Genomic DNA, 72,089 nt, shown 5'->3' with positions numbered 1-72,089 from the left:
TATATGCAATGGAGACAGCCATGTTTACTTAGTTTCTTGAGGGACAGAAGATTTCGGAAGCTCATGATGGCATTAAATCCATGAAGTCCATATTTCACCCAAGGATCAAGGGTGAAACTCCATGATTTTGGACAGCTCCCTGTAGGTATCAGCAAGGCTTAAACTACTCTTGAACCATAGAGTGGATTTTTTAAAAAAAACTTCTGTATTTTTGAGCTGCCTGGGCTGCAGATTTGGACTGCATTTTAATCTAATTGTTTAGCAGATTACCATATTCATATCTTCTTATTCTTTAAATCCCTAAATCTCAGGCTTTAGTGAATAAAAATTTTCACTTACTGGATTGGTTCTTGATTACCTCATTTCCTGGCTGTAGCTGCATCATGTTTAGGCAATACAAATTACCTAGGTATGGGTATGGCTAGTTTAATGAAAAGAAGGAATAAGGATGGCATGATAGTAGTGTTCCAATATTTGAAGGGCTGTCAGAAAGAAGCATCTCCTATTTTCCAAAGCACCAGAAAGCAAAGCAAGAAACTACCATATTTCCCTGAAAATAAGATCCTGCCTTATTTATTGGGCGTGCTCCTGGATGGTCGGTTGTCCTTTGAAGACCATTTGGCGACCGTCTCCAGGAGAGCTTTTTATCAGGTTCGCCTGATCCGCCAGTTCCTGGACCGGGATGCCTTATGCACGGTCACTCATGCTCTCGTAACTTCTCGCCTGGACTACTGCAATGCTCTCTACGTGGGGCTCCCCTTGAAGAGCACCCGGAGACTTCAGCTAGTCCAGAATGCGGCTGCGCGGGTTATTGAGGGAGTGGTTCGGAGCTCCCACATAACACCTATCCTGCACAGACTGCACTGGCTACCTGTTGTTTTCCGGGTGCGCTTCAAGGTATTGGTTACCACCTTTAAAGCGCTCCATGGCTTAGGACCGGGCTACTTACGGGACCGTCTACTGCCGGCCTCTATCTCCCAACGGCCAGTGCATTCCCACAGAGAGGGACTCCTTAGGGTGCCGTCAGCCAAACAGTGTCAACTGGCGGCCCCCAGGGGCAGGGCCTTCTCTGTGGGGGCTCTGACCCTGTGGAACGAACTTCCCCCCGGGCTTCGACAACTACCTGACCTTAGGACCTTTCGCCGCGAACTTAAAACCTATTTATTTCGTATGGCTGGACTAGCTTGATTTTACTTTTAAATTTTAATTGAATTTGATGGGTTTTTAAATTTTTGTAATTTTATGGGGTGTATTGTTATTTTAAATTTTTGGGCAAATTTAAATCAGTTTTTTAAGGGTTGTTTTAACTATTGTGTATGTTTGTTTTTTATCTGCCTGTTCACCGCTCTGAGTCCTTCGGGAGAAGGGCGGTATACAAATTAAAACATTATTATCATTATTATTATTATTATTATTATTATTATTATTATTATTATTATTATTATTATTATTATTATTATTATTATATTTTTTGAACCCTGAAATAAGCGCTTGGCCTTATTGCCATGCACTCAAAAGCCCGATTGGGCTTATTATCAGGGGATGTCTTATTTGGGGGGAAACAGGGTAATGGATGAAAACTAATCAAGGATGGGACCAAACTAGAATTAAGGAGAAATTTCCTGACGTCAGGATAATTAAGCAATGGAAGGGCTTGCTTTCAGAAGTTGTGGATGCTTTTAAAAGTGAAAAAAAAATCACTTTTAAGAAAAGACTGGACAATCGTTTGCCTGAAATGGTAGAAGCAGTGGTGGGATTCAGCCAGTTCGCACCACTTCGGGAGAACCGGTTGTTAACTGTCTGAGCAGTTTGGCAAACTGGTTGTTGGAAGAAATCATTCGGGCAGAGAACCGGTTGTTAAATTACTTGAATCCCACCGCTGGGTAGAAGGTCTCCTGCTTGAGCAGGGGTTTGGACTAGAAGACATCTAATATTTCTGCCAACTCTGTTATTCTATTATTCTAAATTATGGAATGGAGAGAAACACATGGAGCCTAAGAAACAAGTAGATTTAACTTCTCAGAAGTACCAGACTGACAGATTCTCCTCCTTTTCCTCTTAGAATGAGAGCTTATGATAAATCCACATCTTTCATTGTTTGTGCTCTTAACTTTCAACTTGTCAACTTGTCAGCTACTCGGCTTGTCCTCTTTTGTGTCAGTTTTCCCTACAGTTCTGAGTCCGGGTCACAATCCAAGACTGAAAACAATCACCCATAGTGCAACAGTACAATCCCCACGTAGGATAGCTTAACAAGCAAAGTAAAAGGAACCTGACACATTTGAACTACGAACGCCCTTCATTAAAACTAACTAGAACTAATTCATTCTATAATTTCATTTATCACATTTTCAAACACCAAACCCCACCCCGCTATCTGAAGGCTCTGAGGGACTTAACAGCAAAATATATAAATGCAGTACAAATCAATCCACCGTAGATGAATATCACAGCTATCTAGGTTTAAAGGTTTAATGGAAGAAGTTTTGTCTTTAACGTTTTATGTAATGTTAGAAAAGGACAGAGGTAAATATACTTTGGAGAGGCATGATTTCCAATTCAGCCAGATCCTGATAAAGAAAACAACAACTGAAAATTCAAAATGATAGCTGGGAAAAAATAAAAGTAGATAAAAGCAAGCAGAAGATAAATGAGAAAATAGTTTGGATCCAGGACTCTGATATTAAGTTTCTTTTTAGTTTAAAGGTCTTTTAAGCTTAATCTTGGCTCGGTAGACTGAATGGGAATTACAGCCGTAAACAAGATAGATTCCGGTGCTCTTCGCAAGCCAATCAGCATAATGTGTACAAACTCCTCAGCCACCAGGAAACACGAGTGAATTGCAGAAATGAAATATCAGAGGACGCAAAAGAACACTCTCTTTTGCATTTCGAAAAGAACTATGCATGCAAATAGCACTCGCAAACAGATACAGGTAGTCTTTGACTTACGAAAGTTCATTTAGTGGCTGCTCAAAATTACAAGGCACTGAAAAAGTGACTTGTGATCGCTTTTCGCACATGACCATCGCAGCACCTCTGTGGTCATATGATCAAAATCCAGAAGCTTGCCGACTGGCTCACATTTATGATGGTTCCAGTGTCCCGGGATCACGGGATCCCCATTTGTTAAGCTACTGAAGTTCGCAGATGACACAACAGTGATTGGTCTCATTCGAGACAATGACGAATCCGCATATAGACGAGAGGTCGAACGACTAGCCTTGTGGTGCAACCAAAACAATCTGGAACTGAACACACTCAAAACCGTAGAAATGGTGGTAGATTTTAGGAAAAACCCTTCCATACTTCCACCTCTCACAATACTTGACAACACAGTATCAACAGTAGAAACCTTCAAATTTCTGGGTTCTATCATATCGCAAGATCTCAAATGGACAGCTAACATCAAAAACATCATTAAAAAAGGACAACAAAGAATGTTCTTTCTGCGCCAACTCAGTAAGCTCAAACTGCCCAAGGAGCTGCTGATCCAGTTCTACAGAGGAATTATTGAGTCTGTCATTTGCACCTCTATAACTGTCTGGTTCGGTTCTGCAACCCAACAAGAAAAACACAGACTTCAGAGGATAATTAGAACTGCAGAAAAAATAATTGCTACCAACTTGCCTTCCATTGAGGACCTGTATACTGCACGAATCAAGAAGAGAGCCGTGAAAATATTTGCAGATCCCTCGCATCCTGGACATAAACTGTTTCAACTCCTACCCTCAAAACGACGCTATAGAGCACTGCACACCAGAACAACTAGACACAAGAACAGTTTTTTCCCGAAGGCCATCACTCTGCTAAACAAACAATTCCCTCAACACTGTCAAACTACTTACTGAATCTGCACTACTATTAATCGTTTCATCGTTCCCATCACCCATCGCTTTCCACTTATGACTGTATGACTATAACTTGTTGCTGGCAATCCTTATGATTTATATTGATATATTGACCATCAATTGTGTTGTAAATGTTGTACCTTGATGAACGTATCTTTTCTTTTATGTACACTGAGAGCATATGCACCAAGACAAATTCCTTGTGTGTCCAATCACACTTGGCCAATAAAATTCTATTCTATTCTATTCTATTTGCGACCTTCGGACAAGCCAAGTCAACGGGGAAGCCAAGATTCCCATAACAGCCGTGTTACGGACTTCAGAACTGCAGAAAGTCACCTGATAACTGTGGCACGAAAGGTCGTAAAATGGGACAAACAACTGTCTCACTTAGCAACAGGACTGTTGGGCTCACTTGTGCTCACTTGTGATTATCGTATTTTTTTTTTATTGAAAAAGTTTTACAAAATTTTAACAAATATCTCCCCTCCTTCCCCCTTCCCCCAAACTCCCCCCTTTCCCCCTCCCCCGTATTTTAAACGGATGTGGCAAATGGGATTTGATTTGCAGGTCTTGCTCGTCATTCAGTGAAGAGCAAGAACCACGAATACAACAATGACTCGTTCTCACCACAAAGCCCAAAGACACTGACACAGCTGGATGAAAAAAGGGCCATGCAGAACAACATTCCCTCTACCTTAGATTCCAGTCTGTGGTGTTGGCAGATAGCTCGCGAGAGTGACAGTCTTGTCAAACTTTTCCCAAGAAGAGCAGCTTCTAAATTGGATTTGATGCCCCTGATTAAAAGCCATCCGCTTCAAACCAGGTTTCCCTGGCTTAACATGCTAAAACGCTAAAACGAATATTTGTGTGGTTGTGTTTAGCTATCAGCTAAAAGACACGGGGGAGGGTCCTTGTCTACTGAAATTTGGAACGTTTAATTCTTCTGCAAGAAGGGGAAAGACAGTGACTGCATGTATGCTCAAGCCTTTTCAAGGGTCTGAATATTTTTCCATGCTCGCTTAAATTCAAGCAACCTTCTTTGACCTTGAAGTTCCCCTTATATCTATATCTATCTATCTATCTATCTATCTATCTATCTATCTATCTATCTATCTATCTATCTATCTATCTATCTATCTATCTATTTGTTTTCTGAGGTTTTCACGGGTGTTTGTATGTAGGTCTTTGGTTGTTCGGGTTTTCTCCCGTGTAAAATTGGAAGTGTCTTGGCGATGTTTCGACGAAGTCTCATTCGTCATCTTCAGGCTTCAGCTTCGTGCTTCTGGGAGCAAATATATCTATATCTATATATATATATCTCTGAACGGCTTTCTACAAATATCACCCCTTTCCCCTTCCCTTCCCCAATTCCAGTGACATCTAAATATCTCTCCATGTTTCGGGGAATTGTTTACCTTTGACAGTGAAGTTTTAAATGAGATGTAATCATATGAAAGAGCTGCTTCTTCAGACAAATTGTATATTTACATACAATTTCCTAATTGCTTATAGTCTGTTGCTTTCCAATCACCGCACCTACGTTTAGGAAAGGGTGCTGTTAATTGAGACACAACAAGACAAACAACAGATTTGTACACAAGGAAAACAACAGCAACAATGGAAGGATTTTAGCAGGAACATTCATTAACTTTGTTAGAACTGAAAGGATTAAAGCAATAAGTCATTGGTCTGACAGCAAGCCCTCAATTATTTTGGTACAGGTAGCGCCAAGCTGAAAGTTGGAAAAAAAATGAGAAATTAAGCAAGGTAAAGCCTGACAATCATTCATCCCTGTAAGACAGCTTTAGAGCCATGAAATAATGCTAATATCAGTTCAGCTATTAAGATATAACTGGAAACCAGCAGATAAAATATATGGCATATAAAACACCAAATAAAGATCGTTGAAGATCATAGATGTCATTCACACATATCGCCTAATGAGGCTGGCACCAATTAAAAAAAAAACATTTATTGGGAAGTTAGGGACCATGAATAGGAGAATAACTAGTAGATCATCCCATCTAACACAAATCTGAGCCCAGTCCCTTAATTCCTTGTCATAGTCTTTAAAAATCCCACTACTCCCACCAGACTTGAAATCCTAGGCTCAGAAAACTTGGAATTCCGTCGCCTTCGACAAGACCTAAATTTAACTCATAAAATCATCTATTGTAATGTCCTTCCTGTTAAAGACTACTTCAGCTTCAATTGCAATAATACAAGAGCAACCAATAGATTTAAACTTAATGTTAACCGCTTTAATCTAGATTGCAGAAAATATGACTTCTGTAACAGAATCATCAGTGCTTGGAACACTTTACCTGACTCTGTGGTCTCTTCCCATAATCCCAAAAGCTTTAACCAAAAACTTTCCACTATTGACCTCACCCCATTCCTAAGAGGACCATAAGGGGCGTGCATAAGAGCACAAACGTGCCTACCGTTCCTGTCCTATTGTTTTTCTTTTTCTTCTTCATATATATATATATATATATATATATATATATATATATATATATATATATATATGTATATATATATATATATATATATATATATATATATATATATATATATATATATATATATATATACTTATTCCTCCTAATATTTACTCATATATATGTTTATATACTATATAGTCTTTTTTGTATGATACTTATATATATTGTTGTGACAAAAATAAATAAATAAAAATAAATAAAATAAAACATTCTCAGCGCCAAACAAGGCATTTTGAAAGTCCATTCCAAAAATCAAAAGCTTCCTCTTAAAATAACTTTTCTTGGGCGGGCAGTCTGAAGAGGTTTGAGAACATGGCTAACACCCAAAGCTGCCAAAGGAAAACTTAAAAGCAAGCAACATCAAGTTGCAAAGAAAGAAAGAAAGAAAGAAAGTTATAAATTCTAACCAGTCGTTGCAAAGCAAAACTTCACATCCGCATGAAAGGAGCATGTCGGCGCCATTTGCGGTGATCTGGGACTCAGGATAATTGCGTTGTGTTTGGAATTCCACCAACAGTGCGCTTGGCAGGAGAGATGGGCTTTTGAAGTGTAGCTTTGAGAGACTTCATCAAAAATCTTTTGTGAGCCTTGCAACTTTATCTGTGAGCAAACAGGTGGCACTTGAAGTCTTCCAAGCTGCCAGATGGATCCTCGTGCCAAGCCTTCTCACACCTATGGGGAATATAGCTGTGTTCGTGTGGGCCACCAAAACACTTTTCTTGATAACGCGCGAGAAAAAAATAACACAAATGTCTTCTTAGCCATTGCATTAAATTTCAGCTCTAGGTGACCTTTAGAGCAGAGCTCTCGTTTTCTTCCTGAAAATCTATCTATCTATCTATCTATCTATCTATCTATCTATCTATCTATCTATCTATGTACATTTTAGCATATTCGTGTCTTTTCCCATGTAAGGTTGAAAGTATCTAGGCAACGTTTCGATGAGGTCTCACTCGTCATCTTCAGGCTGGAGTCTTTGGCTTCATGCTTATGCGAGCAAAGCATGGTTATTCTGTCTGTCTGTCTGTCTGTCTGTCTGTCTGTCTGTCTGTCTGTCTGTCTATCTATCTATCTATCTATCTATCTATCTATCTATCTATCTATCTCAGTGGCTAAGACACTGAGCTTGTCAATCAAAAGTTCAGCTGTTCGAATCCCTAATGCCGCGTAATGGGGAGAGCTCCCATTACATGTCCCAGCTTCTGTCAACCTAGCCATTCGAAACACATAAAAAATGCAAGTGGAAAAATAGGGACCACCTTTGGTGGGAAGGTAACAGCGTTCCTGGTGCCTTTGCCGTTTAGCCATGCTGGCCACATGACCATGGAGATGCTGGCTCTTTGGCTTTGAAATGGAGATCATCACCACCCCCTAGAGTCAGGAACAACTAGCAGATATGTGCGAGGGGAACTTTTATCTATCATCTATATCTATCTATCTGTCTGTCTGTTTGTCTACCCAGCTCATGCTTCGTGCGACTGACCTTTGATTCAGCCTGCATTACTGGAATGTTTATTTCAAGGATGGTTTCCAAATTTCCCTTCCAGAGGAAATGGGTGGGAATGGGAGGATGAGAAAGTGGCCTAGAGAATAAGCTAAATCAGGAAGTAATGATTCCTCGTCTCATTCTACTTACAGATAATTAATAAACTCATAAGTCTGATTCCTCCGGGGGGGGGCTTCCCCTTGAGGTCTTGAGTCTATGGGGAGCAGAATGCATCCCTCCCATCAATATCCACACACCTTCAGTTGCTCAGGTGAAGGAATGCCGCTTTACACTGCAATAAAAAGCCATTCGACTTCTTAAATAAGTGACCTATTTTTCTGCATAGGGATAGCATTTCTAATCTCTCCTAGAGTGTATTCCAGGCAGGCAACCTGTCTCTGTATTTCTATAATTCAAGGTTTTTGTAATTCAATAAATGCTGGCTGCTATTTGCACAAGTGGTAATTATCCAGGGGAGCAATCAACAGGTTCTTTAGAAACTCTTCATCCACAGCAGCAGAACTTCAGACAGAAACTAATTTCAATGTACACCCATCTGTTCTTCATTTCTCCAATTATGCTTCATTTTATTACTGGGTTTGTTTGGTTTTTGTTTTTGTTTTTTTGAGAGAGAGAGAGAGAGGGAGGGAGGGAGGGAGGGAGGGAGGGAGGGAGAGAGGGAGGGAGAGATATGAAACAGAAAAGGTCCAGAGGTTAGTCCAGAACGCAGCTGCGCGGGTGATAGAGGGAGCTTCACGTAGCTCCCATGTAACACCACTCCTGCGCAGACTGCACTGGCTGCCTGTGGTCTTTCGGGTGCACTTTAAGGTTTTGGTCACTACCTTTAAAGCGCTCCATGGCTTAGGGCCTGGGTACTTACGGGACCGCCTACTGTTACCGCATGCCTCCCACCGACCCGTACGCTCACACAGAGAGGGACTTCTCAGGGTGCCGTCCGCCAAACAATGTTGGCTGGCAGCCCCCAGGGGAAGATCCTTCTCTGTGGGGGCTCCTACCCTCTGGAACGAACTTCCCCCTGGTTTACGCCAAATACCTGACCTTCGGACCTTTCACCGCGAATTGAAAACTCATCTATTTATTCGCGCGGGGCTGGCTTAAATTTTATTGGGTTTTTATTGTTTTTTTTAATTTTTATTATGAATTTTAATGGGTTTTTTAGTTTTATATGTTTTAAAGTCTTAGGCCAATGGTGTAATAAGTTTTTTAATTCGGGTTTTAATTGTATATTGTGTTGTTTGTTTTATTTTGGCTGTACTCGGCTCCAGGAGCCAGAACCAGACCAATCAGAGGACATAATGAGGCTGTCATCCCCTGATTCCTCCCTTCCCCAGGCTACGCCTTCAGACCCAGCTGATAATAATAATCAAGCTTGGCTCGACCCGCGCTTCAGAAGATTAGAGAGGCGGCATCATCAAAAGGAAGGGTGTGGCAGGAGCCCCACCCCACATGATATGTAAGGAGCTTTGGGACTGCTCTCACTCCACAGGAAGCAAAGTTTAGCTGATCCGTTTCAAAAAGAGCTGAAAGTCTTGCTACGTGAGTCATTTGTTTGAACTTTGGCAGGCAACTGCGATTTCTCTGCCAGGACTGATAAGAGCCATGAATCTACTGGCTGAAGGCCAGCTTGTGGGTCTGAAGTAGGGAAGGAGACAGAACAGCACCCTAATTTTCCAAACTAGTCAACATGGAGACACTTCCGTTTCATGTTTGGAAGCCCAGTCTCCAACCAGCTACAGATACAGTAATCCTTGACTTACAACCTTTTGTTAATGACCGTGCACTGAAAAAAAAAGTGACTTATGGTCACTTTTTTCACACTTATGACCATTGCCGCATCACCATGGTTATGTGATCAACTTTGACCACTTGCCAACTGGTTCATATTTACGAGTGTTGCAGTGTCCCCCCAGGATTAGGTGATTTACCTCTTGCAACCTTCTGACAAGCAAATGTTGTGACCTAAGCCCAAGTAGTTATTACCAGATACAATCAGTCCTAAACAAACATATATTTTTAGAACAGCTGAGAATTACTTCATTCTCAGCTTAGTCCAAATTAAGTCCAAAACAAAGTCTTTCAGAAAAAGTCCTTCGGCCTCATCACAAACCTTTGTCTTCTTTGGCACCCTGCCAAAGGCTTTTCTTGACAAGAACCCCACAAGAAGTTCAGAAACAGGAGACCTCGACAAGAAATACTTGTAGCAATGTTACTTTCCTACAAAGAGCCCAAGAACCATTGCTGCTCTTTTAAGCCTTATGGGAGGGGCCAATTATCTCCTGGCCTTACTCCCGAGTCATCCTTTTTGCTTCAGCTGCTCTTGCCTTCTGGCAACTCTTCGCATGCGTGCACTAGGAACAGGGACTTCCTGTTCCTCTGCCTCTCTGCTGTCCGCCTCTGGAGGCTCTGGAGTCCGCGCATTGCTCCCAGATGGCTCTGCCTCTGACGCAGAACCCTGGTCCGACCCTTCCCCTGACTCCAGGACTGGCCCATTGTCCTCCCCAGCCTCCTCACTGTCTGACTCCACTGCCAGCTCCACCGGCTGCTGGTGGACCACAATAGCAAAGTTCCTGGGGAAGCCAGATTCACTGAAAAACCCTATTACTAACTTAACCATTGCAGCGATTCACTTAACGGACTATGGCAGGAAAGGTCGTTCAATGGGGCAAAACTCACTTAACAACTCTTTCACCCAGTGGGAGAAATTTTGGACTCAGCTGCGGTCATAAGTGGAGGATTACCTGTACTTTTCTCTCTCTTCCATGGAGTACAGGTTTGGGGTAGGTGGAGATTTTAATGGGCATCTCTTTTCTTGCTTTTATGATTTCGTGCATTTCTTGCTTTTCCAGGCCCGTGAAATTCACAACCTGTGTTTCATTCCCCTCCTCATCAGCAATCACAGGACAGTCAACAGCAATAAATAAACCTCATCTCCTAGATTTAAAATATATATATATATTTCCCCTGCTTTATTTGTTCTCTACAAGGATTTCCCTCGGGGAATTAAGCAGGCCATCAAATTTGTATCACAAGGTAGTTTTCAAAAGCAAGGCTTTGTTTACCCGAGTCCTCTGCGAGAACAGCAAACACATTACCAGATCGTATTACAATAATGAACGAGCTGCTTCGGAGAGGAAATCGTCTGGCCAGCTGTTTCCAAACACTGCTGCATTCTGCAAAGTTGCTCCTTGGGAAGAGGCAGGCAGGAGATTCCCAGTCTCGGGTCGGAACTTAACGGAGTTGTCCCTCCCTGCGTTTCTTCCTCTTTGCCCGAAAAAGCAGTCGCGAAAACACGGGAAAAGGACATTTTACCCATCGCGTCTCTTCTTTCCGCTGCTTTTTTTTCTCCTAATACGAATGCTGATGGCGAAGTCTCTTTGTGAATGGAGGGGGCTGCAAATAGACCTAGTCCTCAACTTACAACCCAAAGTTTCTGTTAAGTGAGTTTTCCCCCCCCCACCCCCCATTTTTACCACCTTCCTTGCCACAGTTGTTAAATTAATCTGGCTTCCCTACTTTGCTTTGTCAGAAGATTGCAAAAGGGGATCACTTGACCCCGGGACATTGCAATCATCATAAATATCACCAAAGGTCTGGCCTGCTTTTTTTCAATGCTGTTATAACTTCAAAAGGTCACTAAACAAACTGTTGTAAGTAAAGGACTACCTGTATTTATATACCATCTACATCTGTGATGGCGAATGCTTGGCACGCATGCCAGAGGTGACATATAGAGCCCTCTCTGTAGACATGCATGCCGTTGCCAGCTGCTCTTCTGGTTTCTGGTGAGCGCATGCGCACTGGCCAGCTGGTCTTCACGTGCGCCAGAGTGCCAAAACCCCAAAACCAGCTGGTCAGTGCAGGCATGTGCATGGGCCAGCTGGTTTTCGGGTTTCTAGTGCTCCAGCACATCCGCACGCACATTCCGGTTTGGGCACTCAGTCCCAAAAAGGTTCGCCATCACTGAACTTCACAAACCAATTCTGGGACAGTTTTAATCAAAGGTAAAGGTTCCCCTTGCACATATGTGCTAGTCGTTGCCGACTCTAGGGGGAGGTGCTCATCTCCGATTCAAAGCCGGAGAGCCAGCGCTGTCCGAAGACGTCTCTGTGGTCATGTGGCCGGCATGACTCAACGCCAAAGGCACACGGAACGCTGTTCCCTTCCCACCAAAGGTGGTCCCTATTTTTCCACTTGCATTTTTTTACATGCTTTCGAACTGCTAGGTTGGCAGAAGCTGGGACAAGTAACAGGAGCTCACCCCGTTACACAGCAGCACTAGGGATTTGAACCGCTGAACTGCCGCCCTGTCAATCAACAAGCTTAGCCACTTAGCTACCGCGTCAGCCATTTTAACAAAAACTAACATTAAAAAGAACCTTATGGAGCGTAGCGAGTCACTAAAATAGCAACAAGGTGAAGAGGACCACTTATTTCACCCATCTCCAACTTTATCTCAAAGAAGATCATGTAGGTAAATTCTTGTAAGGACATTCATACATGTATGAAGGTGACACTACAGAAGATCAAGAGAAGGGGAAGGAAAAGGAGGCAGCTCCCTTGGATTGTCTGATGGAGAAGACATTAAGATATTGGTGTCATCAAAAGATATCTGGATATACGCGCTCCTCAAGGTATTTGTTCAGGCTTTGAAAGACGGAAATGAAGGAAACAGATGAACTCTTTGAAGATTGAACGAGGCGATCAAGCTGTACTAGTTAAAATTTTGTCAGCTGCGGTTTTAAGCCACAGATGCTTTCAGTTTTCAAAAGTAGCCCCATGCATAATGCACTGAAGCTAACCAACTCGAAGATTATAGAGATGGGGGAATCTGTAGTACATCCCAAAGGACTTCATGTAGTTGGCATCAAAAAAAAATATACGGTCATGTCTGAATCTTCCAGGGCTTCATAATATGTGTCGGTAGCTAAGAGCCAGTTCTCCAAAACTAACCCTTGAAGATGACCTTGTATTTAAGAACCAGAATCACTCTGTTACTATGAACCGGATGGACACTGTTAGGAATGGACATTAAAGCTACTTAGAGCTCCTGAAAAATCGACAGGTTTGGAAACCTGATGTTTCTCCCCTCAGAGGTCATCCATCAGGATAACAAGTGCTATTTCTGAACCACAACTATAAGCTTACAACTGGACTATCTTCTTAGCTGATGCCTGCCTTACTCAATTATCTTGTCCAAGAATTCAGGAACTCATGAAGCTTTCCCCCCAAAAAACCCGCACATCATTGCTTCCTAGGAACTGGCAAGGATCTCGCTATCTTTACAGAAGTATTAATTATCTCATGGGTTGCCCAACATCCAGGAAAGAAGTTGAACCTTCTGAACCTCAATTAGTGAGAAGGCAACTTGCAAAACTGAATTGGAGATGCTCTTCTCACATGCTCACATGCTGGAGATGCTCTTCTCACATGCTCACATCTGATACTACCAGAGGTGGTGGAAATGCTGCCTTGGTGTTCTGTCCTTCCTCACCTCCATCCAAGTGATGGCTTAATTAGCCGGAACTATCAGCTCTGGCAGCAGAATAGCCAGCGTCTGCCAAGAGCCTCCATTATCTTCCACGATGCTGGTGAGTCACCCAGGAACGAACGTCAGCTCAATCAGTGGATTTGCCTGTTACAAAGAGACGCAGCAGCTCTCGCTGCCTTTTATATCCACACTGGGGTGTGGCTCCATGACTCAGCACTTCCCAGGCCTGCCCCACCCTTGCTTCTGTTGTTCCCTCCTCTCCTGCCTACGAAACCTAGGGTTCAACCAAGCCTGACTGCTGTCAGCTGGGTCTGCAGGCGTGGCCTGGGGGGGAGAGTCAGGGGATGGAGGCCTTGTTATCTCTTCCACCTGGCCTGTTTCTGGCTCCTGGAGCTGAGCCAGGGAAACCGGTGCTCCCGAGGCAAGTCCTGATGGCCCCTCCCCCTCACTGTCCAAGTCACTTTCTGGCAGCAGGCCTGGCTCCAAGTCACTTTCTGGCAGCAGGGCCAGCTGGGGGAGTGTAGACACAACACTCAGTGCTTTGATTTCTAAAGAGAGACTGCAACATTATTGTTGTGAGGAGGCGATGACTATATTCCTTTATAGCTTCTAGGACCAATACTTGAAACTGAAAGGAAACTCTACATGTGAGCTACAAGTCAATGCCACCATGAGTAAGGTGAAGATTAAATGTTACTACTTCTCATTATTGTTCAAAGCTTGCCAGGAATGTTATCTTCAGATCTTAGTCTAAACAGACTCTTGAGAACATAGGTTCCTTACAAGTGGCACCTACACACACCCACACCCAAACTCCAAGAAATATTTGAGAAACAGCTCTTTGTTCCTCCAGCTATATTCCTTGAAATAGCACATTTTCATTCAGGGAACCCCGTTATTGTCGCAAGTCTTTTAACATGATGTATGATAGCCAAGATGCATGTCAGCACTCCACAATGAAGAAGGAAAAGACGTTAAGGGTTATAATCAGTGGTGGGATTCAAGTCATTTAACAACCGGTTCTCTACCCTCATGATTTCTTCCAACAACCAGTTCACCAAAACTGCTCAGAAAGTTAACAACCGGTTCTCCCGAAGTGGTGCGAACCGGCTGAATCCCACCACTGGTTATAATCCTAATCTTACGTAGCTAATTCTCCGGTAATATTACACTACTAACGAGAGCATACAAAAAATTTGCTAGACCAATTCTCGAATACAGCTCATCTGTCTGGAACCCGCACTGCATATCGGACATTAATACAATTGAGCGCATCCAGAAATATTTCACAAGAAGGGTCCTCCACTCCTCTGCTCGCAAGAAAATACCTTATGCCACCAGATTTGAAATTCTGGGTTTAGAAAATTTAGAACTATGCAACCTTCGGTATGACCTAAGCATAGGTCATAAAATCATCTGCTACAATGTCCTACTTGTCAATGACTACTTCAGCTTCAACCACAACAATACACGAACACACAATAGATACAAACTCAAAGTGAACCACTCCAAACTTGATTGTAGAAAATATGACTTCAGCAACAGAGTTGTTAATGCCTGTAATGCACTACCTGACTCTGTGATTTCATCCCAAAACCCCCAAAATTTTAACCTTAGACTGGCTACTGTTGACCTCACCCCATTCCTAAGAGGTCTGTAAGGGGCGTGCATAAAAGCACCAGCATGCCTACCATCCCTGTCCTAATGTTCCCTTTAATTGTATTCACTTTATGTATTCAATTCATTCTTATACTTATATATATTATCTAATATTGTGATGGCGAACCTATGGCATGCGTGCCACAGATGGCACACGTAGCCATATCAGTGGGCACATGAGCTCAGCTCCAGTACACATGTGCATGCCTCTCTAGGAGTCTCTGGAGGCTGGAGACAGCAAAAAACGTCACTCCCTGTCCAACCGGAAGTTGGTAAACAGGCCGTTTCTTGCCTCCAGAGGGCCTCCGGGAGGATGGGAAAGGCAGTTTTTGCCCTCCCCAGACTCATAGAGAGGCTCTGGTGCCAGGTGAGAGAGAAAAATGGGCCTACCAGGCCATTGTGTGCCAGGACCAGTGGGGGGGTGTTGCGCACATGAACAGGGGTGTGGGCATACACGCAAGTGACCCCCACTCCTCCTGGCACGCAATGGCAAAAAGGTTAGCCATCACTGAACTTATATGTACTCAACAAAATAAATAAATAATTTTTAAAAAGTGACATAAAGCCAGAAAGAGCAAAACTGTGATTGGAGGAATGGTGTGATACTGGCTCTGTATGTCCAACAGAGACATCTGCTGGTCACCTCTAACATGAGCAAAACATTTTGCAAAGCAAAGTACAAAGAGAACCAATATAAAATATTCTATCGCTGGCACTTGGCACCTTCTAGACTAGTGAAGCTATACCCAAATTTAAGCCCCAATTGTTGGAAATGTGGTCAAAAACAAGGTACCTTTTATCATACATGGTGGTTGTGCCCTGAAACGAAAAAATATTGGAAGAAAATACATAGGAATCAACAGGACATCAGATAGAATATATCCTGGAACTATTTCTCCTAGGGATAGAAAAAAGGAAATACGACAAAAAAATAATATATATTTCATTTTACATATAATAACCGCAGCAAGGATAGCTTTCGCGCAATGTTGGAGAAATACAAACACACCTTCTGAAGGCTTAGTACTTAAAAAAGTATTTGAATGTGCTGAAATGGACAAATTAACAATTGAACTGAAAGGACAAATAGATTCGGAATACTACACAAGATGGCAGAAGTGGTACAACTGGATTGAGAACAGAAAAAAGGAAAAGAAATAGGCAAAACAGAATTAGAATTCAAATGCATAGTAAAAATCTATAGAGTGTATCTAAAGTGGAATGTTATGGTATGTAAATGGTCGCAGTTATGCATAAGATGTGAGTAAAATTTGTTTATTTGTAAAAACACAATAAAAATATTAAGTAAAAAAAACATTTTGTAGAGATTATTTCAGACTGGGGATAACCTCCATTTAAATGGATTGCCTTTAATATCATTCCGTTACAGAGAAGTTCCCTGTGGATGGGCCCCAGCACGAGTCCGAAAGCTCGGAAGTCTAAACCTCTGGTCCCGGTGACTGAGCCAGATTGGATCCTGCCTTTAATATCATTTATCAACTGCTAGACCAGGAGTCTCCAACCTTGGTAACTTTAAGCCTGGAGGACTTCAACTCCCAGAATGGCTGGCTGGGGCATTGTGGGAGTTGAAGTCCTCCAGGCTTAAAGTTACCAAGGTTGGAGACCCCTGTGCTAGACTGAAGCAGACCCTGTGTTCCATTACCAGTTTCCGTGTACATCAGAATCAGGCCAAAGACTTCTCTGGATACACTAGAGCAGAGAAGAGAACAGAACAGAGCAACAGAGTTGGAAGGGACCTTGGAGGTCTTCTAGTCCAACCCCTCTGCTCAAGCAGGAAACCCTGTACTATTTCAAACAAATAGCTCTCCAATCTCTCCAGCGTTGGAGCATCTTCGATTAGCCAGATCTTAGGGCAGAAAAAAGGCAACTTTGCAGGAACCATCTCAAACCGAGAAGATAATTTGGTGCTATTGGTCCAAAATGATGTTTTTGACAGCCTCATCATCTAAGCAACTATCTTTTTCAGACTAATTCTTAGGTTCCTTCCAGCAGGTGCTAACATCTCTAAGCAGGATAAGAAATCCCGCTTACAGCAGGGCAATGGAAGAGTGGAACTAACTAATAATTCGGTTCCTCACGGATCTTTCAGAATTCTGTGGATCAAGAATAAACCAATTTACACTATGAAATGAACTTAGGAGCAAGCAAAACCTTTTCATCTCTTCTATACCAAAAGACATCGGGATGAATGCAGGGTCAAAACCAAAAACCAGAGTAGTACAATCGTGAAAGTATACTGTTGTCCCCAGTGGTGGGATTCAAGTAATTTAACAACCGGTTCTCTGCCCTAATGATTTCTTCCAACAACCAGTTCGACAAACTGCTTAGAAAGTTAACAACCGGTTCTCCCGAAGTGGTGCAAAGTGGCTGAATCCCACCACTTGTCATCCCTAATTCTTGCTGTGTCCTAACTCTTCTGTCCCTCAATTCCACTTGGGCTGGAATCATCTGAATTTCTTCTAGAAATGCTTACTCTACTCCTGTAGACCCTTCCTGACGCTGGTATAAGGATATTCGACATTCCTAAGATAAAGGCTTCTTTGAGTGATATCTTAGTCCTGGACATCTTCCTTCTTGGATGCAGTAAGTTGGTCATTTCTTCTTTTAGGGCAATTTTTCCTCCCACTTCTGAATTCTCCAGGCTAACATCCTGGACCTTGTTGGTGGTATCTCTTCAAATGCAAAGTCCCACATTTCTTAGGCTTCTCAAATCAACCAAGACCAGGTAAGATGCTACATTAATGATTTAGATGGGTTTTTGTCCATGAATAGAGAGTCGTTGGATTTAAAACATATTATCTCTGTATGTATCCAGAGTTCCTTCCTTCCTTCCTTCATGTTCTTCCTAACTTTAGTAAGACCAGAATGAAAGAAAGAGGGAAAGAAATGTAAAAAAGCACATTTTGGGGTTTGTGTCTGTGTGTCTGTGTGTCTGTGTGTAAATATATTTTAAAAATACCCACAGGTCTCAATACTCTTAGATGTTAAGGAGGAAATTTTGATTTCAAAGACAAAGTCATATAATAAATTAGTACTCAAATTATTAAAGGATCTGAATCCTATAGATAACTTTTTTAAAAAAAAAAGATACCCCACTTTGTATTCAAGTCAGAGGTGTTGGCAGCTGCATTTTTCACCAAATCCAAGGAACCGAGAGGCTCATAACAATCAGCCAAGCCAGGCCAATAAAAAAACAAATGTTGCTAAGCTGCCAAGGTAAGAGGCATTAATTTCTACAGAGAGAGGAAAAAATCCTCGTTAATATGTTTACAGCATATTAGGAAAAAATGCGGCTAATCATTCATTTTAATAGCGCCCGGATCAAAGACGCCAATTCTGTGTTGAGATTTCAAGACAAATAGACAGAGAAAATGATCCCCACTTTTCCAAAATTATCTCAGACCAAAGGAGCCCTCGATACGGTTTTAGACTCCCACTTTGCCAGCTCTTAACATGTGCTGGTGATTAGAATAGACAGCCAGATGTTAGATTAATAAAGCGTTGTTGAATCAGGATTTTCAAGAGATGCATCGAGTGGATAAAATCAAGATCACGTGATATGTTAGTACCACATTATAGTTGAGATTCTGGGAAAAGTGCAGAGAAGAGCAGCAAAGATGACTGGAGGCTAAAACATATGAAGAACAGTTGCAGGAACTGGGTATGTCTAGTTTAATGAAAAGAAGGACTAGGGGAGACATGATAGCAGAGTTCAGATATCTCAGGGGCTGCCACAAAGAAGAGGGAGTCAAGCTATTCTCCAAAGCACCTGAGGGCAGGACAAGAAGCAATGGGTGGAAACTAATCAAGGAGAGAACCAAGCTAGAACTAAGGAGAAATTTCCTGACAGAACAATTAACCAATGCCTCCAGAAATTGTGGAGGCTTTTAAGAAGAGACTGGACAGCCACTTGTCTGGAATGGTATAGTGTCTCCTAATTGAGTAGAGAGTTGGCCTCCGTGGTCTCTTCCAACTGTTAGTCTCTGGTCTCCTTGAAACTTTGGGTTTCCTTGGAAAAAAATGGGGATCCCATTCTTGAAATGATACTTCTCCAAGAAGTGGGAAAGGGCATCATTTATGTAGGTACCAAGGGAGCAAGTCTCGTCCAGTTTCTTTTGATGGGAACGGACTTTCATTTCCAATTTCCCTGTGGCATCAGCCATTCATTCACAATTTCTCCCTCTAATTTGGAAGAAACCGCTAGATTTACTTGTTAACGGAATGCCTGCGATGGATGTTCCTGCAGTTTAAAACCCTGGCAAAATACTCATTGTAGTCTAAAATGGAGCCATTGTGGTTTCTGTTCACCATTCTAGACACATTCCGCCCAAGAATGTTTTGGGGGCACATTGAGCATATTGCAGTAGACTGTATGGGAAATGACCAGGGCATGAGTGATTTGATATAAGGGGCCTCCCAATTCAGGTGGAGGTGTAACTGCTGCACAACATGAAGTTGAACAAAGGCCCTCAAAGTTGAGTAAAGGCCACTATTGCCACTTGCTCTTTCAGCAGGAGACATGAGCCCAGGAGGTCCCTCTTACATACCAAGTTGGTTTGGGGCAGAGCATAGCATGTTCTGCTGTGGCTGATGCAGTCTTAACTCATCTCCTTTTGCCTAGTGATTTTTATTTACGCAATATTACGGTAGTATTAAATGGCCTTTGGTTAGGCCCTTTGTAATTCTGCTGTTTTATGGTCCTATAAGAGATTTATTTATGGTAACTCAAGTGTTGATTTCTATTTGTATTGCCTCTATTCCTCTAGCAGTGTGTTCCTAATCCCGTTTGCTGAATCTCAAGATTAAAATGCAAAATAATTGTTAGAATAGAATAGAATAGAATAGAATAGAATAATAAATATGAAATAGAATAGAGTAGAGTAGAGTAGAATAGAATAGAATAGAATAGAATAGAATAGAATAGAATAGAATAGAATAGAATAGAATAGAATAGAATAGAATAGAATGGAATAGAATAGAATTTTTTATTGGCCAAGTGTGATTGGACACACAAGGAATTTGTCTTGGTGCATATGCACAGTGTACATAAATAGAATAGAGTAGAGTAGAGTAAAGTAGAGTAGAATAGAATAGAATAGAATAGAATAGAATAGAATAGAATAGAATAGAATAGAATAGAATTTTTTATTGGCCAAGTGTGATTGGACACACAAGGAATTTGTCTTGGTGCATATGCATTCAGTGTACATAAATAGAATAGAATAGAGTAGAGTAGAGTAGAGTAGAGTAGAGTAGAGTAGAGTAGAATAGAATAGAATAGAATAGAATAGAATAGAATAGAATAGAATAGAATAGAATAGAATAGAATAGAATTTTTTATTGGCCAAGTGTGATTGGACACACAAGGAATTTGTCGGTGCATATGCTCTCAGTGTACATAAAAGAAAAGATACCTTTATCAAGGTACAACACTTACAACACTTAATGATAGTCATAGGGTACAAATTTAACACTTGACAACTTTTTTAAAAAAAATAATGTTCTGGGGGTTTTTCTGGCCAGCTGATAGTCTACTCAGAGGTATCTCAGAGGAGAAGATGGACTAGCAGAACTTTTGTTCTTCACGCTGAACAACTCTACTTTCTAACTGATTATTATTGGCTTCTTCTCCTAATCGAAACAAACAAACAAAACCTTTATGCTACCAGAGTAAAAATGCAATTAACGGGTGGCACAAACTGGTCAATGTATAAACGAGCTGAGATGGACATAGTTTCTGGTAAGTCTTGAGAATTCAAAATTACACAAACACCCCCCCCCCAAATGGACTGGGTTGCTGGGAGGGGGGGGCGAGAAGAATTGACCATTAGCATAACCATCATGTGGCCTACAAAGACTTATTTAAGAGGGGAAAAACTTCATGGGACTCAGAAACTAAAACCCAAACCTCGAAAAAGTCATTAGATTTCATGTGTCATTGCTGGCTGATTATACGTGAAAGCAGCAGGAATAATAGAGAAATCAAATTGCAAATTCAGAACACTCCGTTTTAGAGTGGATTCGGCTTATGCAATATACTTACACCCAAAAAGCAAACACACCTTCCATTCTGCTTTAAATGGCCCTTCCGCAGAAAATGGGAAAGTGACTAAGAAGTATCTTGTAAGCCATTAAAATCTAGAAGATTGTACAGCCAATAAACTGTTTGTCTGGGCTCAGCCAAATCGAGCATCGTAAGCTAAAATGAGAGATTTGGCTGCTATTAGAGGTTGAAAGGACCGCTCATAAGTCACTTCAGGACACATGAAATGTTGGTTCAAAGTGGATTTTTTTTTAAAAAAAGCAACAACAACAAAACCCCAAAGCTCCATCGATTTCCCCCAATGCAGGTTCCCTCCCCCCCCACATGATTAGAGAGCAACGGCAGCAACATTGTGTTGTTACGAAAAATAACCCACTTGCCATAATTCAGACAAAATTGGAATATGCCAATGCTCAGATGTAATTTGTGTTTCTGCTTTTGTCTTTTAGCACCATCTACCACAACGGGCTGATGAAATATTAATGGGAATGATTAGCCTTCGTTTCTAACTTAGGCAGAGAGAGAGGGGGGTGGGGGGAAAGATTTACAAAAAGAGGAAAGATGAACTCAACAGAAGAAGTTGAACAACGCTCAAGGTCAACCATCCAGACATCTTGAGTCTTTCTTATTTCTCAGTTTTAAGAAGCAGGTTTTCTTTTTTTTTTAAAAAAAAGACGTTCAGTGGAGTTAGAATTTTGTAACTTTGCCTCCAGCCCTTCCAGTAATTTGACTCGTTTCCTTACTGTCAAGATTTCCACGGTGGCTTCAAAGTAGGGCCTGTTTAATAAATGCTGCGCTGTGTGCAATTTAGCTCGACGGTATAGTTTAGCCTTGAGGAACTCTGCAACAGAAATGTACATATTGTTGTTTTTCTTTTGGTCTTTTTTTCCCCCCCTCTGCAAAAGGCGGAGGGGGGGGGGGAAATGCAAAACCTGTTATTGGGAGCAGGTTACCGCCATAGGATGCCAGTAACTAGAAGCTATCTCCATCTCCCTGGGTTTGCATGATCAGAAATTCAAAAGAGAAGGCCTGGAAGACTTTGAGATGCTTCACTGGGGATCAGTCAATGCATGAGCTTGCTATCTGTTTGAAGGAAGGATCAGACCCTTATCAAAGGGACAGGTTTTGCAACTGTCAAAGACCCTGTCTTGCCTTTATTAAATGTAGGTTGGCTGGCTGGTTGAAGCTCAGTCGTTTCACACAGTATCTCCCATGTTTTTCACATCTCGTGTCTCCAGTCTCTGTGCTATGTGCAAAAATGTAAGAAGCGCCTCTACAAGAAAATACACACACACAAACCAAAACAGCCTGCCTCATTAACCTAGAAGGAAAGGTTACTATTGAAGAAAAAGAGAAGGGTGTGTGTGTAATTAATTGCCTGTATTTACTCAGAAGTAAGTTTAAATGGATTTATTACTAACTAAACAGATTATAACCCCAACCGTGTTCCCTTTATAATTGGGAAAGAAAGTATACTTGGGCTGGGAAGGAAGATCATTTTGCTTGGTTCTAATCCAGGGAAGGGATCCTCCCACTCGATTGATGAAAATATGCAGCAGGTTTGAAATTTTGGAAAGATATAAAGGAAGATAAGAAGGATAAATCATACTAAAAAGTGCTCTGAAGGCACACTAAAGCAATAGGAAGGACATGGAAAATTACATTATTTATTTATTATTTTATTTTTATTTGCATTTATATCCCGCCCTTCTCCGAAGACTCAGGGCGGCTTACACTATGTCAGGCAATAGTCTTCATCCATTTGTTATACTATATACAAAGTCAACTTATTGCCCCCCAACAATCTGGGTCCTCATTTTACCTACCTTATAAAGGATGGAAGGCTGAGTCAACCTTGGGCCTGGTGGGACTAGAACCTGCAATATTGCAGGCAGTTGCTGTTAATAACAGGCTGCATTAGCCTGTTGAGCCACCAGAGGCCCAATTATGAATGATAAACTCATTTGTAAAATGAAGGGAGGGAGGGAGGGAGGGAGGGAGGAAAAAAGGAAGGAAGGAAGGAAGGAAGGAAGGAAGGAAGGAAGGAAGGAAGGAAGGAAGGAAGGAAGGAGAATTAAGGGGGAGGGAGGCAGGGAGGGAGGAAGGAAGGAAGGAAGGAAGGAAGGAATCCAGTGTCTGGAATATTTTGCAGAAAACAAGATATGGAACTGTATTTATTTGTTATATTTTTAAAATGTGCCACCAACAAAATAAAGTTGTCTTGTATTGCCCTATGCATCTCCTAAGAATTATGTTTTTCCCCCCAATGTACATAAACTATATTAAATGAAATCTCTACTGTAGCTAAAAAGAAGTCGCAACCTATTTCCCCAATACACCTAAGCAATTTCATGCCATCTAAGTTTTGAAACAGAGAAAGCTGCCTTATTCAAAACCAGACTGGGAGTCCAAAGGTGGGGAGCCGTTAATGAATTACTCTACAACTCCTAGCTGCCTCAACCAACACGGCCAATAGGGGTGACAGTAGAAATATCACTAGCCCCATCAGAAGCAGGTTCCTCAGCAGAGGTGCGATTCAGCCGGTTCGGACCAGTTCGGGTGAACCAGATGTTAATTTTATATCCAGTTCGGCAAACTGGTAGTTCTGACGACCGGCTGGCCTTGGCCCTCCCAGGAGTCCCCATGCAGCCCGTTTTGGATCCCAGATAAGTGCAGAGGTTCATGGAGGGGGAAATGGGCCTATTTCTTGCCTACAGACAGCCTCCGGATCCTCATCCTGATATAGATTATATAGCTATGTAATATCTTATTTATTTATTTATTTATTATTTAAATTTATATACCGCCCTATCTCCCAAAGGACTCAGGGCGGTTCACAGGCATATAAAACATCAATATACAAAATTAAAATAATCTTTAAAAAACTTATTCCAATGCCCTATTATTAAAAATAGAAATATAAATATTAAAATCAATTTAAAACCCCTGTAAAATTTAAAATCTAAGCCAGTCCTGCACAGATGAATAAATGTGTCTTGAGCTCGCGACGGAAGGTTCGAAGGTCCGGAAGTTGACGGAGTCCCGGGGGGAGCTCGTTCCAGAGGGCGGGAGCCCCCACAGAGAAGGCCCTTCCCCTGGGCGTCGCCAGACGACACTGCCTAGCTGACGGCACCCTGAGGAGTCCCTCCCTGTGAGAGCGCACGGGTCGGTGAGAGGTATCTGGTCGCAGTAGGCGGTCCCGTAGATAACCCGGCCCTATGCCATGGAGCGCTTTAAAGGTGGTCACCAAAACCTTGAAGCGCACCCGGAAGGCCACAGGTAGCCAGTGCAGCCTGCGCAGGATGGGTGTTATGCGGGAGCCACGAGGGGCTCCATCTATCACCCGCGCAGCCGCATTCTGGACTAACTGCAGCCTCCGGATGCCCTTCAAGGGAAGCCCCATGTAGAGAGCGTTGCAGTAATCCAGGCGAGACGTCACGAGGGCGTGAGTGACCGTGCATAGGGCCTCCCGGTCCAGAAAGGGGCGCAACTGGCGCACCAGGCGAACCTGGTAGAACGCTCTCCTGGAGACGGCCGTCAAGTGATCTTCTAGAGACAGCCGTTCATCCAGGAGGACACCTAAGTTGCGGACCCTCTCCATCGGGGCCAATGACTCGCCACCGATGGTCAGCCGCGGATTTAGCTGACTGTACCGGGATGCCGGCATCCACAGCCACTCTGTCTTGGAGGGATTGAGCTTGAGCCTGTTTCTCCCCATCCAGACCCGTACGGCCTCCAGACACCGGGACAGCACTTCGATGGCTTCGTCATCTTCAATGACAGGCAGAGGACAACATCTGGAGTTAGAAAAGCTCTGAATGAAATGGTGTCCAAAATGGCAATCTTGCAAGATATGGGATTTTTTTTAACGTTATACCTATCTACCCATCCATCCATCCATCCATCCACCATCCATCTATCTTGCCTCTTGGAGAGTAGGTGCCCTTCTTTGGTGCAATGGATTTCTTGGCGCTCATGTTGTGACCCAGGCCCCAGTAGGTAGTAGGAAACTCAGTCGGTGTAAAAACAAACAAATTTTATTCGAACAGCTGAGAATGAAAGCGTAGTTCAACCAAATTAAAGCAAATTCCTGCCAACACAATTCCTCAGTCCTATCACCAACCTTGGTCCAATTAGGCAAACTGCCAAAGGCCTTTCTTGCAGAAGTTCAGAAGACACCCATATGAAACAAATGCAACAAGACAAAGCAATGTTGTTTTCTGGCAAAGAGTCCAAACACCATCGCTGGTCTTTTAAGCCTTATTGGAGTGGCCAATCATCTCTTGGCCCTACTCCCGAGTTGTCCTCTTTGCTTGAGCTGCTCTTGCCTTCTGGCAGCTCTTTTCATGCGTGCATTAGGAACAAGCTCCTCCTGTTCCTCTGCCTCACTACTGTCAGCCTCTGGAGGCTCTAGAGTCCGCACCTCACTCCCCGATGGCCCTGACCCCATCTCTGCCTCCGACACAGAGCCCTCATCCAGGCCTTTCCCAGCCCCCTGGATTGGCCCATGCTCTTCCTCAGCCTCATCGCTATCTGACTCCATTGCCAGCTCCACAGGCTGCTAGTGGACCACAACAGCTCACTGATAACCTATTATCAACCGTTGAGGTTTAATCTCTTGAGGGATCCATCAGCACCCAAAATAAAGGTCTCCTTCAAGTCAAGGCAAGATCCTGGGGAGTTGAAGGACACAACCATCCGTTTTGTTTGGAACTGTGCAACAAGTAAGGGTTACCATCAGTGTATGTTTGAGCCCAGCAGGAGCCCCTTAAAACTATCTTACAGCATTTAGAAAGACAATTCTCTCCTTTTATTTCCTTTCTCTCTTTCTCTCTGCTAGTTCATCCACCACTTCCTTGCTGCTAGTTTGCAAATTTCATTCAACTTTTGTTAGATGAAGTGAAACAAACACCCATTTATCTGCATGCCATTTTGGATATAAAAGTGACCTGTCAGAGGCGTTGCGAGGAAAGGCCTACAATTATAATGCCGTATAATCAAGAAACCGCACCTGTCTGGGAATTCATTACCGTATATTCTCTCCTTCCTGACAGGGAAGGGTGCGGAAAGCTCCCAAGTGACAGGTGATGGCTCCAGCTCAGATCTAAAGGGACACCAACCAAATTATTTTCAGGCAAATATTTTAATGTTCCTTCGTTATTTACTCTCCAGGGTTTCCAGAAAGGACTCTGAAAACCACTGAGCCATTTTTATCTTCCTCTCAATCCTCTTTTTCTTCTCTTTTGCAAAATTAGATGTTAACGCCGCCATTCCAGACTGTGGAAAATAGACTAAAATTGTCTTTTTTAGAAGAGGCAACAAGAAGATCATTTTTATAAGTAGGGGAGTCTCACACATTACAGATTAACAGAGTTGGAAGAGGTCTTATAGGTCATCTAGTCCAACCCCCCGCCCAAGCAGGAGACCCTACCCAACTTCTGACAAATGGCAATCTTTTCTTGAAAGCCTCCAGTGATGAAGCTCCCACAACTTCCGAAGGCAACTTCTGTTCCACCGGTTGATTCTTCTCACTGTCAGAACGTTCCTCCTTATTTCTAGGCTGAATCCCTCCTTGATCGGTTTCCATCCCTTATTCCTTGTCTGGCCTTCAGGTGGGTCATAAGTACTAGACACTTTCTAAGAACCTTTCGAAGCATCTTAATGGTTGCAAGGAATGGTCAGCTGGTCCCGAGTCGTCCTTTTGGTTTTAGCTGCCATTGCCTTCTGGCAGCTCTGCGCATGCGTGCATTAAGAACAGGCTCCTCCTGTTCCTCTGCCTCTCTGCTGTCTACCTCTGGAGGCTCCGGAGTCCGCGCATTGCTCCCAGATGGCCCTGGCCCCATCTCTGCCTCCAATGCAGAGCCCTCGTCCGGGCCTTCCCCTGACTCCAGGACTGGCCCATGGTCCTCCCCAGCCTCTTCACTGTCCGACTCTGCTGCCAGCTCTGGAGGCTGCTGGTGGAAAACAACACCAAGGGGCAAAAGAGATCCTTTTTCCAAACCCATCTTCAGACTAGACTAGAAGTCTTCACTAAACGGCAAGACAAAGAACTAAGATGGGAAGACAAATCAGGATCCTTAAAAAAGTTAAATATGGCAACAAGCAAGGGGGGAGCGGAAAAAACCCACCAAAAGCGATTTTAGCTGCCTTCTTCAAGTCTCGCAAGTTATGTTGGCCATTATTCCTTATTATAGCCCTGGGAAAGAAATGTGCGCTGAAGACAAAAAACAAAGTTAGCAATGATTTTTCACTCATGGAGTTTTCTCCAGGGATCAGTTATAAAAGACGAAAGGCAACTCGGAAGAAAGGAAGCGGAAGGCAAAATTGTCTAATTGTATCTGTTGAGACAAACCAGGCTCACGGATATGTGTGCTGCGAGAAAGCTAAAGGCAAAGACACATTTAAAGCACCACTTTAATTGGGTCTCCCAGATCTTGGTTCGGGGCACAAGGAATAGAATAGAGCTGGAAGAGACCTTGAAGGTCTTGTAGTCCAACCCCCTGCTCAAGCAGGAAACCCAGGCGTGAAATCCAACAGGTTCTGACAGGTTCTGGAGAACCGGTAGCAGAAATTTTGAGCAGTTTGGAGAACCGGCAAATACCACTTCTGGCTAGCCCCAGAGTGGGCTAGGAGTGGAGATTTTGCAATATCCTTCCCCCAGAAGTGGGGAGGGAATGGAGATTTTGCAGTATCCTTCCCCTGCCACGCCCACCAAGCCACGCTCACAGAACCGGTAGTAAAAAAAATTGGATTTTGCCACTGAGGGGACCCGATAACATTTCAGACCAATGGTTGTCCAATCTCTTCTTAAAAACCTCCAGTGTGGGAGCACCCACAACTTCTGGTGGCAAGCTGTTCCACTGGTTGATTGTCCTCACCGTTAGGAAGTTTCTCCTTAATTCCAGGTTGCTTCTCTCCTTGATTAATTTCCATCCATTGCTTCTTGTCCTGCCTTCAGGTGCTTTGGAGAATACGTTGACCTCCCCCCCACCCCCGCTCTTTTTCTGGCAGCTCCTCAAATACTGGAATAATGCTACCATGTCACCCCTAGTCCTTCTTTCCTCTAGATTAGCCATCCCCAATTCCTGCCACTGTTTTTCATATGTCTTTGTCTCCAGGCCTTTAATCATCTTAGTTGCTCTTCTCTGCCCTTTTTCCAAACTCTCAACATCTTTTTTTTCTAGTGTCGTGACCAGAACTGGATGCTGTATTCCAGGTGTGGCCTTACTAGGGCATTATAAAATGGTACTAACACTTTATGTGATCTTGATTCTATCCCTCTGTTAACGCAGCCTAAGACTGCGTCAACTTTGTACGCGATCCATTCATCCATTTCATTGGCAATACTAGAGAGTCCTCCATTTTTAATAATAGATAAATGATTGAGAGAGCAAGCAAATAAATAAATAAGACCAATGGGCTCACGTACTCAGATTAAACCGGCTTTCAAAGGTCAATGGCAATTGCATGTTTCTGAAGCCATCCGTGGAGTTCTGTCTACAAACAGATGTCTGAGCTCCAGCACAAGGGAACAAGGCAGCCTCGCCAGCTATTCACCCTCCTCCTCCCTTCTGCCCTCCAAAATTATGAGCAACTAATCCCCTGTAATCCAATTAGAAAGGATCAGCAAAATGCTGAACTCAAGAGTATGGCTCTCAATAGGAATGAGAAGCACTCGTGTTCAAAATCTGGCAATGACGCTACACCATTGGGGCTTTCCAGTAAGCAAAGGTCCTATATGCCTGCCTGTGATTCGAGTGGAAAGTATTGCTTTGAACCTCACCCGGATATGGACCAGGTTCTGGCAAACGGAAGGACCACCAAGGATGTTCTTTTAGGGGAGGTGTAGCCAGTCATAAGAGGGTTAATTAGCGGAGGCCAGAATAATGCAGCTAGCTGTACTCCTGAACATCTTTCCAACTCTACAATTCTTACTCCACAACTTCAGCATTAATAACACTTTTACTTAGAGCTCCATTCATAACTGTTCAGGGAGTTTGGCTAGAGAAGGTCCTTGGTTAAGGGAGAGTTTAGATGGAGAAGGTCCTTGGCGCAGGGACAGGCTATATGGAGAAGGTCTTTGGTTCAGAGACAGTTTTATGGAGAAGGTCCTTGATTCAGATACAATTTTATGGAGAAGGTCCTTGGTTCAGGGACAGTTTTATGGGGATCTTTGTTTGAGGGACAGTTTTATGGAAAAGGTACTTAGTTCAGGAGCAATTTTATGGAAAGATCTTGATTCAGGAACAATTTTATGGAGAAGGTCCTTGATTCAGGAACAGTTTTATGGAGAAGATACTTGGTTCAGGGACACTTTTATGGAGATCTTTGTTTGAGGGATAGTTTTATGGAGAAGATTCTTACTTCGGGAGGAATTTTATGGAGAAAATCTTAATTCAGGAACAGTTTTATGGAGAAAATCTTGATTCAGGGACAGTTTTATGAAGAAGGCCCTCGGTTCAGGGGCGACATCCCAATGACTGGCTGAGACCAGCTGTCATTTCTCAGCCTAAAACCATATTTGGTGGGAAATAAAGCCTGGCCAGAAAACAAAACAGGGGGGCTCTCCAAAGGAGGAGAAGGAATCGATTAATGAAATTCTTTGATTGCCTTTCACAGTTCCCAGACTTTGACAGTTTTAAGGATCCGGAAGGCAGCTACATTACGGCACCTTCTGTTTTACAAACTCTAAGATGGCACAACATCAAGAGTTAGATGGGATAATATTAATACTCCATTTAAATCCTTTAAGTAGATTAAGAGGAATTATTTCCCCACCTCCCCCTGAGAACAGAAAACACGAACAGGTGTCAGAAAATACTTTTCTTTTTTCTTTTACTCCTAAGGTACAAATTAAAGCCCAAACAAATTAGGGAAGGAAGGAAGGAAAAAAAAAAGGAGATATAAGCTTCAAACATATGCTGATCAGCCTGAAAAAATATGGAAACCAAATCAGCTATAAGAGGAAAATGAGGACTTCATAAATTCCCCAGCTTAAGGGATCTTTTTTGTTGTTGTTGTGTTTGCTACTGCTGTTGACTCTCCTGCTACAGTTAATTTTATTAATGGAGCAAAACAGCAAATTGCAAGGGTTGTTTTTCGGTTTATTGGGAAAGAGCTTAAGAAGGAATTAACCTTTCCAAGGAAGCTCTGCTTCTCATTTCTCTCATCCCCAAAATGCTGAATTAGGTGCAGAGGAGGTAAAATACCGAATCAAAGACCGAAGAAGGCCACTGTGTGAGTAAAGGCGTGGATGCCCTCTCTTTAAAAGTGTGACGGGAAGAAAAGCTGAATATTACTGCAGGGAGTCCTCAACATATGACCACAATCGAGCCCGACATTTCTGTTGCTAAGCAAGACACCTGTTAAGGAAATTTTGCCCCGTTTTAAGACCTTTCTTGCCATGGTTATTAAGTGAAACACTGCAGTGGTTTCAGTTACTGACACCGTTGTTAAGTGAATCCGGCTTCCCCACGGACTTTGCTGGTCAGAAGGTCGCAAAAGCGGATCACGTGACTCTGGGACATAGTGTCGTGTCCCACTCCTCCGCTGACGGCCGGGTCAGGGAAATCCGAATCAGGCGTGCCTCTGCAGCTCTGCCAAGGTCCTAGCAAAGTCCTCAAGGCAGGCAGGAGACCAGAAAGTGACTTCAGCAAGATATGTTTAGACTTTGCCTGACTCAGAGAATGCCAGAAAGCAGATCCTTTATATAGGCCATGGGGTGTGGCTCCATGACTCAGCACTTATCCAGGCCTGCCCCTCCCTTCCTTCTGTCGCCTCCGCCTATCAAGTCTTCTGAAGCGAGGGTCACTCCAGTCTGCAGCTGTTGGCAATTGACCTTCCTCAGGCTCACATGCTGTGGGGAAGGGGGAGGGGTCTAGTTGCTCCGTTTGCCTGGGCATGGAGCCAGAGTTGGGGGCTGGAGGTATTTCTTCCTCTTCAGCCTGTCTGGGCATGGAGCCAGGGCTGGGGCCGGGAGGCATACTAGAACATTCCTCCGTGTTCGGAAGCAGATAAGAAGACCCCAGCTGAGGTGAGATAGGATGAGACACAACACATAGCAACCTTCATAAATGTGAGTCAGTTGCCTAGTGTCCAAAGCTTGATCACACGATCCTGGGAGTGCTGCAACGTAAGTGTGAAAAGTCACTTTTTTTCGGTGCCGTCGTAACTGAACAATCATTAAATAAACTGTTGTCAGTCAAGGACTACCTGGTTCGGTGCGCAACCAGCCAGATGTTTAGACTGGATTTGGCATTTTTATCCAATCCGTCAAGTCCTGGGATAATTGTAGGAGAGTTGTGTTAGAGAAGGGGTAGTCAGCCTTTTTATACCTACCGCCCATTTTTGTATCTCTGTTAGTAGTAAAATTTTCTAACCGCCCACCGGTTCCACAGTAATGCGCCGTGTATCGTCGTCTGCGCATGCCTCTCACGCATCGTGGATTGGGTTTGAGGCGGACGCCGGCTACCCGCTCTGCTTGTCTGTTACAGCTGGGTGGTGTGGGGGGAGATGCGCGAGCTATTCTGGGACGAGGCTCTTTTGTTTGCGGTCGCACTATAGCACCATTTGGTTTCACGTACGTAACGTGAACTAAACTTAGGCGCGGGCGATACAAATAGTATATTTTCAGAAATTTAAATTGTCACGGGGAATTTTATGAAAACCTAATGAAAATGTTTTTAAATAATGCTATGAAAATGTTTTTAAAAGTCAATTAAATTTTTTAAAAAAGGAAAGTGCTTCAGTATTGGACAAAACCCCTTCCCGCCACCATGAAAACTGGAACGCCCACTAGTGGGCGGTAAGGACCAGGTTGACTACCACTGGGTTAGTGTATGGTAGCCCAAAATCAGGAGTCTGATAGCAGCTCTTTCGACTAAAAACTGTCACCCAAAGACACGCTTTTAATGATCCATGGATCCATCAAATCTACAGATCTGTTGAAGTGAGATGTGCGGTTCACAAAATATGGTCCCCACGTTTTCCTATGTGATCAACGATTTCACAAGTCTCGGTTTGACGTCCTTACTTTACCATCACTTTGCTGCGTCATTCGAACTCGTCTCAGTAATTCTTGCACTGCACGGTCTCCCTTAGGTTTAAACACAGGCAGTTGCAACCATTTGTTTCATGACCAAAGTTACAATGCCGTTGGGGTGGGGGAAGTGACTTACGACCGTTTTTCACACTTTTATGACTGTTGCAGTATCCCTGAGGTCACATGGTCAACATTCAGACGCTTGGCCACCGTCTCCTATTTATGACGGTCGTGGTGTCCCGAGGTAACGTGATTCCCTTTGGCGACCTTCCGACGAGCAAAGTCAACGGGGAAAGCCAGATTCATTTCACCATCATGTTAGTAACTTAACAACTGCAGTGAGTCACGTAACGACGATGGCGTGAAAAGTCGTAAAGTGGGCAAAATTCGCTTGAGTGTTTCACTTAGCAACAAAACATTTGGGGCTCAGTTGCGGTTGTAAGTCAAGGACTAGCTGTACTCTACTTTCAGATGATTTTATGAGAAAACAAAAAGGAAAGCTAGCATGCGATAAAGCAATGAACCACCCTGTATATACTTACGTGAACGAAATCAATAGTATGATATAAAAGCAAACCCCGCTCCCTTGTAGCACTGATGATGTTACCTAGTGTGGTAAGGAGATGTCTACAAGAAAACTACCAAGCTCAGAGAGCACCAAGGACCCCACATGATACAATCCCACTACCCATTTTTCACCCCAGCATGATTTGTAGAAGTATATGAGGGGGCTTATCGAAGGACTGTGGACCCTCCTCGCCACCCCGACTCCCCCAATCAATCCCCGAATGAGACGATGTGCAAAGAAAGCATTTTTCCATCCCTAATTGAACAATACAGCTCTCTGGATATTTGGAAACAAACCAACCTTCGGCATTTATCCAGGAGCGCCTCTCGACTTGAACTTAATGGGGCTGGACTCCTTCCTTAATTGCACCCTTAAACCTCAACGTGGAAAACACTCACCTGCTCTCGAAAGCATGTCCCATTCAACTCACACGGTAGAACTAATATGTTTGTAAACACCCATACAATTTCCCTTCGTTTCTTCCTTCCAGCCGGCAAGGGAAACAGAATCGAACCAAAAAAAAAATAAAAAATTGAAAACTAATGTTTCCTTTTATCACCTTGGTTCACAATGCCTAATTAAATGCATATTTAGATACTTCCGTTCAGACTGCTGACTCATTATTATTATTATTATTTTTAACACTTTTCAAAATGTTCTTTTTCGGCTGCTAATTGGAAGGTGAGAAGAGCTCGGGGTCGTTTTTTTAATGCTCTCTTCGCCCATTCAAACCACGGTTAAGGTTCGTTTAAGCATTTGGAGAATCGTCTTTTAGCAGTTGAGAGCCTGCAACGTACTGAAATTGCAACGCAGCTGTTTTAGCATTAAAAGTGATGGGTGCTAAATTCTTCCCAGACGCACAAGTTTCTGGAACCGGACGATGCAAAAAGGTCAAGAAGTCTTGAGGATTCTTTGGATCAAGAAAGATTTTACTGGATTTCCAAGGAGACTAATTTTGGGTTTATTGTTGCCATCTACCTTCTGTTATATGTGGGCCTAAAGGTGGTTTGAGTAGCCTGAAGCTCTCCAAAATCAGAAAGTACTATGATCCATCAGACCTGCCTAGGTTTTTTCTTTCTTTCTATCTATCTATCTACCTATCTATTGGCTTTCTCTTCCTTTTTGTCTGTCTGTCTGTCGGCTATATCTATCTATCAACTGTGTCTCTCAATCTTCATCATCGATCTTCATCATCATCTATCTCTATCTGCTATCTCTTCTCTATCTGCTATCAAGTCTCTCTCTCTCTGTCTCTCAATCTTCATCTATCTTCATTATCATTTATCTATCTATCTATCTATCTATCTATCTATCTATCTATCTATCTATCTATCTATCTATCTGCTATCTATCTATCCATCCATCCATCCATCATCTCATCCCTATGCTGCCTGGGGAATTCTGGGAATCGAAGTCCACATGTGATGTGACCCACTTTCCGTTATGGCACAATCACCCTCTAAGTGTGATGGTTTTATTGTGGTGTTATATTGTTCCACGTAAGCATGTTTTAAGCTTTATTGCTCCTGGAGAGACGCTATCTCTAGTATAATTATACATGTAATTAGTATTTCTATTGTAAAGGGGGAAAAAAACACTTCAGGACTTCACTTTTAAAACCTGTAATAATTTTTGAAACTCTTAACTAGATGGCTCAAAATCTTTCTGATTACAGGTATTGCTTTTTGGAGTTCTGGATCCCTTTATTTGTCGCTTAATCACTCGGCAGATGCGTTGAGCCTTACGAAGTTTCTGACTAAGCCTTTGTCAAGGCCGTAAAGGTTAAACTTTACGCAAGGAAAGAGATTGCACTTACAAATCTCTTCCGGACTGCTACAAAACCAGACTCGGAACAAAGGTTCACCTCACCAGATACTTTGGGTCCAATTAAGGCCTCTAGCAGAAATGAAGAAACTCTTTATTTTACAAAAGGGGCTAGGAAATCAGTTCAGCCGCTGCCCCATTATAAAGACATACGATACCTAAGAGGTCCTTAAGCAAATGCACTGAAGATCCGCATGGTATGATTTGAAAGAAGCCAAATCAGAAGGCTCAGTGGGACCCTTTGCTTTTTTGCACAACAACATTTATTTTTGAGACCAGGCATTTTTAGCCAAAAACAAGAGTACATAAATTTAGACCTAATTTTCCGAGGTGAGTGGAAAATTACATCTATTATCCGCAGGGAGGCTATTTTGATGTTGGTGTGTGGCAGGTAATGGAGAAAATCAAAAGGAGAAACTCGAGAGTTTTATTCTGACGCTGTTTATTCTGTTTTTACCAGGCATTTCTTCTAATCTCTGAGAGGAGGGAGGGAAAAGGCACTTAGGATGTTATTATGCCATTTTAGTAATCAGCTGAGACGCCAACCCAACTAAACATTATAAACGGTCATTAATACCAACTGTGAAATATAAACTTTGCACATTCTAGTCCTTTGGCTGTTCAATTTCATACTATCTATCTATGAACAATAAAAAAGGGCTGCAACCCAGATAAATATCATAAATTATCTTTAACGCCAACTGTTAAATATAAATTTTGCACATTCGGTTCCTTCAGTTATTCAATTTCAGACTATTCTATCTACAAATAAGGAAGACTGGTATGACTATAACTTGTTGCTGGCAATCCTTATGATTTATATTGATATATTGATCATCAATTGTGTTGTAAATGTTGTACCTTGATGAACGTATCTTTTCTTTTATGTACACTGAGAGCATATGCACCGAGACAAATTCCTTGTGTGTCCAATCACACTTGGCCAATAAAATTCTATTCTATTCTATTCTATTGAAATTGTCCCAGTCCTGTTCTGGAACTTCATATTGGGTTTCCCTTTTGGGTTTTGATTTTTTTTCTGCACCGACAAACGGAGAAACTGCCAGATGCTGTGCTGTCTTTTGGCAGTTTTTTCCAAGATCCCACCCCGAGTTCAGCATCAAAGCTCATCTATTAATTCCCTTTTAATGCTTTCGTTCCCCAACAGGTAAGGTACATGCAATTTTAATTAGGACATTGCCAGTCTCTGGCGTGTTTCTGTGTTCGCTGATGAATGCTACAGTGTCCCCTGGTTTAACTTTATAAACCCAATTTGCCATTATTCCAGAAAAGGACTAGAGCAGGGGTGTCAAACTCACGGTCCGCGGGGCGGATGAGTCACGCGCTGGGGAGAAAGTTGCGATACTTGTGTCTGTGACACCCCTGAAGTAGAGAAAAACCCCCAGAATTTAAGCAAATTAACTTAGGAACACCCTCAATTTCCTAAGTTAAAACGTTGGTACATACACATTAAGGGGAAAGATAGCAAATTCCCCTCACTTTGAACCTAATGTCAGCAAACCACTTGGTCATCCGTAATCCATAGCAGTGATAACCCACCTATGTGAATTGGCTGCTTTTGCTAAAAATGTTAAGGCAGAAAGCTGTCAAATAGTTATACCACAGACAACGGTTCTGTGACATTGTAAACCTTAGGTTTTAATGGCGTAGGTTTCTTGTTTCCTTAATTTGATACATTTTTAAATACTATGTTTCCGAAACATCTGCAGGAAACCACGTATGGCTGAATCGTTATCATTTGTAAATCGTTATCATAGCAGCAAATGCCTCATTTCCATGCAAATGTTGCCCCCCAAAGCCCTCGAGATGAAATATAATAGAATAATAGAATAACAGAGTTGGAAGGGATCCTGTTCAAGGAGGAGACCCTAGACCATTTAGCTGACCTGATCCAGGAATTCGGCACAGCAGAGAAAGAAAAAACCAGTTCTTGAAGGAGTGTTAAAAACATGCTGTTTTGTTTTCCCAGTTGGGCGAAAATGTCTTCCTTGCTTGTCCCTTTTTTAGTAACTCTGATATTGATCCCTTTAACATCCAAGAGCATTCAGTAGTTCAATAGTGCTGTCAAAGATGCAGATTAAACAAGACTATTGATCTACTGAGAACAAGGGACAACACGTACTTCACAGAAACCACCAACAAATTGCCACCACTTATCTAAGAGTGAGGTCAACAAAGCTTGAGATTCTGCCTGCTGGAAGCACCACGAGAAACCATGTGGTCCTTTTCTCTGGCGACACAAGGCAGCGAGAACCCAGGACAACCCAACCGCAGATCCTGATGAGATCCAGAAGAGAGCGTACCTGTTCATCAGCAGCCCACTTCTTCCTGAGCAGGATCAAGTCAAGATTCCCGTTTAGCCAGAACGGTCTTTGCTTGCTCAGATTATTTAAAGTTTGCTGTTCTGCTGAAACTGGGAGACCAAGGACAGGAGCTGCTCTGAGGCTTTGATTTGCTTCGTTCCAAGGTAGGTGGCGCTGTTGGCCATGGTGTCCTGCAAGAAGTAGCGATAGTTGGCCATCATGCCACAGGAGGCCGTCAAGCCACGGGGACTGACATCCGCCATCCAGTTCAGGCGCCATAGCACCGCGCCATTCTGAAGGTGGAAGTTGGCCACCGGGTTGAGGGCATAGCCGCGGTGCTTCTCTCCGTAGAGATACCAGGCGCAAAGCCTCATGAGGGGCTGCTGTAAGACCCGAGCCAGCTTTTCTGATTTCACCCACCCGTTGTTCGTGAAAAGGCGTTTCAGTTTCTCAGCCACAGGGGCTCCCGTGATCTCCGAAATTTCTTGCACCTCGGGATCCGTAAAAGGGTTTCCCCTGCCCAGTTCGCTGGATTGCGAGCACAGCAGCCCAACGAGCCATTTGGTGAACCCCGGGATGGGAGACAAGGTGGAGAAGGTTTGGATCTGAGGAAATTCAACCTGCGGATTTTCAAGGTGTTCAAAACAAAAAAACAAACAAAACAGAAAGATTTTTGGGTATGGCTGAATGAAGATGAAAAATCACAACAACGTCAAACATTTAAAGCTGCAAGCACAAACAGGTTTGAGATGAGGCTATTTTCATCAGCAGGTTATCGTTTATGTGCGTTTCAGAACTTCGTTTCAGAACCTACTGCAGAAGTAAAACGTTTCAGCTCAGGATTTCTTCATTTCTGCCTAATAAAATACCATCTGCCCAAATACTATACTCGCAATTTGAGAAGCGGTAAAACTACCTACAAAGCATCTCTAAAAGCTTTGATTAACCATTTTCACACGGATACTTTCAAGGATTTTTAATTTTTCTTGGGCCCTGGGAAATCTGTAGAGGCACAGATTTTTTGTTCAGTAGATTAAAAAGCTCCCCCTCCCATTTCTAGCACTTCAAATTTAACAATTGAGCAGCTGAACAGCTGTAACACTCAGTTACCCTTCCAAGAAACAGATGCTGTCTTTATTTTGCCCTTATATTTCTTAAAATTTATGCATTTGTATTTATGTATTTGAGGAACCCAAGGCTATCTTCACCTGCAGTGTTGATGACAGTGATGATGTAAAAGCAAAATAAATATAATAATAATAACAGAGTTGGAAGGGACCTTGGAGGTCTTCTAGGCCAACCCCCTGCCCAGGCAGGAAACCCTACACCACTTCAGACAAATGGTTATCCAACATCTTCTTAAAAATTTCCAGTGTTGGAGCTTCCTTGGTGTACTTCCTTGTTCCACAGGGGTCTTTTCTCAACCCTTTTCCAACAAGGAGAAAGCTTTAAGAAAATGATGTCTAAATTGCATTTGCTGCCATCTAAAAAAAGGACATTTTACATTAAAAAAATATCCAGACACCAGTAGACAGGCCTGGAGGCCGAAAGGTACATTATGCCAAAATCTCTATTCTTCACAAAACATGAAGTCCATAAGCTGCTGGAAAAATAAATTAGTGCGGCATAAAACCAACACATTGGCCACATATTATCCTAAGCTATTATGCAGTTTGTTTGCTTTTAGCTCTTCTAAGGTATGTGAATGCACTCATTAAAGCTTGGGGCTGTGTGTGAACCAATCCCTTATAGCTTGTTTAACAAATGACATTTTTTAAAAAAAAATAATAATAAAAATCCTGGCTTTGTGTGCATGTGGAACTTAGCTTATCAGTTATGTACAATGCGGCTGGCAAAGGAGGAGGGGAATTGTTTTATTCATGAAATACCGAGGCAAAATATGCCACCATCTTCACGAAGGAAGACAAAACATGTCTTGATTAGCAATAAGCTCATCAGCTGCCCTAGAATGAATGAGGTTTACTGCTCACTTCTGCTGGTCTTAAGAGGAGCCTTTACAATATAGGTAGTCCTCAGCTTACGGCCACAACTGAGCCCAATTTTTTTACGTTTTACGACCATTCTCGCCAGAGTTTTTAAGTGAATCACTGCAGGCGTTAAGCAAGTCATTCGGCTGTTACGCGACTCCGGCTTCCCCATTCTCTTTGCTTGTCAGGAGGTCGCAAAAAGGAGATGACGTGACCCTTGGACACTGCAACCGTCATAAATGTGAGTCGGCTGCCAAGCACCTGAATTTTGATCACGTGACCTTGGGGGCACTTCAATGGTCATAAAGTGTGCAAAACGGCCACAAGCCACTTTTTTTCAATGCTGTTGTAACTTTGAACGATCACTGAGTGAACTGCTGTAGTCAAGGACTGCCTGTAGAGTGGTGCTCATTTGAGACCCAGGCAGAAACAAAAACTAGATTAAAAGAGACATTACTGCCATGGCCAAATCTGTTCTTTCAGCAAAATGACTGGCATTAGCGTCCCGTTAAGGACACAGTATTCGCAATTATAACAGAATTTAAGAGAATAACAGAGTTGGAAGGGACCTTGGAGGTCTTCTAGTCCAACCCACTGCTTGGGCAGGAAATCCTACACTACTTCAGATAAATTGTTATCTAACGTCTTCTTAAAAACTTCCAGTGTTGGAGCATTCACAACTTCTGGAGGCAAATATTCTGATTCCCAAAAACGTTCTGATCCTCGTTCTAATTTTTCCTCATTCGGTTTCCAAAGGTCAAATCTTAAAAAGTTAAGATCTGAATTGCTGCAGTTCAAAAGAACTGCAGCCTGTCTTGTGGCATTCTGATGTATCCGTGACACCAATAATATAACATATTCTTTTTCTGGGGAAATTAAAAGTTACAGAAGCTTGAAATTAAGTGATTTGGAATTAATCAAATAGATGAGAGAAAACAAAGCAAATAACGATATATCTTATTTTCCCCACATTGTTTATTCCCGAAAGGATATCTGAGATTCAACCGTGAGAAATGTATTACAATACATTAATATCTAAGGGAATGAACCCCAGCAAATGGAGCAGTACCAAGTAATTTAGTTTGGTATTTAAATGAGGAGGTTGCACTTTTAATAAAGCAAATTTCTAAAGCGCCTGCCTCAAAACTAATGTTTAACAAAACATGCTCTCCCTTCGGACCCATGTTAAGTAAACAACCCACAATCTTCCACAACCAATTGGAAGAGGTTTACTTCGAGTCCTAATAGATGGTTCAAAGTCAAACCCCCCCCCCCAAAGATTTTTCACCTGCAATTTTCGTATGTTAAGGTTTTGGACGGGTACTTCCTATGCTGTCTCAACCCCACCCCAAAACTGGGGACATTTTGTATAAGTCTTTAATGTTACCCAAGTTTGGTTTAGCAGCAGGATAATATTAATGAATGATCTCTAGAAGATCTTCAAGGTCTCTTCCAACTCTGTCATTCTGTTCTTTCATAGAGCTGGAAGATTTGAGACCTAAATTCTAATAGCCCACTGAACTAAATAAAGGACTCAGTTGTCTGACTTGGTTTAAGGCAGGCCTGGGCATTTAATGACCCCCTGGGTCACCTCTGGCCCTTTGGCTGCCCCTCTTCGGCCCACGTGAGGCCACTGGAAATGAAAGATTGAATGTAAATTAAGTTTACACCATGCACACAATATTAAAGCATGGCTTTTATTCTGAAAGCGACTCTTATTATTTTTTTTTAATTTATGCATGAATTTATGCATGTGTACCTATGTGCCTTCACAGTAATATGATGGTCCTTTTGGTCCTAGTGGGAAAATGAATTGCCCATGTGGGAAGGAAGGAAGGAAGGAAGGGAGGGAGGGAGGGAGGGAGGAAGACAGAATGAATGAAAGGAAGGTGGAGGGAGGGAGGGAGGGAGGGAGGGAGGAAAGAAGACAGAATAAATGGATGGATGGATGGATGGATGGATGGATGGAAGGAAGGAGGGAGGGAGGGAGACAGAATGAATAAATGAAAGGAAGAAAGAAAGGAAGGAGGGAGGGAGGGAGGGAGTTAAATTCGAGGGGCAACATCCCTTTTTGCACCTACCTGCAGCTCTTTGACCACCCGCTTGATGAGATACGTGCCAAGCTCCACGCCCTGCAGGCCCTGCTGAGTCAAACTGATGGAGTAGAAAATTGCGGTGGTAATTCTGTCCAAATCTTCTACTTCTTGCATGGGAGGCTCTTTTACTATGGCCTAGAGAAAGATTAAGATAATGAGTGACGGCAATCTGGGTTTGAATTCCAGCAGATTCACGTTCCACAGTCCAACTCTCACAGCCGAGAGGGGAAGATTTTGCACTCTCAGCTCAGCTCCAATTACCAACCGAGGACTTGTTCTCTCATGAGTTGCAACTCAGGATTCTTTCAAAACATGCCATAATTTCAAAAATTGTCAGAGTGTGCACGGTGTGATTATGTGAGACAACCCAGGAGCAAATACAGTAAACAGAGGTTTGTATTTTAAATAATGGTTTTATCTACAAAGAATATATACATACACGTACTTTACCCAGACCTCAGACAAACAGCAATCAGCAATTACAGCACGGAAGCACACACGGAGAGAGAGATACGCCCCAACAGGGCCTCTTCTTATTACAGGCTCTTAAAGTGATATCAGCCCAAAAACCTTGCTGACTCATTCCCAGCATTACATCATTGTATCAGCTGGTCAGCTCTTAAATCATTAATCATCATTACCCTGACAAAAACTGAGAAAGCATCTCCACTGCTAACTGAAATAGGACATCAGGAAACAGAAAGAGGACCGTCAGAGATCTACTGAAGAAGCAACTCAATCAGCATCCTTGGATAGCAACAAAGGCTTCCTGTAACCTAAATGTTATTAATTTTTTTTTAGTTCAGGAATAACTGGTAGATGTCTATGTAGGTCGCTAAGCATTTTAAGGGCAACTGGAAGGACTTTTATGGAGCTCATCTACATAGACATATAAAGCTGTTTTCTAAGCACAGGTGCTTTTTTAAAAGAAAATTCCTTCCTCTTAATATTAACTTGCGATTAAAATTTGAGGCTCTGTTTGGACCCAAGTAAAAACCAAACAACGGTACCTGGATATTGCTGGATATTTCATCGGTAAGTGCAACGTGCAAAACAATCAGGGGTTCTTCAGGTATTGCACAGTGGGCAAAATAGTAACACCTTCTATAGGACCCAACACGGCGCTTCATATCCATCCAATTTCGAACAGGATGCACCGCTTCGCTACTAAAAAAAATAAAAACAAAGAAGATGGAAGGTTGCAGGTTTTGCTGCTTTTTTTAACTAAGGTTTAACCCTGGACAATCAACAGAGCAGCGTAACCTTGATGATTTATGTGTTATCAGGTGGCACCAGATTGCTTCAACTTGGGGAAGTGCCACACGGCTCATCAATCTTTGCCACTTACTCGCTAATCTTCTGAAGAATCTCGCAGGGAGACTGCCACGTAACTCGCTCCAAGTTTAAGAATCCAGTAGAAAACCATTCTGATAACATGTTCTTTAGTACACCATTCATTTCCTACAAGCAGAGAAGAGAAGTTATTAAAGCTTCAGCAGAAAGGATACTAAATAAGCCATCAACGTAAGTCATACTAGGAAACGAAATAAAACAATATAAATCGTAAAGATACAGGCAACAAAGTTATAGTCATAAGTAGAAAAGGAGATGGGTAATAGGAAAGATGAGAATAATAATAGTAATACACCCTTACTAGTTTGACAGTGTTGTGGGAATTAGTTGTTTAGCAGAGTGATGGCATGGAGGGGAAAAACTCGCACCAGATCTCTTGAATATATAATCGCACCAGATCTCTAGAATATAAAGACCTCAGAAGCATTTCTACTGCAGCTGCTAAATTTTAAAAGAATGCCGCAATTTCGTTCTCTAACATTGCCTTGTCATAGGCATTAGTTTAAAAATAATTCATGTATAATTTTTTTTAAAAATAACTGGTGTATATGCACAGATGATATAAGACCGAATCTGAAGAGCCTAAGCCAACTAATGAACAAAGAATAATTAAAAGCCCTTGTTGCTAAGATTTTACAAGTTACACTTCCTTATTCCACGGCGTATTACTAGCAGAGACGTTATAGTTATTAAAATCTGAAACCATGAGAGGCTGAACTAAGTGTTTGCAAATTGGTTGGAAGCAGAATGAAATAAAGAGTTTTTGCATTCATCTTCCATTCATCTCAGTTTAAACAAGCAAACATAAAATCACTTGCTGCTGTTATTTTAGAAAACAGCAATTTCACATCAGATTGACAAACGTTCCATAGAAGAAAATTAACTCAAGTCAGCCTCCCCTTTAAAGAGGGTTTACTGGAGAAAAAAAAATGTATTAATATTTTCCTGAACTGTGATCTCAGAAGCAGAAATATTTGTGGCAATACTTTTATTAAAATAAATAGAAGCGTTAAAACATACTAGACAGCTTTCTTCCGCCAAAAGAATTATCCCCAAAAATACAAAATAAAAGGTTTTATATCATGAAGCATCTTTTAATTTGCTCTACTACTACAGGAGGGGCGAAATGCTACAGGTTCAGTCCGGTTCATCCGAACTGGTAGTAAAAAAGGCTACTGGTTTGCCAAACCTGTAGTAAAAAATGTAAAAAAAAACAAAAAAAGTTCCGACGATCAACTGAGCTACGCGCGATTGTTGGAACTTTTTTTTTTTAACTTTTTAGGCATTTTTTTTACTACCGGTTCTCCGCCCTATTCCTATTCTTCAAGGAGTAGTTCACAAAATTAACATTTCTGACTGTTAACTTGAAAGCATTATTTCCAAGGACATTATTGTGTCTCACAGAAAAATGCTATCAATGAAAACTTCTCTTGGTGAATTTTCTTGCTGAAGTCTTCCCTAGAATTTCCAAAATCTTGCCTGACTCACAAAGCCCTAGCTACTCGGTTCAATGTGCCCCTCCCCCACCCCAAGACCAGCGTATTCTTGTGCCGTCCACGTTTTACAACTGCTTTAACCACACAGGCATTTAAAGAGCTTTAGAGGGCCATGAGCTTTTCAAAAGGGCTTAGGGGGACATCATGCCTAGAAAAAAAAAAGCAAGGTCTCCTTGACACATAAAAATAGATCGTCCTCTGTGCTGCCCGGATGCACTTTCTACCTTCTTAAAAATATATATATATTCTTTTCTAATATATATTCCATCGCTGAACTCTGCCGGTGGACATGCCTAAGCAGAAACACCTGCACTTAGGTCACAGGTATCTATCATCCGCCACAAATTCGGCAGGAGAGACATTTACTGTTACTTAGCAACTAGTCGCCAAACAGCGAAGTCATTTTCCTGCACCGCTGCTCGTGATCCCACTGGCTGTTTAACCTTAAAATGCTAACCTTCCCTGCTGACGCCCGAGTGTTAGAGGGGTGTGCTCGCTCCCCGAATAGGAACCTGCGACGCTCAGAGCTGCAAACAAGCAAACTAGCTTTGATGACCTTCACCTTTTCATCTCGCAAAGACCAAAGCTGCAAATCATGTACGGTTTGGGTTGTTTCTCAACCGTTAAAAATTTCCCTGATGGCCAAACCAATCTTGTTGATGACTGCGACATAAGAATACAGGTAGTCCTCGAGTTACGACCGCAATTGAGCTCAAAAGTTATGTTGCTAAGCGAAACATTCGTTAAGTGAGCTTTCACCCATTTTACGAATTGCCTTGTTAAGGGAATCATTGCACTTGTTAAATTAGTCACCTGGTTCAGGGGTGAAATGCTCCCGGTTCGGACCGGATCAGCTGATCCGGTAGCGATGGCAGCAGGTGGTTTGGAGAACCGGTAGCAAAAATCCCTGCCCCCACCCCCATCCCCCGCCCATGTCCAGGTGAGCCACGCAATCGTCCGAGCCTTTTTTTTTTCTTTTAAAAGCATTTTTTCTATCATCTCTTCAGCCGAAGAGGTTGTAAAAAAAATGCTTTTAAAAGTAAAAAAAAAAAAGATCGCATGCTACAATTGATCACACACCCCCCGCATGCTGTTCTACTTACTGCATGCCTCCTTTTGTCGAGCGCTGCGCACATGCACCTTGCATTTAGTGCGTGGTGCGCACTGCACATGTTTGCGTAGCCAGCGAACTGGTAGTAAACCGGTTCAGATTTCACCACTGATCTTGTTGTTAAGAGACTGGCTTTCCCCATTGATTCTGCTTATCAGAAGGTTACTAAACGGGATCATGTGAGCCTGGGGCATTGCGATGGTCACAAATATGAACCAGCCGCCAAGTGTCTAAATTTTGATCACATAGCCATGGGAATACTGCAACGGTCGTAAGTGTGGAAAACGGTCCCAAGTCGCTTTTTTCAGGGCCACTGTAACTTTGAATGGTCACTAAATGAACTGTTGTTAGGTAAAGGACTGCCTGTAGTCCTTAACTGACAATCATGTGTTTGGTTTGGCAGCCGCTCGAACGGCACTGAAAAAAGTGACTGGTGTGTGGTCTTTGTGCTCACAACCACTGCAGCATCCCCACGGTCAGACCATCAAAATTTGGACACGTGGCAAGAGGCAGGGATGTGCAACAGATGTGGACGTCCCAGGATCACGTGATCGCCATTTGCAACCTTTCAAGTCAGCTTCCAACTAAGCAACGTCAACATGGGAAGCCGAGCTCGTTTAACGACCTTGTGATTCACTTAACAGCCGCAGCGATTTCTTTAGCAAGTACGGCAAAAAAGAAAAATAAGTAACAAAATCGTGTGCAACACACTTAACAAATGCCTTGCTTAGCAACTTCCAGGGGCATTTGCGGTCGTAAGGTCACAAGGACTACACACTGCTTAGATGGGTGGCCACGATGAAAGAGGAGAAAGAAATCATGCAAGAGGTGTGTGTGTGTGTGTGTGTGTGTGTGTGTGTGTGTGTGTGTGTGTGAACCTACTCAGTTCCTGGGCTCATCCTACACTGAGGCATTGCCAAAGCACCTGACAGGATCACTCAAGGACCTGGAATGTGGAGCAAAGGTTACAACTCCGCAGTGATCTTGTGTGACGTCCTGCCCACAGAGCACTCATGCCCTACATTGGTAACTTGAGATGAAGCTCAGAAAAGATACCTCAAAACAATTTCAGCAGAAAATTCAATTGCTCTTCTTTTTCCGGAATATCCTGTAGCTCGCCTTTATCTCCAGGCAAAACCGCAGGATCTTATTTAGATTACACCAAATGAAAAAAAAAAAAATATTTAGATGATGGAAGTTTGAGAGATAGACAAAGCTGCCTTCACTGATAACACAGTGCTAAGAAGCTTATACAAAATTTGCTTCTGAAAAGGGACGCCACAGGATTATGCAAGAGACAGAAAAACATGCTTAACGCAGTCTGCTTCTGGGACCATCATTGAGTTGCTATGAGGTGCTGAAAAAATGCAGTTATTTTTTAATAAAGAAAAAAGCTGAATTAAAATTACGAAACTACAGAAAAGTTGGTAGGTGTCAATTCAAATAACTCAACTAAATAGAAATATTATACGATCAGGACCTTGCAAGAAATTTCTCTGTTTTTAAAAAAAACCCCAGAGTTCATTTCTAGGACACAGTCACAAAGGATAACAAAAGAAACAAACAACAAGCAAAAAAAATTTAAAGAATAGTGATCTGATCATCCTGAGTTAGATTAAAACTACTGTTCTCAAACTGTAAGTGCCAGCTATTCTACATGATATGCAGAACAACAATAATTTTGTTCTATTAAATGCCAAGTGCATGTCTTTTGGATGTGCATGATCTATTCTTTTATTATCGGAATTTTTCTCCTGTTAACCTTGTAAGCCATCCAGAAGTCACACAGCCTCTCAATTGTATAACTGAGTAACTCTGACCACAAACCCTATTGAAGAAAAAAACAAAACAAAACAAAACAAAGCACTTGTTAAGGACACAGCTTGCATAATTATGCAGATTTCGGTGTTTTTTTTTAAAAAAAACAACCTTTCCTGGCTGAAGCACAATGTTTCTCACCAAGGCCGAATTTCATTCTTAGCACTGCTATGCCCTGTCTCCCACATCAACATGTGCTGTTCTGCCACATAGAAATTTGGCACTAATGCATGAACTTTCCTCTAGTTCTGCCTGTCTTTTTCAAGGGTATCAAAGACTGCACACTGCCACACATATTTTTCTCCAGTTACAAGCTGAACTGTCCTGTTCCCCAATGAACTTTATTCCCAAACAAACCAGGAATAAATAGAAAATATCTACAGTTTTGAAACATTTGCCTTCTGGGAAAAAGAAATCTTTAGAAACTGCCATCCCTCTTATTACCAAATACCACAAGAGTTCTATTTCACTATATATATTCATATTAGATGATATTATCTATCTATCTATCTATCTATCTATCTATCTATCTATCTATCTATCTATCTATCTATCTATCTAGAGGGAGGGAGGGACGGGTGGGGTAGGGGGAATGATAAATACATACATAAATATATATTCATATATATCATTATTTTGATCAAATTTATGCCAGCCCACCCCACCCCCCACTGCACATCTCCTCAGCATCATTACGAGATCAGCCCCATCCTGTTGAACCCATACCTGTCAGAACAATGCCTTCTGTTGAATGTCTGCCTAGCTTCTACCTGGCACCAATTACCAGAACAGATGTTGCACATCTGCTTGGCATCATTCCTAGAGCAGCACCTTTCTGTTGAACCTTTCACTGGCATTGCTGCCGGAACAATCCCTCCTGTTGAACACATGTCTGGCATCATTGCTAGCACGGCCCCTGTGGAACCTCTGCCTGGCACCATTAATACCACAGCTCCTTCCAATTGAACTTCTGCCTGGCATCATTAGAATCCCAGGGATGGAAGGGACCTGCAAGGTCTTCTAAGTCCAACCTCTTGCCCAAGGCGGGGGATTTCATACCCCCTGCCACAATAGCCCCACCTGTAGAGGGGCTACCTGGCACCATTGCCAGGGCAACCCTCCCTCCCAAACATCTGTATGGAATGATTACCATCACAACACTTTCGTACAGAACCTCTGAATGACTGAACAGCCCTTCCCATTGAACACCAACCTGGCACCAATGACCAGAACCTCCCTTGTTGAACCTCTGCCTGACCCCACCCCCACTGCCACTCTCAACCCTTCCTGTTGGACACCAACCTGGCACCAATGACCAGAAGGTCCCCTGTTGAACCTCTGCCTGGCCTCACTGCCACTCTCGGCCCCTCCTGTTGAACATCAATTTGGCACCAATGACCAAAACACCTCTGGTTGAACCTTTGTCTGATTCTACTTCCAGAACAGCCCCTCCTGTTGAAACTCTACCTGGCCCCACTGGCACTCTTAGCCCCTCCTGTTGAACATGAACCTGGCATCAATGACCTGAAGTTACCCTGTTGAATCTCTGCCTGGTCCTTACTGCCACCTGTCTCTCCTGTTGGACTTAACCTGACACCAATGACCAGAACCTCCTGTTGACCCTTTGCTTGACCCCTCCAATTGCCACTCTCGGCCCCTCCTGTTGGACATCAACCTAACACCGATAACCAGAAGCTCCCCTGTTGATCTTCTACCTGGCCCCACTGCCACTCTCAGCCCCTCCTGTTGGACATCAACCTGGCACCAATAGCCAGAAGGTCCCCTGTTGAACCTCTGCCTGGCCCCACTGCCAGTCTCAGCCCCACCTGTTGAACGTGAAACGGGCACTGATGGCCAGAGGTTACCCTGTTGAACCTCTGCCTGACCCTTACTGTCCCCAGTCTCTCCTGTTGGACGTCAACCAGGCACCGATGACCAAAACATCTCCTGTTGAACCTCTGCCTGGCCTCACTGCCAGTCTCAGCCTCACCTGTTGAACTTCAACCTGGCACCAATGACCAGAACCTCCTGTTGACCTTTTGCCTGACCCCCAATTGCCACTCTCAGCCCCTCCTGTTGAACCTCTACCTTGCCCCACTGCCACTCTTAGCTCCTGTTGGACATCAACCTAACACCAATAGCCAGAAGCTCCCCTATTGAACCTCTACCTGGCCCCACTGCCAGTCTTAGCCCCACCTGTTGAACATCAGCCTGGCACCAATGACCAGAATCTCCTTTGCTTGACCCCCAATTGCCACTCTCGGCCCTTCCTGTTGGACATCAACCTGGCAGCGATGGCCAGCCCCCCCCCCACTCCCCACCCCGTGGCCCCCGAGGGCCCCTGCCCGCTCTCACCCGGACGTGGGGCCCCGAGGCGTCCCTGGCGGCCAGCGCCTCCAGCAGGTCCCGGCGCAGCTCCACCAGGAAGCGGAGGCCGCCCTCCTGCCGCGCCAGGTGCTGGAAGAGGCCCCGGTAGCGCGGGGTCAGCGCGTGGCGCAGCCGGTCCTCGGCCTGGAGCAGCGGGCCCGGCTCGCCCTCCTGCAGCCGCAGCACCCGCGCGCTGCCCTCCGCCACCCGCCCGTGCTCCACGCCGTAGTCGCCCGCCAGGCGCCTCAGCAGCTCGGCCCGGGACCCTCCGCCGCCCTCGCCCAGCGCCCCGTAGAAGCGCATGAACTCGGCGCTCCGCTCCTCCAGCGCAGCCCCGGCCGGCGCCGCCGCTTTCTCGCGGGTCTCGTAAGGAGGAAGCGGCGGGACGGCCAGGCGGAGCGCTTCGTCCAGGCCGGCCGAGGCCTCGGTTGCCATGGCGACGGCGCTAGGCCGCGGCCGGCCGGAAGGAGGTGAGCCGAGCGCGAGGAGGCGGAAGAGCTGCCGCGGGGTCGCCCGGCAACGGCTCCAGGGGCGCATGCTACACCCCTCCACCCGCTTCTTCCTCCTGCCCGGCTGCCTTCCGAGTCCGCTCCTCGGGCGAGGCGGGAGGGAGAAATACGGGAAGGATTAGCGGCGGCGGTGTGGGGGGGGGAGTGGAGAGAGGTGGGAAGAGCCTCCCGCCTCCCCTCCTTGAAAGGTCGGCCGAAGACGATTGGGCGCCTCCGGAGGGCCTGCCTCCCGGGCGCGGCCAATGAAAAGAGAGAGAAAGGGGGCTTGCTGGAGCTGTCGGAAGCGCGTGACGTCACCGGCGGGCCTTGCTGGGCGTGGCCTCCTCGGGGAAGAGCTGCTCTAGGCCCCGCTCACCGATGCCCAGATTTAAAGGGGACGTGCCGAGGAATAGAGGTGCCATAGTTGTGGCTGTTGGGATAGAATAGAATAGAATAGAATAGAATAGAATAGAATAGAATAGAATAGAATAGAATAGAATAGAATAGAATAGAAGAGTGGGGTAGAGTAGAGTAGAGTAGAGTAGAGTGGGTAGGGTGGGGTGGGGTGGGGTGGAGTAGAGTAGAGTAGAGTAGAATAGAATAGAGTAGAATAGAATAGAATAGAATAGAATAGAATTTTTATTGGCCGAGTGTGATTGGACACACAAGGAATTTGTCATCGGTGCATATGCTCTCATAAGCATACATAAAAAGAAAATATACATTTGTCAAGAATCATTAGGTACAACACTTAGTGATAGTCATAGGGTACAAATAAGCAATCAAATCATACTAGGAAACAATCAATATAAATAGTAAGGATACAGCAACAAAGTTATAGTCATACAGTCATAAGTGGCGGGAGATGGGTGATAAGAGCAATGAGAAGATTAATGGTAATGCAGACTTAGTGAATAGTGCGAACCGATAGCATTTCACCGCTGGTAAAAAGGCAAAATATAATTTTCTATGTATATAATTCTTTCTTGATTGGATACGCAAGGAATTTGTCTTGGTGCATATGCTCTCAGTGTACATAAAAGAAAAGATACGTTCATCAAGATACAACACTTACAACATGATGATGGGAGTTGTTGCCCTTCCAACTACTCCTGGAGGGGGCAAAATTGGAGAAGAGGTGAACTGAAATCTTTAGCTAATAAAGCTTGCAGATTGTGTCCTGCGTATTTATTGATATTTCATATTTCTTAACCGTCCATCTCCCCGGGGAATGTTGGAATAGTTGGAATAAATCTGGTGCTATAATCAAAGCCAAACTATATCTCAGGAAAAAAGAAGGGGGGGAAGGTATTGACCCCCACAATTTCAGGAACCTGTTTGATCCTATGCACAAAGTTCAGGATTGCCTATTTCCCCGTAAAGGTAAAGGTTCTCTTCGCACATATGTGCTAGTTGTTCCCGACTCTAGAGGGCGATGCTCATTTCCGTTTCAAAGCCGAAGAACCAGCGCTGTCCAAAGACGTCTCCATGGTCATGTGGCCGGCATGACTCAACCCCAAAGGCACATGGAATGCTGTTCCCTTCCCACCAAAGGTGGTCCCTATTTTTCTACTTGCATTTTTTACATGCTTTCGAGCTGCTAGGTTGGCAGAAGCTGGGACAAGTAACTGGAGCTCACCCTGTTACGCGGCGCTAGGGATTCGAACCGCTGAACTGCCAACCTTTCAATTGACAAGCTCAGTGTCTTGGCCACTGAGCCACCACGTCCCTTCCCCCCCACCCACCCCCGTATGGCAGTCCAAAACTGCTTCACTTAAATAAATCCCGTGCAGCAAAAATCCATTAAGTGTGCAAAGCAATTGCAACAGTGCTTTTCAAACTTCGAGATGTGTGGATTTCAATTCCCAGAATTTCCTAGCTGGTATGGATTGATTTCCATTCCCAGAATTCCGGGAGTTGAAGTCCACCTACCTTAAAATTGAAAACCACTGAACTGCAGGAAATCGCTGGGCTCACATCAAAGCATCTTGCTGAGCAACCCTGAGCAAAAGCAGCCTCATGTCTATATACCTTTGGTCCTTCACATTACAAAAACACCACAAAGAAAAAGGCAGACACAGTTAAAATTCAAGCATGACATTGGAGAGTGCCTTTGGCTATTCTAATTATTCGACATTTCCTAGGGAGTAGATCAGCATTGCTGACTGTGCTATCCTTGAGATATGGTAAGTAAATATAAACTATGTGGATTTCTTGATTCCTGTCCCGTTCCTCCCCTTGTCGCTATTCAGGGTCAACTCAACTTGTGAATGTTTAATTACAAGGTGAACTTGATAGGTAGCGAGAGTTGGTTATGAATGCAGCTCCTGTGTGTGTCCAATCACGTGACCAATGGGACAATCCTCCGATCTTCCAGATCCAACTCATAAACAATGCTAGGGAAGTCTGTGTAACTTCACACAGTCATTAAGGGACTAGTAAGTCAAGGACTACCTCTATGCAGGCAACAGGGCAAAGGTCCTTTAAGATGCAAGAGGCACAGAATGTGATATTCTTATTTTTATTTATTTATTTATCAATCATATATAAGATAACAGGTAAAAGTATAAACATAATTTGGATACATGAAAAGTGTAAGTAAAAACGGAATATTAGGACAGGGATGGTAGGCACGCAAGTGCACTTATGCAGGCCCCTTACAGACCTCTTAGGAATGGGGTGAGGTCAACAATAGACAGTTTAAGTTTAAAGTTTGGGGAGTTTGGGGAAGAAACCACAGAGTCAGGCAGTGCATTCCAGGCATTGACCATTCTGTTGCTGAAGTCTTATATTCTGCAATCGAGTTTGGAGCAGTTTACTTTGAGTTTGTATCTATTATTTGCTCATGTATTGGTGTGATTGAACTCTGAAGTAGTCAATGACAGGTAGGACATTGTGGTAGATAATTTTATGTACTATGCTTAGGTCAGATTGAAGTCTGCGTAGTTCTAAGTTGTCTAAGCCCAAAATTTGGAGTCTGGTGGCATAAGGTATTTTAATGCGAGCAGAGGAGCGGAGGACTCTTCTTGTGAAATATGTCTGGACTCTCTCGATTGTATTTATGTCCGAGACTTATCTTATCCCGAGACTCAAATGCGTGACATGTGAACTCAGTCCCTGCAGCTCAAGCATGCATGTCCTCTTCCTCGTCTTTCATCCTGGCATAAAACCAAACGGGGCTATTTTTGAAGCATCTGAATATTAGCCACAAATTCAACCCAGGTGGACGCCCTCTCCTCCTTGGCCAAACCTTTGCTGAACGTTGCACCCCCTGCGGAAACACCCAGTCAAAAGTTGCATCACTGAGGGGCTGCGGACTTTGCTGCCCCCACCCCGCCCTGCCACCGCCACTGATTGTGGACTGACATTTCATTGCACCTTAAGAATTCTCTTCTCTTCCCCGTTGCCCTTTTCCTTCCTGCCCGTCCTCCCCACTCCTTGAAAATTAAAGCTCTCTTTGTAGATTCTGGATCAAATTAATTTTCCCCCAGAACACAGATTCATGGGAGTAAAGATTTTCTAAGGGTTCAGTAATTGAGCCCAGATGCTTGTAGAGTTTTCCGCTGGTGGAGGAGCTAAATTAAAAGCTGGGTTTAAGAAGGACAAAGTCCTGTCGGAACATTAGCCTTCTAGGAGAATGGATGACCTGAAGCCCCTGGAAATCAACCTCTTTTATTACAAGAGGCCTGACATGAAGTAATCGGTCTTGGATTGGGGCTCTCACATTGTCCAGCCCTGACCTTAATATCGACCTTTATGGCCTCAATCTCTCTGTCTTCTGAAATTGCGCTTCCATAATAAATTAGGCGGCATGGAAAACTTCTCGTAAGCTGTCTACAAAGTCAAGGAGGAGGAGGAGGAGGAGGAGGAGGAGGAGGAGGAGGAGGAGGAGGAGGAGGAGGAGGAGAAGAAGAAGAAGAAGAAGAAGAAGAAGAAGAAGAAGAAGAAGAAGAAGAAGAAGAAGAAGAAGAAGAAGAAGAAGAAGAAGAAGAAGAAGAAGGAAGGAAGGAAAGAAAGAAAGAAAGAAAGAAAGAAAGAAAGAAAGAAAGAAAGAAAGAAAGAAAGAAAGAAGAAAAGGAAGGAAGGAAGGAAGGAAGGAAGGGAGGGAGGGAGGGAGGGAGGAAGGAAAGAAAGGAAGGAAGGAAGAAAGGAAGGAAGGAAGGAAGGAAGGAAGAAAGAAAGAAAGAAAGAAAATAAGTCTGTCCTTGGTGCTCTCTGAGCTTGGTTGTTTTCTTGCAGACATTTCATACCCAAACTAGGTAACAGTATCAGTGTTAATGAGAAGTGGAGTTTGCGATAAGCTTGGAGCAAACTCCACTCCTTTCTAGCAATGATGATGTTACCTCGTTGGGTAATGAAACTTTGGTAAAAAAAAACATCAAGCTCAGAGAGCACCAAGGACCCTTCATTTCAACCCTGAGTTACAAATATACTCTTTTATCTGAAAATGAAAGTTTATTGGGAACAGCTTCAGGGGAAAGTGGCATCTGATGGAAATTGTGAACCAGTTCACAGGAAGCCATGCAGAGCGTTGATTCATGTTGTCCTGGTACAACGGGGAAACCAAGTCAATTTGCTTGGAAAGTGAGATTTAAGACTTAGTATTACAGCTTAAGGATCCTGTCCTACAATCGTCTGGAACAGGGGTCTCCAACCTTGGCAACTTTAAGACTTGTGGACTTCAACTCCCAGAGTCCCTCAGCCAGCAAAGCAGGGGTCTCCAACCTTGGCAACTTTAAGACTTGTGGACTTCAACTCCCAGAGTTCCTCAGCCAGCTGGGAGTTGAAGTCTACAAGTCTTAAAATTGCCAGGGTTGGAGACCCCTGGTCTGGAAGACCTCAGAACTGCTAAATCAGATGAGAATGACTATATCTCAGGAAAGGGAGGATTTATGAATGAATGTCACAAACTGAACTAAGGCACTGTTTTCTGGATCTTGCTTCTAATTCTCACAAAATACTGTGTTACAAATCTGGTGTATCTACTCAAGTGGCAGAGATCACCAAATGTACTAAGTCCAAACTAAACCCAGTGTTTACAGCTCACCCTGGTAATCAAATGGTCAGCCCTGAAGCTGGCCTGGCCAAAGCCATCTTGGAGCTTTATTGCAGCCACCCTGGAGCTGAGGGATGGTGGGGGGGATTAGAGATAGCTGAGGCTGTGTAGTCAAAACAAAATACTTTCTATTGAGAACCAAGGACGTTCTCATACCTGGTTGGAGGAAGGAGGGGAGATGTCACCGGACCATCACACAGTGGCTTGATTGGACCATGTGACTGATTGGGATTGAAGGGGAAACTTTTACTTTTAATTAGGTGAAAACCGCGGGACTCTTCAGAGTCGGTTTTCACCAGATCTGTGCCAATATGATACTTCCAATAAAGCTATTCTTTGAGGAACCTACCTGCCTTGGAGTTTTACTTGATGTGGAACTATTCCTTGGAACCCTGATCCAAACAAAATATTCAGGTCATCTATACTTCATGCAACTTCTACCCTGTCCTGTGCGGAATCCTCAGCCATCTACCAAGCCAAAAGAACTTCCAATGAAGGGGTGCTAGATGCATCTGAAGAAGACCGACATCTGTGCAAGAGGGACCAATTACATCTGGCAATGGGACACGTGGCAGATACACAACACAAGAGCTCTTTGCTTACGAGGTATCTGGATTCAAAAGCTAAAAATCTTAGCCAGGGGTTCCAACTTTGGCAAACTCTAAGACGCGTGGACTTCAATTCCCAGAATTCCCCAGTCAGCCATGTTGGCTGGGGAATTCTGGGAGTTGAAGTCCACATGTAGTTATATTGGAACCACCCTTGTCTTGGTCCATTAATGGGAAATCTCGAGAAAATTTGAGGGGTCTAAATTATTGGCTTTAGCTCCACCACTTTTTAATCTCTACGCTGTGGAGATTTTGGGGTGTTTTGCTGTGCTTTGGAGTGTGTGAGCTTGTTACAGCATTAAAAATAAATAAAATAAAAAGCCATCCTTGTTACAAAGAAGGACAAGCAGCAACTACATTAGAGGCTGAAGCTGTTAACACTTTTGTATGACATGTAATTTCTCTTCTGCTTCATGCTCAAAATCAAAGGCTTTTATCCTCCTTGACACTGTTTCTTCATTGTGTGTGTCAGCTGGTGCGTGCGTGTATCTGTGTGTATATTAATGAAGATTCACACACACACACACACACACACACACAATTACACTGAGGCAGACAAATGGCATTGTCAGTGAGACACCGGATTTTCTGTTCCTCTCTTTTGATCCTGCCTGGCAAAGCGTTTTATAAAGATGATCTAATACACCACAAAGCTAGGTAACTGCCACACCTCATTCTTATACGTCTGCCCTGAAACAGTTTTCGGAGGCCATTTTTATAGGTTTGTATCAAAGGAGATGAATCAAAAGTTGGAATTAAGATTGCTGGGAGAAATATCAACAGCCTCAGATATGCAGATGATGCCACTCTAATGGCAGAAAGTGAAGAGAAACTAAAGAGCCTCTTGATGCGGGTGAAGGAGGAGAGTGCAAAAGTTGGCTTGAAACTCAACATTAAGAAAACTAAGATCATGGCTCCTGGCCCTCTCAATTCCTGGCAAATAGATGGGGAAGAAAAGGAGGTAGTGACAGATTTTATTTTCCTGGGCTCCAAGATCACTGCAGATGGGGACTGCAGCCAAGAAATTAAAAGATGCTTGCTCCTGGGGAGGAAAGCTAAGGCAAATCTAAACAGCGTATTAAAAAGCAGAGACATCACCCTTCCCACAAAGTGTGTATAGTCAAGGCGATGGTTTTCCCATTTGCAATGGATGGCTGTGAAAGTTGGACCATAAGGAAGGATGAGCGCCAAAGAATTGAGGCCTTTGAACTCTGGTGCTGGAGAAGACTCCTGAGAGTCCCTTGGACTGCAAGGTTTTAAGAAGATGTTGGATAACCATTTGTCTGAAGTAGTATAGGTTTTCCTGCTTGAGCAGGGGGCTGGACTAGAAGTCTTCCAAGGTCCCTTCCAGCTTATTCTAAGCAATCTGATTCTAGGGTTGACGAAGCAAAGAAAGCTGGCTTGACTCATCACATAAACCAAGATCGAAATAAATCATTTGCAGGATGATTTTTTTTCCCCTAGCCATGTATGACATTTACTTTGGAGGGGAAATTGTCCTGCCCAGCCTCAAATAAAAACCATCTGCCTGCTCTGGGTGTCTCTTTCAGGATTGGTCTGTTCTTGACCTCCCGGTGACTCACCGTTTTCCTCCAGACACCTATTCCAAATTGTCTTCGGTTTGCCTTTTAATTATTCCACAAATTAAGATGTTTGAAACGAGCTCATCTCCGTGGCTTAAATGAAGCTGAGTTTGTTTTTCTGCTTTTCTTTCAATTATTTCTGTAATGAAAGCTTCTTGGAAACAAAGTGAGATGTACCAAGGTGCAAAAACAAAACAAAACCCAGAAACATTTCTTTACCCATATCCTTTTGTTATTCTTGTTATATATCTGAATGTTTGATCCTGAGACCCGGTTTTGGTATTAAAAGGTACAGTGAGGATAATGTGTGATTTTGAAAAGAAGAAAATATTTTTTTCCCCCAAAATAGCATTATTTTTTTTCCTGCCATGTGTGTGTCTGTGTGTAAAAACACTGCAAAGATTGTCTGGAGAATACCTAATTATGCAAATCTGGGTCTTAGCCGAAACTTCTCAAAATGCAAAAATCTCCATGTTCCCACTTGATGCAAAATGTTTTAATCAAGTCAACTTGTTTTGTGGTTCCCTCTTGCCTGCAGACGTCAGGTTAAGTTTTTAAATATTTCATTTGGATTGAGATGTTCATCAGAGCTACATCGGGGGAACAAAAAATGGGAAAAAGTAGATCTTTCTTTCTAGAGGCTTCAAGAAACTTCAGTGCTGACATTATCCAGAGTTTGAATTGTGGGAAGACAGAAAACTGGGGGCGGGGGGGACATTGGGCTGCTAAAAGTGAAAAATTTATAGTCTTTTTCTTTTCTTAACAGAAGAGAAATGAAAACCTTCTGGGAATGTGTTGGCTCCAAACCATCTCTGATATAGACTGGGTTCTAGATCATGGTAGAACATGAGGTTTCTGAATGTCAATTCTGGATGATTCTCAATCATCCAGATTACCATTGTCCCAAAGGTGCATTTTGCAAAGTGCAAAAACATTTCGCTTCCCATCCGAGAAGCTTCTTCAGTTCTAACTGAAGTATTTATTTATTTATTTTATCTGCTAGAATTGAAGAAGCTTCTGGGATGAGAAGCAAAACATTTTCAAGGGGGGTCGGGAATCAAGGAAGTCCAGTTGTCTTTTGGAAGAAAAAAAAGAGCACCTTTGGGATGAGCTTTTGAAGCATGCCTAATATATTATATAACGGGTTAGATTTAGTCAAATCGCTAACCAAACACCCCATCTAACGTCATAGATGAACCCAGATTTTTTTAAAAAATTATTTATTTATTTATTTGGTGTATGGCATGTCATACATGGACTAGCAATATACATTAAAATATATTAAAATATAAATATAAACCCAGATGTTATATCATCAATGAAGCTTCAAATCACAGCCATGATACCCAAACTCTGAAACCATCTTTCAGAAAACGGATTCTTTTAACTTTTCCTTGTTTTAAGCAGTTTCATTTTGCTCTTCAAGGAATCTAAGATCCCAGGATTTGAACCAATACATTAACTGAATCCTAGAAATGGACATTGGACTGCAAGGCGATCCAACCGCTCAGTCCTAGAGGAGACCAACCTTGACTGCTCTTTAGAAGGCCAGATCCTGAAGATGAAACTCAAATACTTTGGCCACCTAAGGAGAAGGAAGGACTCACTGGAGAAGAGCCTAATGCTGGGAAAGATTGAGGGCAAAAGAAGAAGGGGACGACAGAGAACGAGGTGGCTGGATGGAATCACTAAAGCAGTCGGCGTGAGCTTCAATGGACTCCAGAGGATGGTAGAGGACAGGAAGGCCTGGAGGAACGTTGTCCATGGGGTCGCGATGGGTCGGACATGACTTGGCAATTAACAACAAGAAGAAATGCTGATAGGTATGTTTTACAAATACCACACAAGCTAATTTAATTTTCCTAGCCAATTAGTCAGGTGGGAGACGGGAGGGGGGCATTTGCTCTAGTTTGGGGCTTCATTCATTACCCCAGTAAATGAATTCTTGTAAGGCTCGTACATTGCTTTCCTGCAAGTCCCTTCAGATGTCTGTCAAGCCGGATGAAAATAAATGATTGTGTTAAAATCCTATCCAGTTAAATAAATCTTCATCACGGAGCCTCAACTTCGGAACTGAATAAGCCTCAACCAATTTATTTTACTTTGGAGTAGCCCTTCTGCACACCTGTTGACCGAGCATAATCTGTGGAATAGAATTATCCCCTTTAAACAGAAACATCTGAAAAATTATTTTCTTGAACGGCGAGTGGTCCCCCGATCCTAGCAAACCCACGCAGCTTTTAATACTGCTAAAAGTCTTTTGACAACTTGATTTTGGAACTTGTCGCCAGCAAGAGCGGTTGGCTGTTCCTTAGAAACGTGTCTCGGTTTTGCCCTCCTCGGGGTGTGATGGATCAGGGAGCGAAGTCAACAGCGGGAGTGAGCTAAATGAAAATAGAATCCAAATTTAATGAAGAGTCGGACAAATAACGCTTAGCGGGGTCTTCAGAGGAAGTGACAGCTCAATTAAAGTCCTTGCTGAGAATACAGGGTGACGTACATTCACTTCTGGGTAGGAAGGAATCGCTGCATACCAAAACAGGCCAAGATATGTTTCAGAAGTGCCAAAGAGTTGGCGCAAAGTTAACAAGCAGAATGCTTAGCTTTCCCTACTTCAGACTTCTGTCTCCAGGAGGCAGTGAAATATTCAAGTGACTGATGAAGTTACCTAGTTGGGTAATGAAATGTCTACAGGAAAACAACCAAGTTCAGAGGCACCAAGGACCTCACAGTCCTTCTCCTCCTCCCTTCTAGTACTGATGATGTTACCCAGTTGGGTAATGAAACATCTGCAAGAAAACAACCAAGTTCAAAGGCACCAAGGATCTCACAGTCATCCTCCTCCTCCTCCTTTTCCTCCTCCTCCTCCTCCTCCTCCCTTCTAGTACTGATGATGTTATCCAGTTTGGTAATGAAGAGGCACCAAGGATCTCACAGTCATCCTCTTCCTCCTCGTCCTCCTCCCTTCTAGTACTGATGATGTTACCCAGCTGGGTAATGAAACATCTGCAAGAAAACAACCAAGTTCAGTGGCACCAAGGATCTCACAGTCGTCCTCCTTCTTCTCCTCCTCTTCCTCCTCCTCCTCTTCCTCCTCATCCCTTCTACAATAGTACTGATGATGTTACCCAGTTGGGTAATGAAACATCTGCAAGGAAACAGCCAAGCTCAGAGGGCACCAAGGACCCCTCAAGAGACTATATGGCAATATGGAAATATTATTATCCACCCACAGGGAAATAAGATACCCAAACTTTAATGGCCCAGCCTTTTTAACTAACACTTACTTTGCAAGCAACAGCATGAGTTGACTCTCTTCAGAGATACAGGTAGACCTTGACTTATGACCACAATTGAGTCTAACATTTCTCTTGCTAAACAAGACAGCTGTTAAATGAGCTTTGCCCCATTTTACAACCTTTCTTCCCACGGTTGTTAAGTGAATCACTGCAGCTGTCGAGTGAGCAATGCGGCTGTTCAGTGAATCTGATTTCCTCATTGACTTGGCTTGTCAGCAGGTTCCGAAAGATGATCAACCGTCATAAATATGAGTCCATTGCCAAGCGTCTGAATTTTAATCACATGACCATGGGGATGCTACAGTGGTTGTAAGTGTGAAAAATGGTCATAAGTCCCTTTTTTTACAGTGCTGTTGTAACTTTGAATAGTTGATAAGCAAACGGTTGTAAGTCAAAAGTTGTACATGGACATTGAAGGGTGAGAAAGGCTGACTTCAACAGTGATGTATCTCACAAAAAACAGACAGGGGTGCAGTGGTGGGATTCAAATAATTTAACAACCAGTTGCCTGCCCTAAAAGGGATGTGGTGGCTCAGGGGCTAAGACGCTGAGCTTGTCGATCGAAAGGTCGGCAGTTCGGCGGTTCGAATCCCTAGTGCTGCCATGTAATGGGGTGAGCTCCCATTACTAGTCCTAGCAGTTTCGAAAGCACGTAAAAATGCAAGTAGAAAAAATAGGGACCACCTTTGGTGGGAAGGTAACAGCATTCCGTGTGCCTTTGGCGTTGAGTCATGCCAGCCACATGACCACGGAGACATCTTCGGACAGCGCTGGCTCTTCGGCTTTGAAACGGAGATGAGCAGCGCCCCCTAGAGTGGGCAACGACTAGCAGGTATGTGCGAGGGGAACCTTTACCTTACTGCCTGCCCTAATGACCAGCTGGGTGGGCGTGGCCATGGTGGGCGTGACCGGGGTGTGATAGGCAGATCTCAGACTCCTGCACCCCCTGGGAGCAAAACTGGGCAGTGGTGCACCAAACCCCACAGCCCCGTTTTGGGCCTAGTAGATCTTCCTCCAGCCCCCTGGGAGCAAAAATGGCCCAGGGGGGCACACTGCACCCCCTGTGCCCCATTTTGGACCTAGTAAGCCTCCCTGCATTTACCTGGGAGCCAAAACAAGGCATATGGGGACTCCTGGAAGGGGCGGGATGGGGAGGGGAGGGGAGAGGAGGGGCCAGCCATCAATTTAACAACCGGTTTGTCCGAACTGGCCTGAACCGGTTGAATCCCAGCACAGCAGGGGAGCCAGTCTCCTTTCTAACCATAAAACTCAAATACCATGGCTGTATAATGATGATGATGCCAGGGACTGGCAGAGGGCATAATTGCCAGGCCAAATTCAAGAACCTTTGCTTGAAATTTCCAGAAGAACTTCTTTCTTGCTGAAATGGATCCAATTTGTTCAGCTCTGGGCCATTTATCTTCTCCTGGCAGGTGTTCCTAGATGCCCATCAAGTTACTTTTGGCAATTAGCTGAACTAATGCTGGGGATACTTTCACCGATCTGTAGCGTGAACCCCGGGAGAAATTCTTTGTTTCCTTCACCAGCTGTTTGGGCTATATAATCAGCCAGGTACTGAAGAGAAAGGAAAGCTCTCTTGGTTTGCAAGTATAATTGGATCAGTGAAGCATGTTAGTGCCAACAGCTTCCTAGGGAATCTACTACAACTATCTAATTAATGGGGAGGAGATCTTAAGATCTGGCAAGAGTTGCCTGCAGAGGGAGGAAAGCAATTTTTTTCAACAGTGTAGATATAGTCTTGGAAATGGATGGATGGCTTCCTATAATAAACGGGTCTCTCATTCTTCCCCGGGTGAGAAGGTGTCCATGTGTTGGAGATATGGAACCAGGCCAGAAGCTAAGGGAGATGTCAAGAGATCTTGGTAGTATTGACTTTCAGTGATAGGACAGACCATTGAATATAGTTGCTTTTTTAAAAGGAAATGGCAATTATGCAAAGGAATTTGGCTACCGTGATGTTTACACAAGATTCAGTGGTAAATATGGATTGGATCCAGTAGTAGGTTCCACTTACCTTCGCTACCGGTTTGGAACTGTAAGCGCTCGTGTGCGGCTCTTCCGCGCATGCGCAGAGTATCCATGATGATGTCCGGACGGGTGGGCAGAGCCTCCCGTCCTGTCGCTGCTACTATCAGTTCTCCCAAACCGGTGCGAACCGATAGCAACCCACCATGGCTGTGGGCCATGCCATCTCTTTATCTGACCATTCCCTATGCAGCATCTCTTTGCCCCTTCTCCCAAGGACTTCCCCACATACCACTGCAATTTTACTCCTCCCTCCCCCAGAACTAAACACACACACAAACCCACAACCTCAGAATTAATTTTCCACCCTTCTATTTGTCTTTGTCGGGAAAGCTTAAATCAATTGTACAGTATCTTCGTTTGTGCAGAGTTCCTTCAGTTGCTGACGGCGTTGACTGCAGTGAGTTGTCAAAGAACAGATAATTCCCCAGTAGAGTCCAGGTCTACACCTGGATGTAATTGAGATACATGACCAAGATGAAGCCCAATTCTGTATTAGCTCCTTGCTTATCAGCGCCTAAAACATAAAAGTGGTTTAATAAGAACCAGCCGTTTGGGGGAAACAGGATAGGAAACGGTCAGGACCATCTGTTGAGTCTCAGAAACCTCAGGGCTGCTATTTGAAGGTTCTTAGTTTTGTGTTTTTTTTTTCTCCTGGCATTCCCAAATCTCAAAATCTCTTAGGAAATTAATCTCTTATTCGATTTTCCTAACAATTTCTTTTTTCACATCACGCGTCTGAAACAATGCCAGAAGTCCTAATAATTTTTGAAAGATGCTCTGGAGCCTCTCAGGAATCAAGATTAGATTAGAGAAAGGGGCATCCCTGGAGCTTTTTAAAGTTTCTTTCTTTAGCTACTTCCACTTCCATTCTTTCTTTATTTTTTTTAATGCCTTTTAAAGATTCCCAAAGTTGCAAAGTCTGCTTAAATGCAGAATTAAAGTTCTCCGTGACCTTGTTCACTTTCCTGTTATAATGAAGAGCCTGGTCTACTCTTCATTATAAAATGATGCCCTCAAAAACCATCAGGATGGGCTCTCCGCTGCATTGAGACCGTTTATAATAACTGTGTTTTTAAAATATCAGTCGTGCAGCTAGTCCTCAACATAGGATCACGATTGGGTCATGCTAAGCAAGGCCGTTGTTAAGTGAATTTTCTACTCGGAAACTGCTTCTGGACTTTGTGCTTGAGGTGGGGAAAAAAATGAAACTTTGATTTTTGGCTTTTATTGATCAGATATATTTGCTGCTATAGAAATGGCTAATTTATACTATTATGGAAAAGTAAAAAGCTTGGTGTGGTGGCCTAGAGGTGGAGCTTTCGTCTCACAATCAGGAAGCTGTGAGTTCGATCCTAGGTAGAGGCAGATATTTCTCTCTGTGTGCACAATGAGAATATATCTGCTGGAAAAAACCTCCGCATTGGCAACAGGAAGGGCATCTGGCCAGTAAACTCTCAACTCCATTCAGTTGCCCAGACTCCACCCCGCACGGGATTTTGGGGTCATTCAAAGAGGATGATGATGAAAAAGTAAAAAGTTGAGGTTACTGTCTTATTCTATGCCTTTTTTTTCTTTTTCCCCCCTTCTTTTCTACACTTCTCTCTTCCCTTTTGTTCCCTGCTATTTGCTTTTGTATTTTTCTATTTTCTATTATAAGTTAATAAACTGTTAAAACAGCTAAAAGAAAAAGCGGGGGGGAATCGGGTCCAATTTTATGACATTTTTGTTTGGCAGATCCTGGAGGGAAGCCATTCCAGCTTCGGGGCCAAGAAAGAAAGAAATCATCAAGAAGATTTGATCAGCCGAAGGTGACAATATCAGGAGAGCTAAGAGAAAGAACGTATCTCGGTTAAGGAATGGAGTCAGCGAAGCGAGGACCTGCCTCGAAGGCCCTTAAGTCAACATACCTCAAGCCCTTTCAAAATCCATAAAAGGAACCATCAAATATCCATTACCTGGGAAGAGGAGACGCAAAAAGCCTTGAATTTAAACCTTGGAAAATAGAACCAGCTCCCAGCTTTCACTCTGGTGGGCCCTGGTAAGCAAATCTTTCTCTGGTGTCTCGCTTCATTCACGTCTGCAATAAAGCAGCTCATCTCTAGATGCCCTGGGAGCTTTCTGGATAAAGAAATGAGGAATTGGAGGGCTGAGATTTATAGCTGTGCTGGGTAGGATTCCTGATAAGACATCCCTTGCTTAATAGAAACCTTCGAAGCAGTGGTGAAATCCAATTTTTTTTTTTACTACCGTGGGTGTGGCTTGGTGGGCATGGTGGGCGTGGCTTGGTGGGCACAGTGTGGCATGGTGGGCGTGGCTTGTGGGCGTGGCAGGGGAAGGATACTGCAAAATCTCCATTCCCTTCCCAATCCTGGGGGAAGAATATTACAAAATCTCCATTCCCACCCCAATCCTGGGGGAAGGATACTACAAAATCTCCATTCCCTCCCCAATCCTGGGGGAAGGATACTACAAAATCTCCATTCCCTCCCCAATCCTGGGGGAAGGATACTACAAAATCTCCATTCCCTCCCCAATCCTGGGGGAAGGATACTACAAAATCTCCATTCCCTCCCCAATCCTGGGGGAAGGATATTACAAAATCTCCATTCCCACCCCACACTGCGGCCAGCCAGAAGTGGTATTTAGTGGTTCTCCAAACGGCTCAAAATTTCCGCTACCGGTTCTCCAGTACCTGTCAGAAACCTGCTGGATTTCACCCCTGCTTCAAAGTAACAGGTAAAGGAACTTGCAGGTCATCTAGTCCAACCCCCTGCTCACGCAGGAGGCCTGTACTAGGGGTTCGAACCGCTGAACTGCCGACCTTTACTGATCGACAAGCTCCGTGTCTTAGCCACAGAGCCACCTAGTCAGGCATCTCATCCTCTTCGAACGAGATAATTAGCCATTTGATATCCAATACTGCAAGCCAACAGGTTGTTTGCAGGTGAAAGGGGAAGTGTTTCTAGGTATTGACAAAAGAGTTGATGAAAGATCCATGGCAATAATAATGATAATTAGCTCGGTGACCTCCAGAGATAAAAGAGATTTGAAAAGGCCTTTTTTTTTTGAAAAAAAAAATCACCATCTTTTTTTTAAATAGTTGCCATCGTCATTTTTTTTTTCTTTCCCTCCTTTCCAGTGAGATAGCTGGAAAACATCATGTTTCCAATTAATTGCCATAGTTACTACATGAGAATGAATGGCCTCGTTGCATGGGGGGGCCCAGGCCATCCATCAAAGCTTGCTTTGATTGCACAAATCAATTGCTCGTGGACAAATATCAGCCCGGAGTCTGCTGGGCTAGTGGTTCTTGTACTTGCACGGCGAATTTACTGATCTCCCCTGTAAATGCTGCTGATGTGAATTAATTATGGTCAGTCAACTGCAGAAGCCTCCAAGGCAACCTGGTCACCTGTCTCGGAAGGATGTCAGCGTCTTAGCCAGGGACTGATGTAAGCTACCTCCTCATCTGTGAGGTTTGAGGCACTCCTGAGCGCACACATACACAAAAATCTACTTAGAATGCCAAGAACAAGAGATAATGAATGTCTGGAAATGTATATATCAACGTCTATTGTACTTGTGAGAGTATAATAGGTTTATTAAATATGTTTATAGTTATAATAATAATAATAATAATAATATTTTAATTTGTATACTGCCCTTCTCCCGAAGGACTCAGGGCGGTGAACAGCCAAAATAAAATACAAAAGAAACAATACATACAATACTAAAAAACAACCCTTAAAAAACTTATTCAAATGGCCAAATTTAAAATATAATAACCGCCCTATAAAATTGACAGAAATTTAAAACCCATAAAATCAAATTAAAAATTTTAAAAATCAAGCCAGTCCAGCAAGGCGGAATAAATAGGTTTTAAGTTCGCGGCAAAAGGTTCTAAGGTCAGATAGTTGACGAAGTCCAGGGGGAAGTTCGTTCCACAGGGTAGGAGCCCCCACAGAGAAGGCCCTCCCCCTGGGGGCCGCCAGTCGACATTGTTTGGCTGACGGCACCCTGAGGAGTCCCTCTCTGTGAGAATGCACCAGTCATTGGGAGATAGAGGACGGCAGTAGATGGTCCCGTAAGTACCCCGGTCCTAAGCCATGGAGCGCTTTAAAGATAGTAACCAATACCTTGAAGCGCGCCCGGAAGACCACAGGTAGCCAGTGCAGTCTGCGCAGGATAGATGTTACATGGGAGCTTCGAATTGCTCCCTCAATAACCCGCGCAGCCACATTCTGGACTAACTGGAGTCTCCGGGTGCTCTTCAAGGGGAGCCCCATGTAGAGAGCATTGCAATAGTCCAAGCGAGAAGTAACGAGAGCATGAGTGACCGTGCATAGGGTAGTAGGGGTAGTAGTAATATAGTATATACTTGATATATAAGGAATTAGCAGATATGTAAATTTGTATATAGACAACGCTGTGGCTTAGTGGCTCAGATGCTGAGCTTGTCGATCGAAAGGTCGGTAGTTCAGCGGTTCGAATCCCTAGTGCCGCGTAACGGGGTGAGCTCCCGTGACTTGTCCCAGCTTCTGCCAACCTAGCAGTTCGAAAGCACATAAAAAATAATGCAAGTAGAAAAATAGAGACCACCTTTGGTGGGAAGGGAACAGCACTCTGTGTACCTTTGGCGTTGAGTCATGCCAGCCAAATGACCACGGAGACATCTTCGGACAGTGCTGGCGCTTCAGCTTTCAAATGGAGATGAGCACCGCCCCCTAGAATCAGGAACGACTAACACGTATGTGCGAGGGGAACTTTTACCTTGATATAGACTGAGGAATATATGATATAGTAACTTGAACTTGACGTAAATGTTAGAAACCAGAGACGTAGAGCAATGTCCATGGTTTTTGTTTGTTTTTAAAACCAATAACATTTTTCTAAAAAAAAAAAAAATCTACTTAGGTCATTGTGTGTTTTAGATCTTTAAAAAGCTATACAGGGAGGCCGTGACGTGCGCGCGCTCCTTTAGTGACCGTTCAAAATTAAGACCACAGGAGAAAAGTGGCTTATGGCCAGGAATCACACCAACGATTGTTGCCTCTTGAAAAAAGCACCTTTCGGACAACTATGACCTGGAGGATTGAGAATCTCCACAGATATTTAGCAATAAGTATGCATACTCAGGATTGCCCAACGATGTTTATGCAGTTTTATGAAAAACTCAACGGTCAGTTGTATTCAGGGTATAGTGACCAGACGCCCCGCTTTTGGTGGGACAGTCCTGCTTTTTAATAATTTTTCCCACGTCCCGCAGCAATTCCAAAAAGTCCCGATTTTTTTTTTCCACTCCCATTCTGAAAATGGGAGGCGGCAACGCAAGAGGAGCAGGCAGAGAAGGGGGAGTGGTGGAGAAGGGGGCACGAGAGGGAGGAGAGACGTCGCTTGACTTCACCCGAGAGGAAGAGAAGAGCCGAGAGGAGAGCCGAGAAGAGCCGAGCCTGCCTGTTGTGTCTTGCCCGCCCTCAGAGCAGCCGGGGCCTTCTTACCTGCTCCCGAACACTGAGGAATGTATGCCTCCCGGCCCAAGTCCTGGCTCCATGCCCACACAAACTGCAGAAGAAGGAGCATCTCCCTGCCCCAGCCCTGACTCCATGCCCAGGCAAACGGAGCAGCTAGACCCCTCCTCCTCCTCCACAGCATGTGAGCCTGAGGAAAGTTTACTTCCAACAACAGCTGATTGGAGTGACCCTCGCATCAGAAGATTGGATAGGCGGAGGCAACAGAAGGAAGGGAGGGGCAGGCCTTAATGAGTGCTGAGTCATGGAGCCACACCACATGGCCTATATAAAGGATCTACTTTCTGGCAGTCTCTGAGTCAGGCAAAAGTCAAACTTATCTTGCTGAAGTCACTTACCGGTCTCCTGCCTGCTCTGAGGACTTTGCTAGGACTTTGGGCAGAGCTGCAGAGGCAAGCCTGATTCGGATTTCCCTGACCCGGCCGTCAGCGGAGGAGTGGAACACGGCACTGCCTGGAAGAGCAGAGAAGCAGCAGCCGCTCCTCCTCCTTCAGGCAGGTGGCAAGACTCAGCGCGCATGCGCAGCCCCCCCCCCCCCCCGCCCCCGTCAATGGTGTCCCGCTTTGCCATCACTGAAATCTGGTCACTTTAATTCAGGGAAATAAGTGGCCATGCTCTGAAGTCTTCTAAACCCCCAGATTTTACAAAAGCCAACTCCCTAAGAATATTAAAGGCTTATAATAGCCTATTTTTTCCTGGACATCAAAACCTCTCATTTTTACAAGCTAGGGTTAACATTCACTTGCTTTCAAAAGGACAAATTGTTTTTCCAAGGGAGTGTTGGAGGCAAAAGTTGTATATTAAAATCCCTTTCCTTTATTTGCATCTGTTCCCCACATGATTTTTCCCTCCTACCAAAACTAGCAAAAACCAGACTAAGGTTTTCCAGCTATCTTGATACCCTACTCTTTAGATATTGATTTTACTCGTCCATTCCCATGGCTCAATTAAATGAATAAAATAAAGGGGGCTCCAGGAGAATAACGATAAAAAATCATCCTTCCAGATGTCCAGCGAAGTTTTGGTGTGTCCTGCTGAATCAAAGTGTCATTGACCTAAGAAAGATGTGCGCGCACATTCTTCTCTAATGGAAAAATTTAATGTTGGCTAGTCCCCACCATAATGGCGACGCGGTGGCTCAGGGGCTAGGATGTCGATCGAAAGGTCAACAGCTCAGCGGTTCGAATCCCTGGTGCTGCCAAGTAATGGGGTGAGCTCCCGTTATTTGTCCCAGCTTCTGCCAACCTAGCAGTTTCGAAAGCACTGCTTAAAAATGCAAGTAGAAAAAATAGGGACCAGCTTTGGTGGGAAGATAACAGTGTTCCGTGCGCCTTTGGCGTTGAGTCATGCCAGCCACATGACCACGGAGAAGTCTTTGGACAGCGCTGGCTCTTCAGCTTTGAAACGGAGATGAGCACCGCCCCCTAGAATCGGGAACAACTAGCACGTATGTGCGAGGGGAACCTTTACCTTTACTTTTATTCACCATTCAATCAGCATCGGCCAAAATATTCGCTCCTCCATCCGCAGCAGACCACAGGACCAGGATGTTTATGTTCTTCCTGGGTAGGACCAGCTCCTAGGGTAGGCCCCATTCCCCATCATTTCTTTTGAACCATCCTTTCCACCCCAGGTTGCTAAGCAACAAAAAATCCTCAAGGTTATGAAGGATGCAGTATAATGATCAGGGCTCTGATCCAGTCAAAACCCACATCTTTTGCACATAAATCTTTCTGGGTTGGGGTTGGTGGGGGGGGAAACGCATGGCAAAATCCCAGAAATTGTTGGGGAACGTTTGATAAGGTAGATCTTCCCGAGCATGGTGTGTGTGTGTGTGTGTGTGTGTGTGTGTAGGAAAATAGATTATTTGTTTTAAAGCAGTCTGCTTGGTTCTTTAGATGATTCCAAGAACACGTCCATGGTTCGTCCAGCAAGAGAGTTGAAATGTGCCTACACGCTTGCGCTATCCCATCAAGAGTCTTCCTCCTGGACTTTGGAACATCTCAGAAATTGAAATTCGGGTTTTTGAAGCCAGGCCCAACCCGTGGAAAAGGCAGCCGAGGGCAGAGATTATAGCAGCCATCAAATATTGGATGGATGATCAGACAGAAGAGCGAGTGGATGTCTTCCTTGTAACTCCAGAGGAGGAAGAATTAATCAGTGAAACAACTTGTCCTCCAGAAGTTGTGAATGCTCCAACACTGGAAAGTTTTTAAGAGGTTGGATAACCATTTCTCTGAAGTGATGTAGGGTTTCCTGCCTAAGCAGGGGGTTGGACTAGAAGACCTCCAAGGTCCCTTCCAACTCCTATTATTCTAGTATGAAAACTGGAACAATACCCTGTTTTGGGGATCAGTGTCCCCTCCCCCCAAAAAATTGGCTTTTTTTTGTGTGTGTGGGTTTTTTTGCATTTTTCCTTTGCTTGGCTTTTGCATGGAAACCCTCCCCAAACAGGTTAACAGTTTTAAAAATTACATTACTGAATCCAGTGGCTGTTCTCTTAGTGGCAAGGAGGGCTGTGTTTAAATGCCTCACCCACTTTCTTCACTAATGTAATAATTACGCTAATGTGAAATCACGGTGATTAATTACTGTGTATCGTAAACACTGGTCCCAAACTGACTCGACAATGAATGTTCAAACCTCCATGGAAATCAAAAAGAGCTCAGTAGAATAGGCTTACAATGAAAGGTGTTAATGGGTTTATACAGGGAAAGGTGTTAAAGAGACCTTTTGTTTTCCCGGTAAGGTACAGAAAAAGAGGACAAAATAGCATATTTATTATTTATCTAGCCATCTTTCCAGCCATCCTTCCTTCCTTCCTTTCATCCATCCGTCCACGAATACAGTCAAATTTCTGGATAGGAGAACTATGTTATTTCCCCCTTTTTTTAAAAAAAGAATAAAAATTGTTTGCTTCCTTGTGATGTTTGCAGTGTTGTTTTTACAAGAAAGTTCATACAATGCTTTGAAAGCTATTTTTCTTTTTCTTTTTCTTTTTTAAAAAAAGGAAATGTTTGAAGAGTTTGAGTAGCTTTACTCTTTGAACTGTGAAGTTGATTAGATGACCCTGAGTGCATCATTAACTCTTCGGGGAAATACAGGTTTTAGGTTAACGTGATCTGCTCAGAGAAAAGACAAGGGGGATCATGAAAACCAAAAAGGAAACAGAAAGGAGTAAAAAGAAAAAGGAAAAAAAAAAGTCTCGTGTAGCATCATTGCCTGGTAGCGAAGAAAGTCGGACTTGTTATCCAAATAGGGAAATCACACTCTTGTGCACTCGTAGAGAGCAATTTTCTTTGTCTTTTAATGATCCCGTAATCCCTTGCATTGGGGTGGAGCCAGGGCAATTGAATGGACCTGAGTATTTACTGGCCGAATACCCTTCCTGTCACCAATGCGGAGTTCACAGCAGATATATTCTCATTGTGCCCAGAGAGAGAAATATCTGCCGCTACCTAGGATCGAACTCACAGCCTGTTGCGGAGGTCACAAAAGGAGATCGCATGACCCTGGGACCCTGCAACTGTCATAAGTACATGCCAGTTGCCAAGCATTTGAACTTTGATCATGAGACCTTAGGAATGCTGCAACGGCCGTAAGGGTGAGAAATGGGCATAAATTATTTTCTTTCAGTGACGTTGTAACTGAATGGTCACTAGGGTTGATTGTTGACTGTTGTAAGTCAAGGACCACCTGTATTAAGATTTTCCTCTAATTTGACCCGCACACAGTTCACATTCACACAGAAAGAGCACTACATAAGAACAAAAGCCGTCGGGCTTCACCCTTTTGAATTTCATCAAAATCCTCTTTTCTGCAGGTAGTCCTCGACTTACAACATTAAATGTACAGAAAAAATTTCAAATCCGGAGCCAATTGATCAAGTTTAATGAGAACCAATGAGGAGAAAATGCAGGAATGTTTCTCTGTGTGGCAATAAAATGTACAATTATTTCTGGCACTTTCAAGTTCCACTTATTCAAATGGAAAAATCATTTATGGCAACCTTGAAAAGACAGATAGATAGATAGATAGATAGATAGATAGATAGATAGATAGATAGATAGATAGATAGATAGATAGATAGATAGATAAATAGATATAGATGAGAGAGAGAGAGAGATAGGATGATAGATAGATAGATAGATAGATAGATAGATAGATAGATAGATAGATAGATAGATAGATAGATAGATAGATAGATAGGATGATAGATAGATAGATAGATAGATGATAGACAGAGATAGAATGATAGAGAGATGATAGAAGATAGATAGATAGATAGATAGATAGATAGATAGATAGATAGATAGATAGATAGATATCGATGAGAGAGAGATAGGATGATAGATAGATGATAGATAGATATCGATGAGAGAGAGAGATAGGATGATAGATAGATAGATAGATA

At 43.4% G+C, this 72,089-nt stretch overlaps 1 protein-coding gene across 1 annotated transcript; it reads right to left on the bottom strand.

The window, feature by feature from the left end:
* Nucleotides 1-36,144: 36,144 nt before the first annotated feature.
* MLYCD (malonyl-CoA decarboxylase) lies at nt 36,145-49,729 on the bottom strand. The gene is made up of 5 exons (XM_058155309.1): nt 49,053-49,729; nt 42,268-42,380; nt 41,930-42,086; nt 40,905-41,054; nt 36,145-37,455 (listed from the first exon to the last, which is right to left on the bottom strand). Exons 1-5 carry the CDS (start codon nt 49,599-49,601, stop codon nt 36,922-36,924), a joined length of 1,503 nt encoding a protein of 500 aa, XP_058011292.1. The 5' UTR covers nt 49,602-49,729; the 3' UTR covers nt 36,145-36,921.
* Nucleotides 49,730-72,089: the final 22,360 nt, after the last annotated feature.

This window comes from Ahaetulla prasina, chromosome 12 (assembly GCF_028640845.1).
Source record: "Ahaetulla prasina isolate Xishuangbanna chromosome 12, ASM2864084v1, whole genome shotgun sequence".
NCBI lineage: Eukaryota > Metazoa > Chordata > Lepidosauria > Squamata > Colubridae > Ahaetulla > Ahaetulla prasina.
Note: the sequence above shows the minus strand (reverse complement) of the source record. Positions and strands in the feature narration are given on the sequence as shown.

What these genes read in the sequence shown, in the direction of transcription:
- MLYCD (XM_058155309.1), bottom strand. Translation starts at nt 49,601, where the DNA reads ATGCGCCCCTGGAGCCGTTGCCGGGCGACCCCGCGGCAGCTCTTCCGC. An exon ending in ATTCTTCAGAAGATTAGCGA is followed by an intron (nt 42,087 to 42,267) that starts GTAAGTGGCAAA and finishes TATTTTTTTTAG; the next exon opens with TAGCGAAGCGGTGCATCCTG. An exon ending in AAATATCCAGCAATATCCAG is followed by an intron (nt 41,055 to 41,929) that starts GTACCGTTGTTT and finishes ATCTTTCTCTAG; the next exon opens with GCCATAGTAAAAGAGCCTCC.